This window comes from Bos indicus x Bos taurus, chromosome 5 (assembly GCF_003369695.1).
Source record: "Bos indicus x Bos taurus breed Angus x Brahman F1 hybrid chromosome 5, Bos_hybrid_MaternalHap_v2.0, whole genome shotgun sequence".
Taxonomy (NCBI): Eukaryota; Metazoa; Chordata; class Mammalia; order Artiodactyla; family Bovidae; genus Bos; species Bos indicus x Bos taurus.
In genome coordinates this window covers 1,400,037-1,471,142 of record NC_040080.1, presented here as the reverse complement: position 1 = coordinate 1,471,142, position 71,106 = coordinate 1,400,037, and the positions used below count along the sequence as shown (strand labels likewise).

The 71,106-nt window shown below is 54.1% G+C and overlaps 2 long non-coding RNA genes across 3 annotated transcripts; one reads left to right on the top strand and one right to left on the bottom strand.

Annotated features, from left to right (window-relative positions):
- Positions 1-33,728: 33,728 nt before the first annotated feature.
- LOC113893603 lies at positions 33,729-36,605 on the bottom strand. The gene is made up of 4 exons (XR_003511309.1): positions 36,147-36,605; positions 35,755-36,037; positions 34,141-34,328; positions 33,729-33,765 (listed from the first exon to the last, which is right to left on the bottom strand). It is a non-coding gene; the product is annotated as an uncharacterized LOC113893603 (long non-coding RNA).
- Positions 36,606-37,540: 935 nt separating this feature from the next.
- LOC113893602 lies at positions 37,541-41,970 on the top strand. 2 transcript variants are annotated; one of them, XR_003511307.1, is made up of 5 exons: positions 37,541-37,620; positions 38,205-38,327; positions 38,634-38,810; positions 40,720-40,918; positions 41,723-41,970. It is a non-coding gene; the product is annotated as an uncharacterized LOC113893602 (long non-coding RNA). The 2 variants fall into 2 exon arrangements; XR_003511308.1 differs by lacking the exon at positions 38,634-38,810.
- The last annotated feature ends 29,136 nt before the right edge of the window (positions 41,971-71,106 follow it).

Below are 71,106 nucleotides of genomic sequence, written 5' to 3'. Positions count from 1 at the left end.
CTACATCAATCATACCATATTTTTCTTTTTGAGACTCGCTTGATTCTACTTGTTAATATAGTTCGTAGAATTTTTGCACCAAGTCTACAGACTAGATACATTTCTAGCTGCGCACGAGTGTGTGTGCATGCATGCGTGTGTGTGTGTGTGTGTGTGGGCGCACTCGCGAATAATGTTTTGGGTTCTACTAAACAGCTAAACGGAGAAGGCAATGGCACCCCACTCCAGTACTCTTGCCTGGAAAATCCCATGGACAGAGGAGCCTGGTAGGCTGCAGTCCATGGGGTTGCTAGAGTCGGACACGACTGAGCGACTTCACTTTCACTTTTCGCTTTCATGCATTGGAGAAGGAAATGGCAACCCACTCCAGTGTTCTTGCCTGAAGGATCCCAGGGACGGGGGAGCCTGGTGGGCTGCCGTCTATGGGGTCGCACAGAGTCGGACACGACTGAAGCGACTTAGCAGCAGCAGCAGCAGCAAACAGCTAAAAGAGAAAGGTCTCCAAAAATTTAAATAACTTCTCCATTATTTATTCTCTGACATTTTGATAGAATTCAATAAAGAACTGTCTTAGCATGGGTGATTTAAGGGGACAACTTTCCCAATTTTGTATATGATAATTGGTCAATGTAGATAGACTCATCTACAGGTAAATTTTGGACTCTGACTATATATAGATAAACTGATGGATAGATGGATGGATAGATAGATAGATACTATATTTCTAGATCTGTTTATTCTTGCATAACCACTTATTTATTCTAGCCTTTTCAAATTATATGTAGCTGAGGAAAAAATATAAATATAACCTGCCTTCATTTTGGGCTATTTCCTACCCTAATCTCTCATTTTGTGTCTCTTCCTCTTCATCTCCCTTTTGCAATTAGGTTTAATATTTTAAATTTCGTAGGGTTTTTTGTAAAGAAGCTACTTTTGAAATTATTTACTAATTACACTCTTTTTTCTCTGATGCATCGTTCATGTCTTTTCTTTTATAAAATCCTCTGTTTTGCCTTTCATTATTTTCCTACTTTTGGTTGAGTGGCCAATTTATCTAATCATCTCTTTAATTCAGAACTTGAAGTATTCATGCCGAGTCACTCGGTGCTTGAACTGCATCACGTCTCACTGTGGTTGCCTCCAGCACTCAGTGGTTCCGGGTGCTTCCTGAGGAAGCAGCAAGCATTTCTTGTGTCCACGCACACGGCCATTTTCTATGCATGATTCACAGGACCTGCCAAGGAGCAGCGCTCCGGGTCCTCAGCCTGGAGCTGGGACATGTAGTTGCGTGGGCCCCTTGCCTCATGCACGAGGCTCACGAGCATTTTGTCTACCTGAGCTTGCGAGTGTGCTAAGTTGCTCAGTCGTGTCCGACTCTTTGTGACCCACGGACTGCAGCCCGCCAGGCCCCTCTGTCCATGGGATTCTCCAGGCAAGAACACTGGAGTGGGTGCCGTGCCCTCCTCCAGGGGGTCTTCCCGACCCAGGGATGGAACCTATGTCTCCTGCACTGGCAGGTGGGCTCTTCACCACCAGCACCACCCAGGAAGCCCTACTTGGCCTCGGGGATGAGCCAGGCGAGGCTAACGTCTTCTTCGGGGCAGAGGCCTTCTGTAGTCCTGGGACATCTCCCCTCCAGGCGCGGTCACTGAGGCTGCTGCACTGAGATGGCCCCGCACCCCACCCTGTCTGACCCCAGGCTTCCTCAGCATTGTGGGGAGGCCCGGAGCGTTTGTGGGGTAAGCAAACCTCCAGTTGTGGTGGGGGGACACTGACGGACACTGCCTCAGCCTCCAGCCCAGAGGGGACAGCCAGCAGGGGTCCCTGGGGGTGCTGGACGGCAGGTCCGAGGCCCATAGGTGGCTGATGCTGAGACAATCCTGTAGCTGGCCCCCGCACCGGGCTCCCCACCTCCTGGCTCACCCTCAGACTCTCTTCGTCCAAAGCCTTGTTCTGGGCCCTGCAGTCCTAGGACCCAAATGAAGCTACTTTTAGTTCTGTGCACCCGGCCCTTCTTGCCACCTGCTGTGGGTTTCACTCTGTGTTGGTTACAGACACACAAGTGACAGACGCTTGCCCTGTGCCCATCGTCTCTGCCACGCGGCTCCTGTGGCCTCCTGGAGTAGCTCCGTGCTGATCACAAGCCTGTCGGCGCTCACGCGGCCGTGGCCTCCTGGAGTAGCTCCGTGCTGATCACAAGCCTGTCGGCGCTCACATGGCCGTTCCCGCTCCCTCTTTCCGTTTACCTTTGTCTGCGCCCCTTTGCCCCGAGTATCTCGATTGCCTTATGCTGGACATACCTTGTAAACGACGCACACACTGGGTTTCAATCTTTGATCTGGGCATCTTCTCTTAGTTAGCAAATGTATCTTATGCAGAAAATGAATGTACTTTCTGCTGTGACACATGCTTGATTACTGACTTCCTCTACTGTATCTCTATTCTCACGCTTCCGTTGCTTTCCGGCGCTCGCTGCTCGGATCGCAGCTTCTCTGTGTGTGTTCCCCTCTGATAATTTGGAAGCTAATCCGTCTGCTTTTTCTGTTGTTGCCTTTGTAACTTTTAATAGCATTTAAAACCCTTGTTTCTAGACTCGTTTACTTCTGATAGTCCACTAGCCCCCCTCTATGTAAATAAAGTTAATTCTCAGACATGTATCCCAGATATTGTCACCGTCTTCCGATCTCTCTACTTATTTATTTGCATTATTTTCTATTTATTTATGGAAACTGTAAAAATCTGAAATCTGGTCTGTTGCCTTTAAGGACTACTTAAAAGTGCTTGTAAACTGTGGTGACCCAAGGACTAAAGAGCAGATAAAACCAAGGAGGGTCTCGGAATGCAGGAACAGAAAACCCAGACCCTGATCGCCCTCCCCTCCCCACGCTGCAACTATTAACGGAGCAGTATAACCAGGCTCCCCTCCTACCCCCCAGGGAGGAGGCGTCTGCCCTCCTCTCACCCCACCCAGTCTACATGCCTCATCCACTCAGCACATGACCCGCAAGACCCCGTCCCACTCCTCGCGCCCTGGGCGTAAAAGCGGACTAAGGACCCCTGTTCAGCGTCGGTTCTCCCTTGAGGGGGCCCGCTCTTCTAACAGCGTCTCCCACTCTAATAAACTTTATTTCTTCTAACAGCATCTCCCACTCTAATACACTTTATTTCCCTCTCTTTCTGTCTCATGTCTGGCAATTGTTTTCCAACCCACACCCGGACCATGACATACTTGAAATAAATCAGGGCAAAGACACTTCTTCCTACCCTCTTGCCCTCTATCTGTATACACGTGCGTGTCTTTGACAAAGATCACCCACGTGGCGGTCAAGTTGCCCCAGGTCCACCTATAAGCATGTTTCCATGGCCCCCAGGGGTGCACAGAGCAGCCAGGAATCCTCCCAGGCCCCTCTCTGCCTGACCCCCATCCCACCTTGAGAGGAAGTTACCTGATAACAAACAGATCCGCTGATCAGACAGAGCGAGTGCTTCGCTCTCCACTCTCAAGATGCTTCTCAATCCAGTGCATTTACAACTTTCACAGACGGTCTTCACCAAGGGCCCCGAGTCAGGTCAAGTCATGAGAAGGGGGCGCGCTGGGAGCTGGAGACACGACAGCTAGTGAGGCCTTCGAGGACTGGGCTTCTCAGGAGCTGCCAGCCTGACCCGCTCTCTCCAGGGCTGCCAGGCTGCTGGTGCTCAAGGCGGCTGCAGGGCTGTGAGGGGGGAGGTAGGGGCACACGCACGGCTCCTTCTCTTCGCAGGACTCGTCATTTTATCGTGAGTCAACTCTTGTTGGTTATCGCAAGCTCTTCATTAACATATGGGATTCCCTGGTGGCTCACACAGTAGAGAATCTGCCTGCAATGCAGGAGTTGTTGTTCAGTCGCTCATTCGTGTCCGACTCTTTGCGACCCCATAGACTGCAGGCTTCCCTGTCCTTCACCATCTCCCAGAATTTGCTCAAACCCATGTCCATCGAGTCGGTGATGCCATCCAACCATCTCATCCTCTGTCGTCCCCTTCTCCTCCTGCCTTCAACCTTTCCCAGCTTCAGGATCTTTTCCAGTGAGTCAGCTCTTCGCATCAGGTGGCCAAAGTATTGGAGTTTCAGCTTCAACATTAGTCCTTTCAATGAACACCTGGGACTGACCTCCTTTAGGATGGACTGGTTGGATCTCCTTGCAGTCCAAGGGACTCTCAAGAGTCTTCTCCAACACAATTCAAAAGCATAATTCTTCAGCACTCAGCCTTCTTTATGGTCCAACTCTCACGTCCATACACGACTACTGGAAAAACCATAGCTTTGACTATATGGACCTTTGTTGACAAAGTAATGTCTCTGCTTTTTAATACACTATCTAGGTTTTTCATAGCTTTTCTTCCAAGGAGCAAGCATCTTTTAATGCAGGAGCAATGCAGGGACTCAGGTTCAATCCCCAGGTCGGGCAGATCCCTTGGAGAAAGGAATGGCCACCCACTCCCACGTTCTTGTCCGGGGAATTCCATGCACAGAGGAGTCTGGCGGGCTACAATACATGGGCTCACAGAGTCAGCCAGGACTGAGTGGGTAACACTCACTAACATCCAGATTTCTGTTGATAATGACAAGCGCTGCCAGCGCTCTCATCACTGTGACGGAGGAACAGATTAGGGGGTTCTCACTCTGCCATTCCACTCACTCCACTCCAATTCACTGATCTGTGTGTGTGTGGGGATGGAATCTACCCACCCAAGCTCCCTTGTTCTTGATAAGAATCTGATCCCACCTTCAGCTTCAGCAAAGCCCTGATGGATTGAGTTTCTCATGGCATCCATCCTCCTGGGAGAAGACACTGCTGTGCAGGTGGGCGGGTGGGCAGGTGTGGAGGTGGGCAGATGTGCAAATGGGCAGGTGTGCAAGTGTGCAGGTATGCAGATGGGCAGGTGTGCAGGTGGGCAGGTGGGCAGGTGGCCAGAGGAGGGGCTTCGTCTCAGAATCAACCCCCAGGGTGCAGCCAGGTGAGTGCGGGGTGGTGGGGGATGACACCTCTGTAGGTCTGGTTCCTGTGTCCCTCCCCTCCTGCACTGGGGCAGAGCCGGTGCAGCCCCTGCGCACCCCCTCCGTCCTCCCCTCCCCAGAGACCACGTGTCTGCCCCACGCCAACCCTCCGTCACCTGTGTGCATCAGGAACCCGCCTTTCAGGATCAGCTCTTTGCACTAGGCTATCTGTCTGGAGAAGTCGGGCTTTGCTGACACCTACACCTTTCTGTGGCTGTTTCTGGGCTTGCCCACATCTTCCCACAAAACCCAAGGCTGATGGCTGTGTTTTTTTCTGGTCTCACTAAAGATGGTTCTTTTTCCTTTTTGCTTCATTCCTTTTGCTCTTTGTAGCTGGCTTTCATTAGCAGTTGAATGGAAACTCTCTGTTCCATTGTGTTACAGCTCAAGTACACTCTCATCTGTCTTTAAAAAGAGGAAGAGGAATTTTTCAAGGAAATAGTGTTGTGGTGTGAGGAGGGGAGGGGGAGGGCAGAGGAGACAGGCTTGGTCTGAAACGGGGAGGCTGAGCGCCCCCCTTCTCCCCTGGCTCTCGGAGCGCCCCCCTTCTCCCCTGGCTCTCGGAGCGCCCCCCTTCTCCCCTGGCTCTCGGAGCGCCCCCCTTCTCCCCTGGCTCTCGGAGCGCCCCCCTTCTCCCCTGGCTCTCGGAGCGCCCCCCTTCTCCCCTGGCTCTCGGAGCGCCTCCCCTTCTCCCCTGGCTCTCGGGGACCGTGCACTGGGCATTTTTCACTCTTGGTTTTCAAGTCCAAGACAGTAAGGATTAAAAAGTCTCTATTTTAAGTGGGAAAACAAACTTGAGCCCCCAGTAGTGTGCTGTGAAGGGGGGTCTTGATGAAGCACGCACATCACTTTCGGCAGCAACAGAAACACCTAGGTATGACAGATCAAAACACACAGGAACGGGCACCGCTGACTGGGGGAGGGGCGGTGACAAAGCGGACAGTGGCCCAGAGCCGCTCCAGAACCTGCCAGACGAGTCCAGAAGGTCCGGGGGGTGGGGGGAAGGGAGTTCTGGGATTGTTGCAGGGAGGAAGCCAATTCTGACTCCACGCTGGAAACTGTTCCTTTGATTTGCTTTCGTTGTTATAATCATCCTCAATGGCTTGCCTGGAGGACCCTGCCCCCTGCTTCACTGTGAACGAAAGTGCCTTTGTTTAGCTCCTGGAGAGGTAGCTTGTCCCTGCCCACCTGTGAATAGGAGAGATTAATACACCCCTTCCCAAGGCTGGCCATCCCCGTGGAGACGCTTTCTTCCCCACTGCCCCTCCCTCTCTGCTCTGCCTGGCGACTGTAGTTCCTCATCGCTTCTTTCCCTCTGATCCATGAAAGAACCTGGCGTCCAGGCCCCAGCAAGACGGTCACCTGCCATCTTCTTCGTCTGCCATGCGTGCAAAGTCGCTTCAGTTGTGTTCGACTCTTAGTGGCCCTATGGGCCGTAGCCCACTAGGCTCCCCGTCCATGGGATTCTCCAGGCAAGAATACCGGAGTGGGTTGCTGTGCCCTCCTCCCCGGGATCCTCCCGACCCAGGGACCGAGCCTATGTTTCTTGCATCTGCAGCATTAGCAGGCATGTTCTTTAGCACGATCTGGGGCCCTGCCGGCTCCGTGATCAAAGTCTCTTCCTTGCCCCAACACCTGTCTCTTGGATTCGTTGGTCTATGGTGCGGCGAGCGCGGGGAGCTTGGACTGGGTAATGAGAACAGCCCGGCCGACCCTCGGGAGGGAGCCGCCTGCTGGACATCTTCTGGGTCCAGACTCACCCTCAGCAGGTCCCCCCTTATTCCCGCCGCTTGCTCACTCGGGCTGAGTGGCTATGCATTCACCCCCATCTCTGTGCAAGTTTGGGAGCCCCGGGTACTTTCAATCCTATCAAACAGGAGGCTTTTGATCAGCCCTGTGGGGGCTTCAGCCACCGACGCCCTTTAGAAACCAGGGAGCACCCACTCACCTGCTTCGCTTCAGTCCCAGGAACCCAGGGCCACCTGAGATCCTACCCAGACTGGCTCTCGAGGCTCTGCCTCCGCCCTGGTCTCCCTCACCCTCCTCCCCATCCGTGCCCTCCTGTCTCTGTTGCCTCCTCTGGGAAGCCGGGAAAGCCCCCTCACTGCACCTGAATCGTTCCATCCATTGCCGGGGACCAGCCCCGGCTGATCCAGGGTATTCGAAGGAGAGATGGCATAGGCGAGGATCAGGATACAATAGCTTCAATTAGATATTAATTAAATATATAAAGAGTAATAGAATAAGGATAGCTCAGTAGGAAAATTCAGTGGAGAAAAGAGGCTGAGTAGCTTGGTTTACGCGGGAGACCAATAAAACTTCAAGACAAGAAGTTTGCACCACTTACCTAGGCCGCAGGCGTCCTTCCGTTCTCCCGAAGGAGAGGAGACACTGAGGCCTCCCCGGTCGGATCTTAGAAGCCCAGGCATAATTAGTAAGCATGGTGGGTTCCGCGCTCCAGATGGAGACTCAGCCAGAGTGAGAGAGAGAGCGACATGGGGAGACCAGTATTTCGAGAAACTGATCCCAATTCTTTATTTTCCATGGTCTACTTTTATACACTGAGATGTTATGCAAAAGTCACGCGGGGTCAGCAGTCCTGACTTTTATCAAAGTCAGGTGCTTCATACAAATGTATACAGAGGTCTTAGGGGTGTTACATCATCTTCTGGCCAGGGGGGCCTGCTGACAATTTATGACCCTCTCCTTGTGACAGCAGTCAGTCAATCAGGACACTTATTTCTCCAGGGCTGATTATTCTCAAAACAGACGCCACCCAAATAAAGTTACATTCCTACAGGGTGAGGGTGTAGTGGGTTTTAGTTAAGGAAAGAATTTACTTAGCCTAAGGTCTAACGTGATTAATATCAAAGGTTAATACTTATTCCTTCTATATATTCATTAATGTGTGTAAGGGCAGGGGATGTGGAGACTTAGCAACAAACATTGGCTCAACAAATGAAAAACCCTTCACCAACACAATTTCTAATTAGCCCACTATACTTATAGTTTTCTAACTTTTCTAAGGAACCTGTTTTTAGAGGGCTTAAAGCATCTCGTGCCTCTCACGGTTGGGAGGCTGTGAGCAATCACATGTGGCCAGACGAGCCTGTCAGGCAGGCTAGAGAAACTTCAGAGGAGTTTGTAAGTTAAAACACTCGTCACACCCAAGAGTTTTTATTGACTGGAGCTCTAGGTTAACTCCTTCTCCGAAAGAGGTGGTGGGGGACAGCCCCCCGTAAAGTCAGAGGTGTAGGTAAGAGCACAAAGTAGTAAAGTAGGCAGGCTCTGGTTATGGGGGTAGACGCTCGAGGATTTCCAGGGGGACTCCTGAGGCTCGATCCCGCCTTTGCGTATGTCGAGCCTCCTTCCTCATGACCTTTGTCACAGGCGGAGTACCTCACTCTGGCCCCCAACAATCCATGGAACGCTTCCCTGGTCTTTTCCCTCCAGGCGTTCCCTTCTCCGCTTCTTCTGAGTCCAGAGCCAGTCTGCTCCCCCAGCCTTGGTGACCTCACTCTTTCCTTTCTGGGCCAACCGGCCCTCCCTTCTTCCTTCACGTTTGTGACTCGCAAGACCGGCCAGCACCGCTGATGTCCATGACCCCTCCTGGCCTCTCCAGCTCCCCCCTGATTTGGGGTTAGTGACACCCTGAAAACTCCTGGTAATGTCCTCACCAGACGCCTCCCCAGCTGGGCCCAGCACAGAAAGGAAACCGGGGCTTTGTTAAAAACTGGGACAAAGTGCCAGTGGAGATGCTGACGTGGACAGGTGGTCCCTCCTCGCACGGGCGCGGTACCGCCTGCCCTCCTGGGCCCGGGGGCTCCCTACACTCAGCTGGGGGCAGGGAGAGGCCAGAGCTGCCCACCTGGGGGGCTCAGGGCCAGTCTGGCGGCGTCCCCCTTTGTCCTCACTCACCGGCCAAGAACTGAAGGGGAGCTGGAGCACGCAGCCCAGCCAGGGCCCAGGGCCAGGACAGGAGCTGGGGACGGCCCCGGAGGGACTCGGGCCCTAGTGCCCAAGGCCTGCCCCGGAGTTGCTGTGCTTACAGCCCCGCGGGGTTCCGCTTATTATCAGGGATGTTTATAGGTAACCCTGAAATTAAGCACTTCATTTACAAAGGTCTTATTTCAGGATCTTGTATATTCATACAAATAATAAAAAGCAAATACTGGTGAGGGACTTCGGGTTGTGTGGCCACTTCGCCCCGGGACCTCGTGCCAGCTTCCTTCTCTGGGCCTTGGTGATGCTGCGCCTAGGAGCCCGGGGCCTTGGCAAATAACCTGGCACCTCTGAGCGGCATCTTCTATCAGCCAGCCGGGATCAGTACTGCCCGGCATCTCTTGGGCGGTGATGAGGTTCACGGCCCAGGACTGACGGGACTCCAGCGGGGAAATCAGGCCCCAGGCGGCTCCTGGTTCCTGTCCCTCCTGAGGGAGGAAGTCCAGCCCAAGTCAGGTCAAGGGCCGGTGGCCAGGGGAGCTGGAGCTGGCTTTGTCCACAGGGCAGGAGTTGGGTAGCCACGATGGCCCTGGTGTCCAGCCAACGGGCCACCTGCCCTGTTAGCCCAGGTGCCCAGCTAAGACTGACCATTGCTGGGGGTGACTTGGAGATCCCTGGTAACCAGCGGGCAGCTCTAATTCAGATTCAGGGCAGACGGTCATGAATTTTTCCCAAATGCAAATTGTATTAAAAATACCCATCCCTCTGGGAGGGCTCTGTAATAAGGCCATGAATCACGCCAGGATGCAGCATTCCAGGTGCAAAGCAAATATCTTGCTTGTTGGACAGAGAGAGGAAGAGTGTTCAGCTTGGGGAGGGCCCAGGGCCCACCCCACCCCAGCTGTGGCCCTCGGCCCAGGTAGATGCACTGCCCGTCCTGAGGAAGGGGCTCACACTCCCACTCCAGTGTCAGAGGGCCTCCCCGGACACCCCCTGATTCTAGATCTCCCCTCCAACGCTGTGCTGTCTCTCCTGGCAGCTGTTCATTCATTCATTCATCCCCTCCCAATTCTCCAGTGCTTCCTACAGACACAGCACCTGCTCACTGCTGGGCCCTGATCAGGAAAACCTGGTCAGTGTGGCCCTGATCCAGTGAAAGAAACCCAGCCTGTGGGAGGGAGGTCAGGGAAGCCTGCCTGGAGGAGGTGGCGGCTTAGCTGGAGACGAGGCGCTCCAGGGATGAGCTGTGGAGAGCAGGGAGGCAGCAGCCAGGCCTGTAGAGGTCAGAGGGTGGACACGGCCTGGCCACTGATCAGAGGGGGCCATCAGGCTGGTAAATTTCTGATGCTTCCTTCAAACTGCAGGACCTTTTAGTCAAATCAACACCCCCACCCCCCTCCACCCCCCTGCTGGAAGCCAGGACACAAAGCTGAAGGAGGAGGAGCCTCTTAGGGTGAGGCGCTCTTCCTTGGCTGGGCCGAGGCTGCCCTGGAGTCCTGGAACACCGGAGTCCCTGCACTAGGGGGCCCTGCGAGGGGGTCTCGGTGGCCCCTGCAGTGCCTTCCAGTCTGATCCCAGCCTGGAGGGGTGAGGGGTGCCCTGAGCAGGGGTGTGCTCTCTGGGTCTTATCCCATGCCTGCCTGGGAGGGGGACCAGCTCTTCCACCCCCAGCATCCAGAGAGTCCTAGGGCAGGAGGCTCCCAGCTGGCCAGCCCCGGCCACACACCCACGCACCCACACACAAGCGCACACACACACCCCGGGAGTCCTGGCTGGGGAGCAACCCGCCCTCCTCCAGATGTCAGGCCCCTGCACCCTGGGCCCGCCCCCCTGCTGTGCAGCAGGCCCACATCCAAGGTCGAGGACCAGGCGGGGATGCCCACCCACCCTGGGGTGTCCCCACCGCAGCTCACCATCGGGTGCAGCCACTGTGACCCCTGGGCAGAGCCTGACAGGAGGATGTCAGGCTATCCTTTCACTGGTGGGGAAACCGAGGCTCAGAGAGGCTGAGGAGCTTGTCCAAGGTCACACAGCAGCTCTCAGAGCAGGAAGGACTCAGAGTCCTAGGGCACCCAGGTACTGGGGCAGCAGCAACCCCAGGGCCCTGCAGGCGGCGGGGGATTCTGGTTTACGCCTAAGGGGCAAGAGAGACAGCCCTGCAGTCATCCAGGGAAGCCAGGGAGTCGTTTAGGGAGACTCAGTCGGGCCTCTCTTGGGTTGGGGGACTCAGAGTCCTGCCTGGGTCTCCTGCCCCCAGCTCCCCAGGCCCCTCCCACATCTCCCAGGCCCCTCCCCCAACTCCCCAGGCCCCTCCTCAACACCCGAGGCCCCTCCCACATCTTCAGGTCCCTCCCCCAACTCCCAAGGCCCCACCCACATCTCCTAGACCCCTCCCCCAGCTCCCCAGGCCTCTCTGATCCGGGATCACAGATAGGTTGACCCCTGCTTAGCTTCTCTTCCTCCCTGAGGTTGGGGACAAGCCAGGCCTGGCCACAGACAGGAGGTCTGGGCCCCAGAAACTCTGGACATGCAGAATCCAAGCAGGGTCCCCCTGCCCCTCCCTCCTCTCTCTGTGGCTCCGCTTCCTGGACACAGCAGTCCCCCCACCCTTGGGGGCTCCCTCAGGCACCCCCTCGGCCTCCTTGAAGCCTGTGTGGGTGGAATGGTCACCCAGGTTTGGGACGAACGAGCAAGCCGGTGCCAGTACTGGTCAGGGTTCAGTCCTGCCGCATGGGTGCTGCCCTCGCGCTCTGAGCCCTGCCCTCTCCCCCCTCTCTCTGTCTCCCCTGCTCCTTTCCACCCCCACCTCCATCACAGGGACTGTCTTCAGCCCTCCTAATGCCATCTCTTGTCTCCTCTGTCATCTCTGGTTAATTAATTAATTGCTTTTCTCATACTTTTCAGGACACTCAAACTGCTTGGTGATACGTGATGATGAGAGATGTGAAGATAAACACCCAGCACAGCCCTGCCCCAGCCCTGTGTCTCCATGGATCCAGGAGGAGCCAGGGGCTCAGGAGAGCCCCTGCTGGTCACCTGGCACTGACTTCTGGGCAGGAAGACACCAGAGCCCATCATCCGGGAGGCCATAGCACCTGGGGTTGGGGCTCTGTGGCTTAGGCGTGGAGGAGTCACTGTGCCTAGCCTGGGGCCAGCGTGCGGTCAGCTGTGGTCAGTACTTCTGCTTGAACAAAAGGAAGAGTGAGCAGATGGATGGATGGATGAGTAACTGAACCAGGGGTTGACGAGGCCACGCCCAGTAACAGTCCTGATCAACAGGTGAAAGTGAAAGTCCTAGTTGCTCAGTCTTGTCTGACTCTGCGACCCCATGAACTGTGGCCCGCCAGGCTCCTCTGTCCATCAGATTCTCCAGGCAAGAATACTGGAGTAAGTTGCCATTTCCTTCTCCAGGGAATCTTCCCAACCCAGGGATCGAACCCAGGTCTCCCGCATTGCAGGCAGACGCTTTACCTACTGAGCCACCAGGGCAGCCCTGTCAACAGCCAGAGGTTCTAATCTCACCAAACCAGACCTGGGCATCTGACCTCTGCTATTTCTCACCGGTCAAACGAGGTGTGATTTCAGAGGTACCAGTAAGGCCACACGCTCCAGAATGTGTCCCTCCTCTGTGGTCACTTGCGTCTGAAACCACCATGACTGGGAAAATCTACCCTAAAAACGCAGCCGTCTATGGGACCAGGGTTACCAGGCACTGAGAGCAGGGCGAGCTCCAGAACAAGGCACAGCCTCCTGGTCACCAAGCTGGTGAGCGAGGGGGAAGGCGTCTGGGTCCGGCCCGACGAGGCCCTCGGCGCATCCACCCCTGGAGAAGGCGAGGCAGCACCGGTGGGGTGAACAGGCCACCCAGCACTGAGGGCCTGGTATCCAAGCTCTCAAGTCCTGATTCCCCGGGCGGAGGGAAGTGTCCCCAGAACCCCTTCCCACAGCTGCCCAGAGGGCAGCACACCCCCTGGGCTCCAGCTTGCCCAGCTCTGCGGCCCCACCCTTGTGGCCCCGGGGGAGGTGCCTGCTTGGGAGGAATCGTGCAAAGTCTGTGCTGAGGTCCCACCTCCCAGAACCCCATCTGGGAGCCCATTTGAAATGGGGTCGTGGCAGATGTACCATTTAGATGGTTTCCACGGATGGGGCAGGCGGGTGTGACGGGGTCCTCACAAGACAGGGGAGAGGACACGGGCTCGGGGAAGGAAGACAGGATCAACGCAGGCAGGGCTTGGAGGGGTCCTTGTGCTGGCCAGGGCTCCACGGGTGGCCGACAGGCAGGGAGGCTGGCCTGGGGCAGAGTCCCCTCCGCACCTCCAGGGACCGGCCCCGCTGGCCCATCCATCTCCGGCTCCGGCCTCCAGGATGGGAGAGGATGGAAGAACGCTGCGGGAGCTGCTGTGTGTTGGATCGTTCGAGGGTGGCCGTGGGCAGCTCTCCCCGCACCATCCAAGCTCACCTCACGGGGCCCACCCCCAGGCTGCTCGGGACCTGGGCTCTGCCAGGGCCCCGGGGACACTGCCGCACCCTCGCTGGAGGTCAGCAAGGATGCCAGTGGAAGTGCCTTCCTCGCTTTCAGATGGGGCTCCCTCCTGGGCAGCCTCCCTCCAATTCCCCTCTTCCCTCCTCCAGTCCCGTTTTAAATGGAATCCTAGATAATCAGAGCGTGAGGCCATCAGCCCAGCTTGGGAAGTGCAGCTCTGTGGAGGGGGACGTCACTGATGGAGCCCGCCTCCCACCGGGGAGCGGAGAGGCTGCCCCGCCGCCCAGCAGCCCCGCGTCCCACTCCAGCCTCATCGTAATGGGCACTGGTGTCCCCAGAGCCGAGAAACTGGGCCGAGGAAGCGCCACATGGCTGGAAGATGGGTTTCGCCCATTTCTGCTTCTTGGGCAGCTCCATCGGTGGGGCCGGATTGATGCCTACCAGCCCCCGGGAGGGAGGTCTCATCTAGTCTTCAGGAGGCGCAGCTCTGGGAGAAGGTGGGACCCAGCTGGCAACCTGCCTGTCCAGGAGGCCGGTCCTCCCCACTGAAGTGGAGGGGCTGGGACGCGAAGGCAGCCTCGGATTCCCCGGTTCGAGGGTGGGGGTCTCCACTGGTTCTGCTTATTCTGTGGGTCTGGGAGGATGAGCCTGGAGATCACACCTCTTTAACTGATGACCAGATTTGTGGCCAAAGGCGCCGAGCCTGTTGGCAGGTCGGCGGCCCTTTAAGTGGGATGGTCAGCAGGATCACTGTGGCCGTCCACGTGGCCCGCACCTGCCTGGTGTGCCTGGTGCTGTCCTGAATGCCCCCATCCATGAGGCAGGCACTGCTGGGGACACTGAGGCAGGTGGCTAAGACATCCCGGCCAGAGGGGCTGGACCAAGGTCTCGGCCCAGGCAGGCTGACCCCTAAGCCCATGCGCCCCAACGCTGAGCCTTCCTGCCCTGGGAAGCTTGCCCCACATGCAGGGCCCCCCAGCCCTGACCTCCACCTCCAGCCAGAACTGGGTTTGGCTGTAAGCTTCTGAAGGAGACCATGCTGCACTCTGCGTCCCTGGGCTGGCCCAGGGTGGGGCCCGTCTCTGTGCACCAGGCGGCCACCTCACACCAGACCCGGCGCCTGGTGGGCGGGGAGACTGATCAGACGGCACCAGAGACGTCGGTGGGAAGCAGGGCTCCTGACCCCTCCTGACCCCTCCTCCCTGGGCGGCTCAGGAGGTGAGGCAGCGCAGAGTGTCCCCAGCACCACAAACCTGCAGCCCATCTTCAAAAGGGGGACTTGAGCCACGCTCGAGAGGGCCCCCATTGGTTCAGAGCTCTGCTGTCGGCCAGGAATTCTTAACCGTTTTACCTTTAAACTTGAAAGCGAGAGCACTCGGGCACGCACGTGAGCTGCAGAGACCAGCGCAGGGTGTGCGCCCACCGCCCCACCGCGCTGTTCCTGGAGCGGGTGAGCGACGCTCAAGGCTCCAGGCACCACGTGTCAGGTCTCAGCAGGAGTCGGTGTGTGTGCTGGGGGCACACTAGGGCTGCACCTGGGTGGCAGGAGCGGGAGGGGAGGGCACCAAGAGGCCCCAAAGGCCACGCTTTCTGAAACCAGAGCCTGCGTCAAACACAGGAGGAAGGCAGAGTTCTGATTAACAGCGACAACCAGGGGCCCCATGACATCCTCTCTGGTGCCCGTGTTGTGCGCAGATCAGGAAGCGAGCTGAAGAAGGCTGAGGCGCTTCGTGTCTCGTCGCCCCACCTGATGGACACAAACCGGGAAACCAGATTGTGTAGCCGCAGAGACTGCAAGGCAGTGCAGGCCAGTGAAACTCAGGCTGTAAGATTTCAGCCCTTCTTACCTAGAATGCCATTAAATGCAAGTAGAAACAGCAAGCAAGTGGAGAGAGAGGCCATGAAAAAAATGAAAAGCTTTCCATCTCTGTATCTTTAAAGGGACTTTTTTTTTCTTCGTGCTTTTGAACAAGATCCCTGCGTTCTCAGCTCACACGGGGCTCTGCAAATTCTCCCTTCCATTGAAACCGAGTCCCCTAAACTGAGCTCCCCTGCCGAGTTTATGATTAATCTCCCTACCTACAACTTTATTCCTTTTCTTGTCCTGTTCCTCTTCCCCTCAGGATGGAGGAGGATCAAGAAAGGGGGGAATGAAACCAAGCAAGACACTGCAGGGCCTTCCCAGGTACAAAGACCCCTCTGAGGCCCCTGTGTCTTATTTGTAGAAAATAAGGCTTTAGTCTCCTGGGCCCTCCCCGAGTTCCAGAGAGCAGTTGTTCAGTTGCTCAGTTGTGTCCAACTCTTTGTGACCCCATGGACTGCAGCACATCAGGCCTCCCTGTCCTTCGCTATCTCTGAGTTTGCCCAAACTCATGTCCATCAAGCCGGTGATGCCATCCAACCCTCTCATCCTCTGTCGCCCCCTTCTCCTCCTGCCTTCACTCTTTCCCAGCATCAAGGTCTTTTCCAATGAGTCACTCTTCCCTCCAGAAAAAGAGTTCGAGGCCACATCATTCCTCTTGAAGGACCCTAGTTAAAACTTGTTGCTTATCTTTCAGTTGTTCTATAGAAATTAAGACCCTCCCTACTCAGTGGAGGTTGGTGGCTACCTGCTCACCACAAGAACTAGACCCCAGACCGGTTGGGGCCAGAAGAAGGATGATGATTGAGGTTCCAGAAACATCACCTGTTACCTCACCCCCAGCCGTCAGAAGAAGGTCCACAAGCACCCTATGACCTTCTTCCCTAACACTGTCTCTGACAACCCCTGCCTGGAAGCATCCGGAAGCTCGGGCCCGTCCAACATGGAGCTGCCTCTGCTCCTCGCTCAGCACCTGCACACACACCCCTGTGCGCATGCGTGCGCACTCAGTCGTGTCTGACTCTGTGGCCCTGTGGACTGTCCCCCGCCAGGCTCCTCTGTCCAGGGGATTTCCCAGACGAGAATACTGGAGAGGGTTGCCACTTCCTTCTCCAGGGGGTCTTCCCAACCCAGGGATGGAACTCTCATCTCTGGCCTCTCCCACACTGGCAGGCAGATTCTTTATCACTGCACCGCCTGGAAAATCCAAACATACCCTGACTTTGCTGCAAACGCCTGCTGGCAAGGCGTGGCTTTCTGCACCACGGGCACAGGCACTCTTGAGGGGTGCCTCACGGCCGCGCTTTCCACCCCTGGTGAGTGGTTTGGGGCTGACCTGAGGATGGGGCAAACTATTTAGCATGTGTGAGGCAACCTACACTGACACTTTTCAAAGGGAATTTTAGCCGGTGAAGAAGGAGAGACGAGAGGGGAGCGTGTCTTGGGAAGGAGAAGAGCTAGATGACAACTGCAAGGGGTTCTGACCCGTCGGGAACCTCCTGTTCTAAGGAAAGAGTCTGAGTTGGTCACCCTGCTCCCTGTGGTTCCAGCCAGGTCTCCGCACCGCGGAGGCCTGGATGGAGGCGGGTCGACCAGTTGGACGAGTGTGCAGATGTCCTGGGCAGAGATCTCTGGACAGAGGTTGTGGTCTTGAGGATGGAGATGAGCTCAGGCACATGCTGTTCTGAGGGCTGTTAGAAGCGGACCCTGAGCCCCTGTGTCTGGAGAGCGGTCACCAGGTTATGTTAGCACTCCACTGCTGAAGACTTTATTTTCCTTGTTGCATAAAAAGGGAGAGAAATGCCAGGTTTCCAGCAGTGGAGGAAGCAGAAAGATGTGGATATCCCTGCAATCCAGCACCCCCACTCCTCAAACTGCAGACGGGATAATGGGCCAAGATGAGGCGCATGATCAGACGTCTCTGGCGGGCACTTCGGCGCGTGGAGCATCAATCCAGTGTGCCCCCAGATGCCCCCCTCAGCGGGAAATTAAATAATGCTGAGTGACAGCTGACAGGCTCATCGCCCTGGAGCGGCCCCACCCTCCGAAGGCAGGAATCGGAGTCTCCAGCTGGGGTGGAAGAGCCAATTTACAGCCCATCCGTCAGGGTTCTGACACCTCGCTCTCCGCTTGCCATTTTGTTAATGAGGAATCGCTCTCAAACCCTAAGAGGATGTTTCCCTCAAGAGGAACTTCCATGTCTCGGTGAAATTAAAACAACTCTGATGGGGATGCAGAGAGAATGCTTAATCGGCCTTTTCACCTTTAATGGCTTCAGGGGGTGCAACCAGAGGACCGTTCATCATCACACGCTTGGAGTCGGAGGAGGGCCGCCATTTCAGTGTGGATGTGCTCGGTGTCTGGAGCCTCAGAGTGTAAGGAGGGGCCCCAGAACTTGTGTGTTGGAGCCCAGGACCCTGAGCCTCCAGGACATGCCAGCAGGGATCCTAGACCTGCTTGAGGGCACATACCCACACCACATCTCAGCTGGCGGGCTGCCCCACTGCCCGCTCACCTCCCCTAGTCCTGGGCCGCCAGCTGGGCTGGACACTTGCTTCCTCGCAGCAGGTGTTTCTGTGATTTATCCTCCCACCTGTGGAGCGTGGTCACCTGATACTTTGGCCACCTGATGCGAAGAACTGACTCATTGGAAAAGCCCCTGATGCTGGGAAAGATTGAAGGCGGGAGGAGAAGGGGACAACAGAGGATGAGGTGGTTGGATGGCATCACCAACTCGATGGACACAAGTTTGGGTAAACTCCGGGAGTTGGTGATGGACAGGGAGGCCTGGCGTGCTGCAGTCCGTGGGGTCGCAAAGAGTCAGACACGACTGAGCAACTGGACTGAACTGTGGAGTGTGAGTTCCGGTGTGAGTGCAGGAGGGAGTGTGTAAAGGATGGGCTGAATGAAGTCAACGGCAAGGACGGCTGGTGCCCTCACTGGCCTCACAGGCAGTGGGGAGCAGGTGGGAGCCTCAGGAGCACTCCGGACCCATGGCTGACTCACCCAGTGGCCCTGGCCTTGCTTGCCATCCTGCCTTCGCTAACTTTCATGAACAAAGCCCTTGTTACCAGCACAGAGATTTCCCTGCAGCCTCCAGGATCTTGAGAGAAAGAAAATCTTGGTTCACCTGGGGGATTCATGGAGAGTGGGATGGAGGGGTAGCAAGGGGATCAGGGCCAGGGCCCCAGCCACACCCCTCCCCCAGGGCCCCTGTGCACCCCCCACTCACCCTCAGCACAACACCTCCATCTCCTCGTGGGCAGGGAAGGCTGCAGGAGCCACCTCGGCCATGTCAGGTTCCGGGGGCTGCTGGCCCAGAGCACAGGCCAGGCTTGAGCACCAACCCAGACGCTCCCGGCCTGGAGGCTGGAGTCCAGCCTCCAGGCGTGGGCCGGGCTGCGCCTCCTGAGGTTCCCAGAAGGATCTGCTCCAGCTTCTGGCCAGCTCCTGGGCCCCGGGGTGACTGGTGTGTCCCTGGCCGTCCTGCTGTGTGTAGGACGTCCGGCCCCTCCTCTTCCCTCTGTAAGCACCTGTCTCCTGGTCAAATTTTCCCTTTTCATCCAGACCCCAGTCCTACTGGATTGAGGCCCATCCCGACAACTTCATCTAAATTTGACTTTCTGCAAAGACCTTCCTCCCAAATGAGTCATGTTCAAGGTGTGGGGGGGTTAGGACTGCAGCATCTTCTCGGGGGAGCTGGGGGGGGCATGATTAAACCACAGCAAAGGACACCTGTGTGTCTTTGGAGGTCTTCCTCTTGTGGGCTTTACCTTTTTGCATTTAAAAGCCTTTTCTCAGTCCTGAAAAGGCACCTCTAGATTTCAGTGTACTGACTTAGTTTATATGTTTTAGTCTTAATATCCAGTGCTTACAAATTACAGATGAGAACAACATAGAAAGTGGATACATCTCACAGAGTGCAGATATGAAAGGGTATGGGGCCCAGACCCACTGCCAGCAGCTAGTAAGATGTGGACAGGCCTATAGAGGCCCCGCCCACAGGGCACGCAGGATGGTGGGAGTCTGAGCTCTCGTTTCTATCACCCATCTGGGACCTACACGCATACCTGGGGATGAAACAGGTCCCGCCTGGGGTCTCGGGAACATCCCTCGTGGGACCATGGCTTCCTCTGTTACCCCAAGGCCCCAGGAGCCCCGGTCTCTCCAGCTAAAGACCAGAGAAACCAGGCTGCTGCTTAGAACCCATGTTGGCCCCCTGCCTGCCCTCACGAGGCTCCATCACCATTTGTAAGATCACCACCCCCAACCCCCAGCTTTGCTCCTCTTCCGATGAACTGGAGCTGTGGGAGCACCATCCCCACACAGACTCCCAGCTGGGAATCCTCCAGGGGAGTGGAAGCAGCTCGGGTGGTTTGTAGGAGTTTGGGTGATCCTGAGAGATGCTGAGAGAGCAGAGACTGAGGGTGGGGAGAAAAGCGGTCTGCGAAGGAGTCTCAACCAAGACCCCAGACAGATTCTGGGGCTGCAGCTCTTTGCCAAGGAGGGGCGATGGCCAACCCCATCCCCTTCTCCCAGGCCTGTGAAGATGCAGCGGGGAAGAGCAGAGGGAGGGGCTTGAGGTCGCCTCTTGCACCTGCAGCAGCATCCGCTCACCACCAGGCGTGAACAGCCACGGGGAAGTTTGTTCTCCATGTAGAGAACCTCCCTGGCCGTTTGTAATGGCGGCCATCAACCCGCGATTTCAAATCTGAAAGTTAAATCATAGCCAATTGTCACAGTGGTCGTTGCCAAGGCACCGGAGCTGCACGATGGGTTTGTTCTAGGAAATGGCTCATTGGCGAAAATATTTTCTGCTCAGCTGAGAGCTCTGCTGCAGGGAATACAGCGCATGAATTTGAAACACAAATTCAGGGCATTCGTGTGCAAAGCCTGACCTTTCCCTGCAGCGCGCTTCGCAGGCGCGTCCGGCCACGTGCCTTCCCGTGAGCCTCCTGGAGCTCCTCCTGGCCACGTTGCTAACTTCAGCGCTCGCAGCTGGCTGCCCACGCCAGCACCTGTCACCTGGATGTTTGTGAGAAAATAGAAGGAGGTGCTGTGGCGGGAGGAGCAGCGCCCACTGAGAGCGTACACACACCGGGAGCCGTGATGGGATGGAGTCCGATGGGGGTGTTTGCAGATGCAGCCCCTTGAGGGGCTTGAGATGAGACCACGCTGGGCGATCCAGGTGAGCTGGAAATCCAACGCACATCCTGATGCGACAGGAGAGACCTGGGGGTGGGTGACCGTGTGAGGACAGAGGCAGAGACTGAGGGACGCGGCCCCAAGCCAGGGGACCCTGGAGGCCTGGATGCGGGAGGAGGCAGAGAGGAGCCACCCCTGGAGACGAGAGCTGCTTTGATGGGGCCGCCGAGAAACAGCGTGTGACAGCCTCCTCCTCCTGATGCCCGGCCTCGCACCACGACCCTGCCCCTGCTGTGGGTCAGACGGAACCTGGACCCAGAGAGGAAAACCTCGAGCAGCTGATTGGATGAAACATCAGGCACCACATCCAGAAAGAAACCGCTGGGTTCCAGACCCAGGAGCCGTTTCTGCCTGGGAGCGCAGAAACAGCAAAGCTCCAAAGGCTGCAGGTGCCGTGAAGCTTCCCAGTCCTGGTTCCTGGGGGACCCGCCACACCGCTCCCGGCCAACAGCCGCTCCCAGGGCCAGCCTCAGGGACAGTCTCTGGCCTGCTGTTCCTTCTGCCCAGGCTTTGCCCTCCCCGCATCCTGTCCCTGACCACTGAGGAGCCTCAGGAGAGGGGTCTGTGGAGCCGAGCTGCCCAGCGTGGGGAGGGGAGTCAGTGCCCATGTGGCAGGACACTCACAGCCCTGGCAGCAAAGAGTGGGCACTGACTCTGCCCCGGCCTCCCCCTGTGGATGGACGAGGTCATCCGTGAGGCGGCGTAACCGATGATGGTGCATCCACCCCCAGCTGTCCAAGCCTGGGTGCTAGAACCAAATACCGCTGGCTGGGGTGGGGCAGGGGGCTCAGAGTGTCTGGAGGCTGGGAGGCTGAGATGAGGGTCCAGTGTGGCCGGTTTTGGTGAGGACCCTCTTCCAGGTGCAGACCTGCCTTCTTCTATCTTCAAGGGGCAGGAGAGCGGATGAGCTCCATGGAGCTCCTTAGAAGGACCCTGCCCCCCCTCATGGGACCCCAGTCTCATGACCCAGTCACCTCCCATACCATGCCCCCCAAGGCCATCACACTGGGAGGGAGGCTTTCAACATACGGCTTCCCGGAGGACGCAGACGCAAGGCCCCCCTCAGTGCCACGTGTTTGGTGACGGGCGCAGGGAGCTTTAGACCCTGAAAGTGAGTCGCTTGGTCATGTCCAGTTCTTTGTGACCCCACGGACTGTACCCTGGCAGGCTTCTCTGTCCATGGAATTCTCCAGAGAAGAATACTGGACTGGGTATATCCAACCCAGGGATTGAACCCAGATCTCCCACAATGCAGGTGGATTCTTCACCATCTGTGCCACCAGGGAAGCCCAAGAATCCTGGAGTGAGTAGCCTCTCCCTTCTGCAGATCTTCCCAACCCAGGGATCGAACTGAGGCCTCCTGCATTGCAAGCGATTCTTTACCAGCTACACCACCAGGGAAGCCCTTGTAGATTCTACTTGTGGACAAACCACAGCCCAGACTCCTTCCTTCTCTCCCCAAACCCAGCCCACTCCTCAGAGCAGCATTTCCAGCCCAGAACAGCCTAACGGAGGGAGCGTGTGAGGACACAGCTGCGTTAGCACGGTGGAGCTCATAGGAGGTCAGGCCCTCCATGTTCACAGCCTTGTGTAATCACACGAGAACCCCAGAAGGAAAGTACATGATTCCCACATTTCACAGATGAGAGCCTGAAGCCCAGGGACTGAAAGCCCGTCCTCCAGACTCGGAGGTGGGGGCGGTGGTGGAATAGCCTGACTCCCAACCCTCCACGAGCAGCACCCAGGCAACAAAGCCGATGGAAGTCCCCACCTTCTCTGCTTCCCCCGGCTCATTTTCAGAATCTCCCAGCGCCCACAAGATTCCTGAAGCCCGTGAGCTGCCAAGAAGGGTGTTGGCTGACTATGATCAGAGGTCATTTTGCATAAAACCAACTGTGTCAGATGGGAAGCTGCAATTTGAATTAGATATTTCCGATTGGGCCTGAACCTCTGCAAATAAGAAGTTCTTGAAGAAGGGAGGGGTTCCCTGGGGCTGCAAGGATCCCCAGAGTGAGGAGAAACCAGGATTTCCGGGGGTGCTGGTGAACCTGTCTTGGTTAAAAGGCACCGCTTTAGGAGCAAGCCCAGAGCTTCTGGATTTTCCCACGTCTCCATCTAAGTGATTATCTAACCAGAGGGGCAACCCTGATGCCCAGAGCACCTCCAGGGAGGCTCAGCTTAACCTTCGCCAACGAAAACTAGGCAGCAGCTGGCCAGAGCAGAGCGCCCAGGCTGTGTGCTAAGAAAACACGGTTCCCACCCCCTCTGCCACCTCGTCCCCTAAGGGGACTTCAGTAAGATGGCAGCTTCCGAAATAAGGTCACCTCTGGCCTGTCCTGGAGCTATGCAGAAGTGACAGGGTAGCCAGGAGCCCCTCTGGGGTCCACGCGGGGTAGATCTCTTTCTGTCTATGCAGACATGACTCAGACGGTTGACCCCAGAACATGCAGCAGGAGTGTCCTTCCCTCCATCAAACCCTGCGAGGCCCAGCACCCTCACCCCTCGCGAACCGGCCTGGGTGGACACAGCCCTGGACTTTGTGCTGAGGCTCTGTCCTCACCTGCCCAGATCGGAACCTAGCCCGGGCTTCCAGGAGAAAGAGAACATTTGGACTCACAAAGTCTGTTCTCTCCTTCTTGGAAAGATGGGAAAATAAGATCTACACGCAAAGCAACAATGAAGTGCCTGGGGGCAGCGGAGGTTCCCCATCTCCCTGATGATCTCAACGACCCGAGACCTGGCCGGGGGTCTCCCTACAGATAACGAGAGTGAATTTTGGCATCCTTTGCCCCCACCCGTCTAACTTCAGGCTGGCCGGGTGGCGGCTGGCATCTCTCAGGTCACAATCCGTGAACCCCAGGACTTCCTCTCCACCTCTGCAGCCCAATGTCTATCTTTCTTTTCTTGGGCTGAGGTTTCTGACAATCGCAACACTGGGGATGGAGTGTCAATGATGTTCCCAATTAATCTTGCAGACTTGGGAGGGCTCCAGGCACCGGGTGGGTCCCCCGAGACCATTTGAAACAATTTTGTGTGGGGAAAGCACTGAGAACAAACCCTATAAACACTGCTCGTGGAAACACTCGGTCTCTGTAGGAGGAACATTACCCGCTTAGAAAAGAAGCCGCCCTCGTGAGCTCACAGGTCTGTGAAGGATGCCCACATTTCCGGGACTTTCTTCTGCTCAGCTGTTGAAGTTTTGAACAAAGTCCACGGCTCGTGTGATGCTAACATTTACATAACGAACCAAGCCAGGCAGCCTTCCCCTCTGTCCATGGCTGGGAAAGCATCCTTAGACGCGTGTGCGGGCAGCGCGTGCAAACATCTGGGCGGACGTTTCCAGGCAGAGCTCCATTGCCGGCCCTGGGACTCTCGGACAGGGGGCGCAGGGCCAGCGTGGCAGCCTGCCCCGCCGTGCCCTCTGACAGCGTCCACCGGCAGGACGTGTGGGGGCGTTAGTGTTGAGCACACGCAGGGCCGTGCTGGTCAGTCCGTGGTCACGTGGCTGGGTCTCACCCCCATGTGGCACCGCAGAGTGCTGAGCCACTCATGATGCTGCAGAAGGAAACCCGCGGATGAGGCTCCCGGTCTCCCTGCAGACCTCGGCGGGCCGGCTGCACGGCCCCAACCATGGGCTGCTCCCACCTGCCCGAGTGCCTCACTCCCTCACGGCGCCCTCTCGACCTGGCGTGCCCCCTGCACGCTGGCCCTCCCCCTCACCTCCCGTGCCTGTGGGCTCTGGACGCAGGGTGGAAAGGGGACAAGACTCCCTGGGCACCAGCACGGTGGATGGGTGTGACGCATGTAACTCTGCTAGGCTCTGCAGATGAGCAGGGTTGATGGTTCCTGTACCAGTGCCATGAGGGCAGACATCTGAAGGACCCCCCCAACACAGACACACACACACTCTTATACACACATACACACACATTTACACACATACACACACACACTCTTATACACACATACATACACATGTATACACACATACACACACACTCTCTTATACACACATACATACACATGTATACACACATACACACATACATACACATGCACACATACACTCATACACACATACGTACACACATACACTTATACATATACACACATACACTTATACTTACACACACACATACACACATACACACATACACTTACACACATATACGCACACACATGCACGTACACACACACTTACACACAAGCACACTTACACAGAGATACACATGCATGTACACATACATGCATACATGCACACACATGCATATACACACATACACACATACACTCATATATACACATACACACACAGATACACACATACACATGTACACACGTATACACATACATAGACTCATATATACACATGCATACACACATACACACATGCACACACATATACACACACTTACACACACATATACATGCACACACACACCACACACACATGCACATACACACATACACATACAGATATACTCATACACACATATGCACACACATGTACACACATTCATATATCCACATGCATGCACATATGCACTTACATACATGCATGCATGCACACACACATGTACACACATGCACACAGACACTCAGGGACATACACATGCATACACATGTATGCACACACATAGAGACTCATATATACACATGCATACATGCACATACACACATGCATACACACACTCACTCATATACATGCACACATACATACACACACATACACATATACGCATACATGTGTACATACATACACACATACATACATATTACACACACACACATACACTCCTTCAAGTGTCGTCTGCACATCTCCAGATATCTGGGCACACAGATCCAGATACCAGTGACACCCCTCCTACAGGTGGGACCGCTGCGAGGGGCGGGTGGGAAAGCGGGTCTGCAGCTGGCCGCTCGCATCTTGCCCACAGCAGGTCTTTGGGTGGAACGCCCTCCTTCTGGAGACCAGTGTGGTTTCGGTTTTGTCTTGTTTTTTTATTGTTTCCCTAACAGTTTGTATTGTGTCCATCTGGGAAGATTTGTTGTCTGATTCATCGGGAGGGTCCTGAGGCTTAGATGGTTGGGGACCCACCTTTCCTGCTGGGCCCTGGTCAAGGTTGCATCTCCATCAGACGTCACTGGGTCTCCTCTTAAGGCGGTTGGTTCCACACCCGAGCCCCATTGCAGATGCCCAGGAACGGGAGCCACGCCCTGGGGACCAGCCCAGCATCGTCCCGAATCCTCAGCCAGGTTCGTTCCTTCGTCCTCTCATCCTGACTGGACCTCGCCGTCCATGGACCTGCAACCAGCCTGGACCTGGACACCCTGCAGACCCCGCTCAGCGGTCACGCTGTCGATGATGACGTCAGATCTTCCCCAGTGAACGTGCGCGTTTCCTTCCCAAGTCCCGCGCACAGCCCCGGACTCTGCTCGCCATGCCTCCACCATGGACACGACTCTGTCCTTCGGGGGTCCTGCGGGGCCCTTGGAGAACCTGCAGCCTGGCAGAGCAGACACAGCTGAGGCACTCGGGGAGCATCTGCTGGATTTGCTTCCGCATCAGGGACATCTATCTGGTAGGATAGCGCCTGGACCACACCTCCGATCCTCTGCCAGAGAGAAGGAGATGTCAGAGGCCAGCCTGACAGCCGGGAGACACGGTCTCCGTGGGCCGGGCCAGCGGCCCTTCGCTCTTCCTTGGATGGAGCCTGCATCCTGGCCCACCCCTGCCAGTCCCCAGGGCTTCCCACCATCACCCCCACGTCAGACCTCACAGTTCTGTTATTTTTTACGACAGATTGATTCTCTCCATTCTGTGCCTTTTCAGGGCTTTGTCTCCTGCACAGAAAAGCTGTCTGGGGAGCTGGTCAAAGCCCCTTCGGATCCCAAGGGGCAAGCACACACACGTATGGGTTTTCGCCATTTGGTGCTGAAAACATCGCTGCTCAGAAGTTGATGTGTGCCGTCAGCCTCAGACAGCAGCCGCGTGACCCAGACGTTTTCCACCCGCTGAGCTACTGGCGATGTTTGACATCCAAAGAGAAAGAGGCTCCTCCCGCCTCTGCTGCTGCTGGGGGCAGGGATCTGGGTGTCGGGCTTTATTTCCAGGGAAGGATCCCAGGACCCAGGGGCATCCAGAACGGGCCTCTCCTCTTAGCTGCCAGGCAGGGTGACTGATCCTGGCTGATTCTCCCAACACTTGAAACAGATTAGGGTTCTCAGCTGGTTTCTGGTCTTCGCAGTGAAAACCCAGCACACAGGCTTTGCCAGCAGGAGGCTGTGTGAACGAGCCCCCCTCCCCACGACGAGGCAGTGATGCCACCCTCGGTCGCGGTCCTTACGGGCCATCTGACACACGTGCGTGCTGGGTCGCTTCAGTAGCGTCCAGCTCTTTGCGACCTCATGGACTGTAGCCCACCAGGCTCCTCTGTCCATGGGATGACCCAGGCATGAATATCGGAGTGAATTGCCACTTCCTTCTCCGGGGGATCTTCCTGACCCAGGGATCAAACCTGGGTCTCCGACACTGTGGCCAGATTCTTTAGTGTCTGAGCCACTCCGGTGGATTCATTTAGTGTATCAAAGCACAGAAAAGATGTTGAAACTGTAGATGCGGGTGTGGGAAATGAGAGGCAGCCACGTTACCGGGACCGAGGGGACACAAAAACAGTAAGACAGAGAACAAAACTCCCAGCTGGCCACCAGCACCGTCATTCCTGCTTTCGACGAGAGGAATATGCTTTCTTCATGGGCTATTGTGTTTTCAGTGAGTCTAGTAATGAAATTTTTAAAAACCCAGTGATGGTGATCCAAATTTTGGCTAGGAAGCCTATTATTAAAATTGATAACAGCAGCCTAATGCATTCTAAGTCATGGGTACCAGAGATGATAAATCTTGGAAATTTGCATTGTATAAAAATGTTTTAGTCAATGGTTTTGTAGTCAGGAAGATTATCTGACTCTCTGATTGGCGGCTACAGTGCAGAAGACTAAAGATGAGCACTGTCGGATGCCTATAGACCTCCAGGGAAGTGTTTGAAATGGAGAACGGCTTTCTTGTTCAGCTCTTGAGCATTTACTTTAATGACTTAGTACCATTTACCGTTTGGAATCTGCAGCCCCGCGGGCACAGAGGCAGTGCCAGGCATGGAGCCACGGGCCCCGCCCTGCTGCCCACCTTCTCCACCACAGGAGACGAGCAGGGGGTGGAGGCTGATGGTGCGAGGGAGGGTTCTCATCGGCGACTTTCCACCGTCCATGCCTGGGAGTCTTTGTCCGCTCACCTGCCCCTCCGTGAGTCCCCGCAGGGCCTGGGCGCTCGGCCTTCGCAGACCCGCTTGGTGTGCGTTCTTCTCTCTGCTCCGGCCGCAGTGGGTGCCCTTCCTCGGAATGAAAGGCTGAGGTCCCCTTCCTTGGGTTCTCCTACTGGAGGACACACAGTTTTCCTAATTGCTGTCACCAGGCCACAAAGGTGACATTGTCTGTGATGACCAGTGTCTGAAAGTCCGTCAGAAAAGGCGAAACTCCAGGACGAGGAGAGCGGCTCACTTTATCCAGACCGCAGGTGGTCCTAGGATGAGAGGAAGGTGAGGGTGCAGGCGCCTCTGCCTCGCCTCTTCCTGGCCCGGGCGCAGAATCGCAGCTGATGCTCATCCTTCCGAGGCCAGCTGGCCGGGACGCACACCTTTCCCATGCTGGCAGCCTCCGCTCCTTCCTCCAGGGCCGGCCCAAGGAGCCTTCAGAGGCTGCTAGGATGCACCCTTGATACACAAGCCCACCTGGTGATGTCCGTTTTCACCTGATCCTCCCTGGAAGGACCTCCCCCAGAGGACACAGAAATGTCTCCACCATCCCTGGGCTGGTGTGTGCGTGCCCACTAGCACATTTTAACCCAGGCTGCACATCCCCGCCCCAGATGGCCTGCCCTTGGCCCAGCCCTGTTGGCGTGTCCTCCGCAGCAACTGCTGGCATCTTGCTTTCTTTGACCTCACCTACGACAATCATAATTATGGAGGGTTTGGTGCTGACCTGTTTGGTCCTTGTGTCCTGGTCTCTGACTTAAGTGTGGATTCCTGGGAGTGGGCACAGATGTCTCCTGAACTGCAGTGCCAGCATCCAACTCAGGGCACAGCTAAGAGGTGGGGTGACTGCTTACGAGCATAGGGATTCTTCTCCAGGGTGAAAATATTCTGGAATTAGATAGTAGTAATGATAGCCCAACAGGGAAGCCTGGCACACTATAGTCCATGGGGTCACGAAGAGTGGACACAGCTTAGGGACTGAACACAACAAGATATCCCACCTCTGTGAATGTGCTAAAACCGCTGAATTGTATGCTTCGGTGAATTTTAACATTAGTTCATTCATTCAGTCATGTCCAACTCTTTGTGACCCCATGGACTGCAGCACACTAGGCCCCCTGTCCATCACCAACTCCCAGAGCTTGCTCAAACTCATGTCCATTGAGTCCGTGATGCCATCGAACCATCTCATCCTCTGTCGTCCCCTTCTCCCACCTTCAATCTTTCCCAGCATCAGGGTCTTTTCAAATGAGTCAGTTCTCTGCATCAGGTGGCCAAAGTATTGGAGCTTCAACTTCAGGATCAGTCCCTTCACTGAATATTCAGGACTGATTTCCTTTAGGATGGACTGGTTGGATCTCCTTGCAGTCCAAGGGACCCTCAAGAGTCTTCTCCAACACCACAGCTTGAAAGCATCAATTCTTCAGTGCTCAGCCTTCTTTACGGTCCAACTCTCACAAGCATACATGACTAATGGAAAAACCATAGCTTTGACTATATAGAACTTTGTTGGCAAAGTAATGTCTCTGTTTTTTAATATGCTATCTAGGTTGGTCATAGCTTTTCTTCCAAGGACCAACCATCTGCAGTGATTTTGGAGCCCAAGAAAATAAAGTCTCTCACTGTTTCCATTGTTTCCCCATCTATTTGCCATGAAGTGATGGGACTGGATGCCATGATCTTAGTTTTCAGAATTTTGAGTTTTAAGCCAGCTTTTTCACTCTCCTTTTTCACTTTCATCAAGAGGCTCTTTAGTTCTTCTTCGCTTTCTGCCATAAGGGTGGTGTCATCTGCATATCTGAGGTGATTGATATTTCTCCCGGCAAGCTTGATTCCAGCTTGTGCTTCTTCCAGCCCAGCGTTTCTCATGATGTACTTTGCATAGAATTAAATAAGCAGGGTGACAATATACAGCCTTGATGTACTCCTTTTCCTATTTGGAACCAGTCTGTTGTTCCATGTCCAGTTCTAGCTGCTGCTTCTTGACCTGCATACAGATTTTTCAGGAGGTAGGTAAGGTGGTCTTGTATTCCCATCTCTTTAAGAACTTTTCCACAGTTTGTTGTGATCCACACAGTCAAAGGCTTTGGCATAGTCAATAAAGCAGAAGCAGATGTTTTTCCAGAACTCTCTTGCTTTTCCAATGATCCAAAGGGTGTTGGCAATTTGATTTCTGGTTCCTCTTTCTTTTCTAAATCCAGCTTGAAGTTCTTGGTTCATGTAGATTTGAAGCCTGGCTTGGAGAATTTTGTGCATTATTTTGCTAGTGTGTGAGATGAGTGCAATTCTGCAGTAATTTGAACATTCTTTGGCATTGCCTTTCTTTGGGATTGGAATGAAAACTGACCTTTTCCAGTCCTGTGGCCACTGCTGAGTTTTCCAAATGTGCTGGCATATTGAGTACAGCACTTTCACGGCATCATCTTTTAGGATTTGAAAGAGCTCAACTGGAATTCCATCACCTCCACTAGCTTTGTTCGTAGTGATGCTTTCTAAGGCCCACCTGACTTCACATTCCGGGATGTCTGGCTCTAGGTCAGTGATCACACCATCGTGATTATCTGGGTCATGAAGATCTTTTATGTATAGTTCTTCTGTGTATTCTTGCCACCTCTTCTTGATATTTTCTGCTTCTGTTAGAGCCATACCATTTCTGCCCTTTACTGAGCCCATCTTTGCATGAAATGTTCCCTTGGCATATTTATACTACTAGATCTACCCTTTGAAATTGGTGAAATGAGCTCTTCAAACAGAAAGGAAATGGCAAGTGAAGGAAACTTGGAGCATTAAGAAGAGTAGAAATGTGGGCACATAGAACTTTATGAATTTGAGTTGATTAAACAAAAACAATAAATCTGTCAATAGTCAAAACTATGACATTAAAAGTGATGAAGATAAAAGGACCTATAATAGTGAGGATTCCACACTTTACTTCAAGCTATAAAATGCTGATACAGGTAGAGTCACAAATGTGCATTGAAACACCCAGAGAAACTACCATAAAACTATACAAAAAGATACCCTAACACCACCATAAATCAATCTGGAATTCTGGAATTAATCTGGAAGTTCTAAATATGATCAAATGACTTAGAGGAAAGTTTTAAGAGAGAATGAGATATAAAGGAACAAATAGAAAATATCAAAGTGGCGCTTAAATGCCAACTGTTCAATAATTACATTAAATGCAAATGGTTTAAATATACACATAAAGAAATGGAGATTTTCAGCGTGAGTAAAAAGAAAACACAGTTCGACTATACACTGACTCCAGAAATTCTATATTCAATGGCGTAGAGAAGCCTGAGTAAGAGGGTGGAGAAGTGCACACCACGCACCGTGCGAGCAGCAGCTGGGTGCGAGCAGCAGCTGGGGAAATGGTGACGTCACAGCTAGGAAAACTACCAGCAATAATGAGTGGCACCAAACGATATAGGGATCAGTCTATCAAAGACTTGACAATCCTAGGCGTGTGCACACCAAGCAGAAAAGCCTCAAGATACAGGAGGCAAGAATGACCACATCCCATAGAACAAAGTTTAAAGAACTGACGTCGTAAGAATGTGCTCTTTGGCCATAAAGGGGTCAAACTAAAAATCAATAACACAAAGTTTTTAATGGTTAGAAATTAAACAATAGAATTCTAAATAATCTATAAGTTAAAGAGGAAGTCTCAAAATAAATTTAAAAAGACATAGATCCACAGGAGACAGAAACACAACAGGACAGAAGCTGTGATGCAGTTAAACCAGTGCTGAGAATGAGGTTTGTAACATCGGACGCTTACGTAAGAACCGACAGTCTCAAGTCAGCAGCGGAGAATGAGGTTTGTAAGATCGGACGCTTACGTAAGAACCAACAGTCTCAAGTCAGCAGCTGAAGCTACCTTAAGGATCTAGAAAAAGAAGCAAACTAAAGCCAAAAGAAGCAGAAGGAAATAATAAGTGGAGAAACCAATGGAATTAAATAGGAAAACAATAGAGAAAACCAATTACACAAAAATCTGGTTCTTTAATGATATTAACGAAATTGATCAATTTTTATCAAGATTGAAAAAAAATACAAGAGTACAAATGTAAAGAATAATCAATATTATAAGTGCAGTAGAGGATCTCACTACATATTCTATAGCCTTTAAATATATAACAGAGGCAGACTACAAACTACTCCCATACATGCAACAACTTAAAAGATTAACTCCTTGAAGCTGCAAAGTATTAAAATTCAGCCAAGATGAAATAGATAATCTAAACAGTCCTATAGTTCTTAAACATTATTACATTTGTAATTGGAAAGCTCCTGAGAAAGACATCTCCAGGCTCTAACAGTTTCACTGCAGAACTCTACAAAATACTTAAAGAAGAATTAATACCAATTTTATGCAACAATTTTGGAAAAAATAGAAGGAACATGTGGCTCACATCTTACGAGGCCAGTAAGACCTTGATACCAAAACCGGATATGGGCAGAGCAACATCAACAGCAAAACACATGGGCCAACATCTCTCATGAACTTAAGTGCAAAATACTCAACAAAACATTAGCAGGCTGAACTCAGTAAAGTATAAAAACATGTATAAGCCACAATCAAGTGGGATTTCTTCTATGTGTGAAACATCTGGAAATCAATGTTATCTGCCATATAAAGAAGCCAAAGGAAAAAAAAGCACATGATCACATCAGCTGATCCAGAAAAAAACATCTGACAATGTACAACGCCCATTCATGAGAAAAACCCTCAGCAAGTCAGGAATCGAATGGGATACCTATCGATAAGGAGCGTGTACCAAAAGCCTACCCCCAGTGTTATATTTAATGGTGAAATACCGATTGTGTTTCCCTTAAAATTGAGAACAAGACCATCATGTCCTCTCTTGTTACTTTCATTCAACAGAAACATAGTACTGCAAATGTTAGCTACTAAAATAAGGAAAGAGGAAAAAGCCTCAAGGTTGGAAGTTCAGTTCACTTCAGTCGCTCAGTTGTGTCTGACTCTTTGTGACCCCATGGACTGCAGCACGCCAGGCCTCCCTCTCCATCACCAACTCCCAGAGTTTACTCAAACTCATGTCCATCAAGTCAGTGATGCCATCCAACCATCTTATCCTCTGTCGTCCCCTTCTCCTCCCGCCTTCAATCTTTGCCAGCATCAGGGTCTTTTCAAATGAGTCAGTTCTTTGCATCAGGTGGTCAAAATTTTGGAGTTTCAGCTTCAGCATCAGTCCTTCCAATGACTGTTCAGGACTGATTTCCTTTAGGATGGACTGGTTGCATCTCCTTGCAGTCCAAGGGACTCTCAAGAGTCTTCTCCAACACCACAGTTCAAAAGCATCAATTCTTCAGCGTCAGCTTTCTTTATAGTCCAACTCTCACATCCGTACATGACTACTGGAAAAACCATAGCTTTGACTAGATGGACATTTGTCAGCAAAGTAATGTCTCTGCTTTTTAATACACTGACTAGGTTGGTCATAGCTTTCCTTCCAAGGAGCAACCATCTTTTATTTTCATGGCTGCAGTCAGCATCCGCAGTGATTTTGGAGCCCAAAAAATAAAGTCTGCCACTGTTTCCACTGTTTCCCCATCTATTTCCCATGAAGTGATGGGACCAGATGCCATGATCTTTGTTTTCTGAATGTTGAGGTTTAAGGTGGCTTTTTCAATCTCCTCTTTCACTTTCATCAAGAGGCTCTTTAGTTCTTCTTCGCTTTCTGCCATAAGGGTGGTGTCATCTGCATATCTGAGGTGATTGATATTTCTCCCGGCAATCTTGATTCCAGCTTGTGCTTCTTCCAGCCCAGCGTTTCTCATGATGTACTCTGCATAGAAGTTAAATAAGCAGGGGGACGTATACAGCCTTGGCGTGGTCCTTTCCCAATTTGGAACCAGTCTATTGTTCCATGTCCAGTTATAACTGTTGCTTCCTGACCTGCATAAAGGGAGAAATAAAAGTATCTCTGCAGATGACACTAATACTTAAAAATGGAAAAGCCCAAGAAATCTACAAATATGTCTCTAGAACTAGTGAGTTCAAAAAAGTTTTCAAACAGAAGATCAACATAGAAAAATCACTTGAAAATCTCTATACTAACAGAGCATGAGGAAACTGAAATGAAAAACAACAGCATTTACAATCACTCCGAAAATAATTAGACATCTCATTTCAGCAGATATTGAACAAAACATGTATAGGATCTGGATGCTAAAACTGCTTTAAATGCAGATGCAGGTATTCAAAGAAGACTGAAATAAATGAAGAGACAAAGTACGGACTAGACATAATAAAGATGCCAATTTCTCTTACCCTGACTCCACTAATTGATCTTTAGGTTTAATGCCATTCATCAAAATTCCAATAGGGTTTCTTGTATACAGAGTCATAGCAATTCTTTATATGGAGACAAGCAGATCTTAGGATGGTTAAAGTAATCTTGGCGAAGAATAATCTAGTGACGGAAATCTCTCTACCCAGCTTTATGACTTCTTGTATAGCTACAATAAACAAAAGAACCTGGTCTCAGCAAAAGCATAGACACACAGATCAATAAAACAGAACAGAGCGTCCAGAAACAGGCCACACAAATACGCTCAAATGATTTTTGGCAAAGACACAAAAGCAATTAAATAGAGAAAGGATCACCTTTTCAACAAATGGTCTGGAGCAAGTCGACATCCGTGGGCAAAAGTAATGAATCTAAACTTCAAACCTTGCAAAAAGTTAACTCAAAATAGATCATAGCCTTGTACCTAAAGTGAAAATTATAACTCTGTTATCAAAATAATGGGAAAAAAAATTTCAGGCTCTATGGTTAGGCAAATAGTTCTAAAATTTGACACTGAAAGAACTATCCTAAAAGGAAAAACTGATCAACCAAACCTGACCAGAATGTAAAGATGCTCAATTTCATTAGATTTCGGGGAAATCAAAATAAAACCACAATGAGACACCACTATGCACTTCCTGGAAATAAGTGGTAAAGTCAAATGCTGATGTGACTGCAGACAAATAGAAGCACTCCCGATTTGACAGTTTCTTCAAAATCTAAGTATGCAATGACGGAACTACCTAGCGATTACACTCATGAGCATTTATCCCAGAGAAAAAGTAGTATGGTAGCAGATTTATTTGTAATAGCCAGAAAATAAAACAACACACGCCCTCAATGAGCTAAGGGTTAGACTAACTGCAGTTCATCCAGACTGTGGAAAGGCACTCAGAAATAAAAAAGAACTAGTGATACCCAGCAACATGGATGGATCTCCAGGGAATTATGCTGAGTGAAAACGTTCTCTCCCAGGAGGATTCGTGCGGTATGAGTCCATTAGCATCGTTAGATGGAAAAACTTCAGAAACAGAGGACAGATTGGTGCCTGCCGGGGGTTCGGAATGGATGGAGATGTAGTAGTTATAAAAAGTCAGCGGAAGGGATCTTTGTGAAGAAGTGTTCAGTGTCTGCACAGTGGTAATGAAAACACATACCTATCCGGGTGATAAAACGCATACGGAGCTAAACACACACGTGGAAATACAAGCCAGCCTGGGGAAACTGGATGCCTTTGGTGACCTATATTGATATCAATATAGTACATTATGGTTTTGTAGAACACTACCCTTGAGGGAGACTGGGCAAAGGGTACAAGGGTTCTCTATCTTAAAACTGCATGAAAATCTACATTATCTTAATAAAAATATTTGTGTGTAAATTTTTACAGTTATCATCAGAATCACCCGCCACCTCAAGTAGTCTCAGATTCAGCGTGCTGAGCACAGAATATGGTGAAAGGCAGGGGAGAGTCGTGCTGGGCCAGGGCTGCGGCGTGGAGACCTGCGTGTTGGCGGGGATGAGGTGCAACAAAATCGTGTGTCCAGGAGTCCTATCAGTGGTGATGTGTCCCCTTCGCCCTCTGAGACTTTTACCTGGGGGCAAGTTTGTCCTGATGGCGCCAGGGGAGGGTCTCCGCTAGAGTCAGGGTCTGGGAGTCCAGGTGGAAATTTGAAATGGACTCTCCCCATTGGCCCCACTTGGTCAGCAGCTGTCCTGAACAGAAGAGTGGCATCTGTCACCGTGGAGCTCACAGGCTGGTCCCCACATCCTCAGGAGAGAAGGAGCCGCTGCCTTGTATGATGAGAAGCCCAAGCCCACAGCTCGGGACTCCCAGTGCTCCTGGTGGGAACCGAGTCCTCCCGGGTCCACATGTGCCTGTGATGGGTGACAATCTGAGTCTCCTCTGTGCAAGCCCCACCTCCTGCCACTTCCATCAAAATTCCCAGTGGCCCCCCTGCCCCAGCGGGCTCCTTCCAGAACTGACCGAGATGCCCTGCTGGCTGTGAGGAGGGGACGGCAGCCCAGGCTGAGCCGGCTCCTCTGCACCTTCTTCCCTGGGCAGGATGGAGTGCTCAGGGTAAAGGAAAGAGCACAGTTAGGAACTCAGAGCAAAAGCAGAAAACCGGCCCCTCCATGAAGCGCTGTGTGTGCATGTACACACGTGTGCTCCTGTGTGTGCGTGTGTGTGCATGTGTGGGCATGTGCCCTTGCATGTGGGTGAGTATGCAGGCCAGTCATCCCCCAACTTCCTCCCGTGTATTCTAAACTAAAATGCGTGGCTGACTCACAGAAGGACCCCAGCGGTGCTGAGTGCAGACCCAGAGCAGCAGCTCAAGTGGTGAGCCTGGCAGGGCCTGTTCCAGCAGGTCTACCCCCACCCCCACTCCAGGGTAGGAATCAGGCCAGGGCCCACCCGGGGCCCCTCCTGCTCGCCCCTGGGGTTGGCGGCCTTCCTGCTCATCCCACCCCCAGCCCCACAGAAAGCCCCTGGGGCTCCAGCGCCACACCCCACCCCATCTGGAGACCCGGCCCCCCATTCATTCTCCACCCTCCACCCCCCTGCCCTGCAACTCCCACACCAAAATGCTCTTTTTGGCCTGGAACATTAGAAGACTTTTGCAAATGCAAATACACTGCAGGGAAGTCTTATCTCATTACAGACTCCTGAACAACTGGGCTTCTCCCCCACAAAATGGAAATTAAGACTTGACAGCAAATATTTCTGATCTGAAGAAAAGTCATCAGAGGGTCTTGTCTGTGAGCTGCATGCGGCCAGACCTGAGAAGACACCTCAGTTCTGGGAGGGGAGGGGAGGACAGCGGAGGGAGGAGGGGACAGGGGAGGGGGGAGGGGAGGAAAGGTGGGGGAGGGGAGGGGAGGGGAGGGAGGGGAGGGAGGGGAGGGAAGTAGCGTTGGGGAGGGGAGGGAGGGCCGCTGGGGAGGGGGATGCTGTGTCGTTACCCCCGGCCCTCCCTGTTGTCCTGGTCACCATGAGGCCACCCACTGCCCTCCACGGGGGTGCTCCTCCCTGGCCCCCGGAGGTCTGTACTGCAGCGCTCCCTCCGGCCGTCGTCCAGGCAGGTCTCCCTCTGGCCCCCAGATGATTGCCTCCTCTTTAGCCACTTCAGAACCTGCCCTGGGTCCACAAGCCCGGTTCCTGTACGCTCTGTGCACAGGCTCGCTGCCGCCCCCACAACGCTTCTGCAGGAGAGCCCGTGCGAGGCGGGGCCGGGGCCTGAGGAGGCGGGGCCGGGGCCTGGGGAGGCGGGGCCGGGGCCGGGGAGGCGGGGCCGGGGCCGGGGAGGCGGGGCCGGGGCCTGGGGAGGCGGGGCCGGGGCCGGGGAGGCGGGGCCGGGGCCGGGGAGGCGGGGCCGGGGCCGGGGAGGCGGGGCCGGGGCCCTCAGGGCGCTGGGCCGGGACTGGTCTTCTCTCAGGTCGCTCAGAAAGCTGAAAGGCAGGTGAGTGAGTGAGTGAGTGAAGTTGCTCAGTCGTGTCTGACTCTTTGCGACCCCATGGACTGTAGCCTACCAGGCTCCTCCCTCCCTCCATGGGATTTTCCAGGCAAGAGTACTGGAGTGGGTTGCCATTTCCTTCTCCAGGGGATCTTCCCGACCCAAGGATCAAACCCTGGTCTCCCGCATTCCAGGCAGAAACAAGGCAGGTAATTTATCCCTAATATCCTACAAGCGAAACCTCCTCAGCATCTTTACCGGGGCCATCTGGGCGCGGAGACCACCACGCCCACCTCGTCTCAGTCTTCAGACTAAATATCTGGAATATTTTTTGAGAGAAAGCATAAAATCGCTTCCTTTATTGAGCTGACTAATTGGAACAAGTCAGAGCCTTTCATGAGACGCGATGCTGAGGGCTCAGCCAAGCCTTCCTCGTCCCCGGGTGACCCATGCTCACAAAACTGGCTGGCTGTCAACACTGGGGATATTTCTTCAGAAAATTCACATTTCATTTTCCTCAGTAAGTCAGTTTTCTGTGATTAGAGAAGAGCGAGGCCAATCATTTTAAGTGTTTTTCTGTCTTTCCACAGGATATTAGAAAGAACATTTGCTCAAAGCATGCAGGCTTTTTTTTTCTCCATAAACATAAAAAGGGGACAGCACAGGAAAATATGAAAAGACCGTGCTTCCTGCCGTTTCAGCGAGGATTTCAGGTTTGTGTCTAATCCCATGAGAATTAGCCTGGAGCCGAGAATCCCACGTGCCCAGCTGGGGGTGACGGGTGCATCTGAGATCCCCCGGGGAGCACCCAAACGCCACCCAGTGAAGGCAGGTTCTTCTAATTAGCAAAATAAGACAGTCGTGAGGGAAAGTCCACAGCGTGAGGGGTAGAGGCAGGAGAGCTGCTGGGCACGCTTGCTGATGGTGGTGGGAGCTGGGCACCCCTGGAGAGACAGTGCAGACGTGCTCTGGTCTCCTTGCCCGCCCCCAAACCCCTCAGTTTCTCTGGAACATTCCAGGCCAGAAGCAGAGGGAGGAAGTTTGGCTGGAAGTTCTGGAGCCAATACTTGGACTAGGCTCCGGCCAGGGAGGCCCCAGGGCATCAGCCCTGCCCTGCTGTGGGCAGGAGGGAGGGGCATCCGCGAGCAGCACCTGGAGGAGGGCGGAACTCTGAGCCCAAGAGAACCTCTGAGAAGGTAACGCGCAGCCTCGGGCTCTGGGGAGAACCCCGAGGCCCTGACTTGGGTCTGATTGTGTGGCGCCCAAGGGTTGGGTGGTTCTGATGGATCAGGCTGGCGGTCCCGGTGTCTCCTGAGGACAGCCTCCCTCTGGGCACGGGCTTTGCCATCCCGTCTTGGAGATGCTGCCTTGGGGCCTCAGGGCTGGGGGGCCTTGCTAGCAACACGGCCTGGGAGGGAGACGATGGATGCAGAGTGCTCTGGCCTGTGGCAAAGGCCCCCTGCCCTCAGCAGGGTTGGCACACCCCTGGCCCCTCTAACCAGAACACTGCCCATGTGTTTCAGCACGGCATGGGCCTTCTCCTGTGTCTGCAATGGGCTCTCATCCCCGACTGCACCCCGGCCCTGTGCTCTACGAATCCTCCCTTACTGCTACTGCTGCTGCTAAGTCGCTTCAGTAGTATCTGACTCTGTGCGACCCCATAGATGGCAGCCCACCAGGCTCCCTTGCCCCTGGGATTCTCCAGGCAAAAACACTGGAGTGGGTTGCCATTTCCTTCTCCAATGCATGAAAGTGAAAAGTGAAAGTGAAGTCGCTCAGTCGTGTCCGACTCTTAGCGACCCCATGGACTACAGCCTACCAAGCTCCTCCATCCATGGGATTTTCCAGGCAAGAGCACTGGAGTGGGTCCTCCCTTGTCTTATGCTAAATCCCATGGAGGAGCGTGTCAGGGACACACGGGAACACCGGGGCAGCCCCCAGGGCTGGGCACGAGCAGGGTTACGCTCTTCTGTCCACGGTCCAGAATGCACCTGTGGCTACGTGACTACCATCCTGACACGTGGGAGCGGGAGTCAGGGACGCAGTCCCTGCACCGCCCGTTTGTCTGCCAACAGCGATGCCCTGCACCTCCCCCCACCCCCGGGGGCTGTATGCTGGGCTCCAGGACTTCAGGCCAGCAGGCGGGGTGACCTCTGGTCCAGGAAGTAGGTACAGGTGAGGCGCTCAGTACATGTCTGTCCCTGGTGTGAATGCATCCATTCAGCCAGCCCCCAGTCCACAGCGTCTCCTGATTCTTACTCTAACCCCTCTGCTCAGAACCGTCTCCATGACCCAAACTTAAAGTGAGAAGATGGACCGCTCAGATCGGCGGTCACAGGACCCAGAGGTCACAGTGTCAATCTCCCACTGTTCGAATGATGAGAAAAGTTGGACCCCGCCCGGGATCACCCTCACACGAGGAGATGCTGGCCTCGGGGGATGTCTCAGGGAGCTGGTCCTGTGCAGCCAGAGCTGGGGGGTGTCTCCCAGCGGGAGTGGCCATGGCACCGTATTAGCCCAAGTAGGGCTTCATCATCCCTTAGCGCTGGATCCTTTATCCCGGGCTTTCCTTGCAGCTCGACACGCCCAAGGGGACAGAAAGGAGCTCATTCCCCAGGCCTGTTTATTGTTTGGTTTTTTGGGCTCAAACTGTTGACAGCTTTTAAGTCCAAATTCCAGTTTTCTCCATCAGTTAGTTCCCTGTACAAAGATGTAAAAGAGGTTTGTAAGACTCTTTGGGGAAATATATTTATATATAAAACATCACCAAAGGACACAAAAGCCCTTGCGGGTAGAAAAGTGAGCAAGCAGAGAGACGCAGCCCATGTGGCCTGAACGTGTGTTGACGCCCACGTGGGATGGGCAGGTGACCATATGCTGGACAAAGGGCTCCTCAAACGGAAAAAAGCAAAACTGATCTTTTGTTGTTCAGTTGCTAAGTCATGTCCGACTCTTTGTGACCCCATGGATGGCAGCACACCAGGCCTCCCTGTCCATCACTGACTCCCGGACCTTCCTCAAACTCGTGTCCGTCGAGTTGGTAATGCCATCCAACCATCTCATCCTCTTTTGTCCCCTTCTCCCCCTGTCCTCACTCTTTCCCAGCATCAGGGTCTTTTCCAATGAGTCGGCTCTTCCCATGAGTCGGCTCATCCCAAAGTATTGGAGTGTCAGCCTCAGCATCGTTCAAATGCACTGAATGGCGTCCCTGGGAAACAAGAGGCTGAGAAGACCTGCGGGAGATGCTGCAGCGCCTGCGGCTGCTACAGGTTGAGACTCAGAGCACCGAAAACCACACAAGGAGGTAAGATGAAGACAGACAGCTGAGCAGAGCACCAGCCGGAGGGGTGGACAGACACAAGGGAAAGAATAAAGGCCAGTGACATTTAAAAATTCTGAACTTGACAGTAATCAGAAAAATAAAAATCCAGGCAGTCCAATATGAAATCGCACAATTTGGACCATCCAAAGTGTAAATGGCAGGACTGTGAGGAGGGGTGGGTGACACCCAGGGAGGCGGGAAATTCACAGGAGCTCCTGCAATCAAATGCACAGGCCAGTGACCCAGAAGCCCTCTTCCAGATGTCCAGGTTGGGGTTGTAACCATGTGCAAAAGGAGAAAGCCAGCAAGAATGCCACTGCAGTGGGCTCTCAGTGGTGAAACCTTTCTTGAAATAACCTAAATATTCATGAGTATGAAGTGGGAATACTATTCAGCAGTCAAGTGAACAAACAAGAGGTGTCTATCAACATGAGTAAGTTTCCAAAACCGTGTTGAGTGAAAATATGCAGAACGACTTGCCCTGCACACTGCCACTGTGTAAGGTGAGAAGAGAGCAGGATGGTGCTCTGTGTTGTTTAGGGACACACGAGAGTCTGGGAGCCCCGATGGAGACCTGACTTGGGAGAGTGGCTGCTTCTGTTAGAAAGAACCTCAGCAGCACAGCACAGAAACCTGCTCATGTAAAAACAGGTTAAACAAAACGGGAAACTACTTTCTCTTGTATACATTGGAAGGCCAAATAGCCAGGGCTAGTATGTGGCTTCATGGTGACGTTAGAGTTATAGGCTCCTGTTATTTCTCTGCCCCACTGTCTTTTGTGAACAGCTTCTGGTATCAAGGTTGCCTCATGTTCCAAGATGGCTGCTGGCGCTCCAGCAATCCCATCTCTACTCCAGGACAATGGCCAGAGGAAGTGGAAGATGAAAGGATACAATCCCTGCCTCAAGTTTACCTCTGGGGTGAGGAGGGACTGGAATTGTGGAGGGGCAGAAGGGGTTTCCTTATAGTTGTAATAGTTTGTTTTCAAAAACCATAATCAGAAACAAATACAGATGATTTAAAAATTTGTTAAAGACGATGGTTAATGAAGCATGTTTTTACACTGTTTATTCTCTATGATTGTATTTATGTTTGGTTGAAATAGTTCACAGGAAGAAACATGAAGAAAATAGGAAGTGAATTTAATATATTGGTTTGCATTAATGATATGAATCGATTCGCTGATTTATAGTAATGAAGACCAGCTGATCGCTGAGCTCCAGGTCCCCCCTGGGAGGCAGTCAGGCTTGCACGGAAGTGAGTGAGCTCCCCAGTGGGAGCCTGCCCAGCCCCAGGGTTTGCGTGATGACACGTGTGGCCGCCTTTGCAGCCTGCCACGTCACACGTTCTTACAGGCCTTTTCCTGTTCTTTTCCCCACTGAGAGCAGGTTCTCCTGTCCAGCCCATCTGACCGAACGTGGCCCCCAGTTACAGCCGCGTGGATCTCTGATGCTCTAGCTTCCTGGAGCCTGCCACCCGCGGGTGCGAATAACCTGGCCTTGACGCACCTGCTCCCAGGCGGTCCCCTGGAGCACTGGGCCAGGCAGCCGTGACGTCAGTGTTCCCGCGAGTTCTGGTCACCTGCTTGGCCCATTCTCCCCGAGTCTGTCCCAGTCCGATCCTGGAGCAGGTGATCATCGGGGTCTGGCCGGCACCCGGGCTGATACCTGGCATACACCTCCACCTGGTAGAGCCAGGTGCACACCTCCACCTGACCACTGGGTAAAGGGCAGGAGGAGCGCGAGCAGAGTGGGCACCAGGTCCCCACGGAGGCTGTCAAGTGAGAAAGAGACAGATTAAGCAGCTGCATTTACGCTCATTTCCTGAACACTCTAATATGAAGGATGGCTTACTAAGTACGTTGTCGACCAGTTGCTCAGTCATGTCCGACTCCTTGTGACCCGTGGACTGCGGCACACCAGTCTTCCCTGTCCTTCGTTACCTCCCAGAAGTTGCTCAAAGTCTTTAGTGGCACCAAAGCACAGGTACCCTTCTGCCCCAAGTCCAGAGGTGCCTGCCGGCTCCAGCATCCAGTTCATCTCTCGCCGCTTGTCCATTATTTGTCTCTTTATCGACCATATATTCCACAGATCTGCTGACTGGCCATTCATTATGCTTTTCTGCCAAAGAGGCTCTTGATTCCTGACTCTTCAAATCATTTCTGAACGTGTTGCTTAAGACGAGCTGCTGGAATCCTGAGTGGCCAGGGAGAGAGCGTTGTTTCAGGGAAGGGAGGGCTGGGCCCTGATGCTCTGGACTCAGGGCCGCCTGGTGGTGGCCACGCAGCCTCTAACCTGCCCGACCCCCACAATGCACCCGCTGCCTCCCCCGTCCTGGGGGCCCGATGCCCGGAAGAGCCAAGGCTGATGGAAGGGAGATGGCATTTTCAGGCCCAGGGATCTTGAGGGAAGCACTGTCCACGTGGGCTTGTCCTGTCACCAGGCACAGCGTGGCACAGTGGGCATCATATGCGGGATGCAGAGTGATGTTTCTCAGACATGCCGGGTCCTGTTGGGCTGTCTGAGCAGCGGCTCCATGGCCATGCAGAGACCAACCGTTCCCAGGGTTCCCACATCGCACACCGGAAAGGGAAGAGGCAGAAAGCCCGGAGCTGACTGGCCGTGGCCACCGCATCCCGGGACCAGCCCCTCCGTGGCTGAGGGAGCCCAGTGCCAAGAAGGGAGAGAGCAGCAGCTGGCTGTGAATATGCCGACGGTAAATAAGGCGACCTGCTGAATTCAGATGCGCAGCGCTCCTTCCAGCTCCCCGACAACCACTGAACGGTAAAATCACCAGTCTTTCCATGGAAGAAATTAGCATTAATGAGATAGCAGTGTATCTGGAGTAACTGACACTTTGATGAATGAGCTGGCGGGATGGGATACGAGGCTCCTGATGGATCATATTCGGGTTGCCTAGGGTGGCATTTAACTGTTCCTCCTGCGTTCCCAGCTTCAGTTATGTGCAATGGAAAACCTCAGGAATGTGGGGCTTTATCTTTCAGGAGGCAGACCCAAGCGTCCTGATCAATCCAGGCTGACAGCAGCTCCACCCGCGGGGAACCAGGGAATCTAGAGCCAGGGGACTGGCCCCCATCCCCCCAGGCTGTGCTCCATCTGCAGGCAAGGGGCCGCCTCCTAATCGGCCTCTCCTCCTCTGGGCCGGGCACACCTCCTGGAGATGAGGCTGGATGTTCCCACGGAAGCGAACACCCAGGTGGACCTCCTAGAGCTCCAGGAGAGCCGGTGTCTGCAGCCCCAGCAGGAGGGCACATGTGTCACCGGGACGGAGCGGCTCCCCCACACCTGGGTCTCCCTCAGGCTCGGCCGTCGGCCTGAACCGCCTTCCGAGAGGCCTCCCAGGCTGGTTCCCTCTCCTCCCGTGGACACAGCCGCCCCGTGGGCTGTTCTGCCTGCCCGAGCCTGGATTCAGGGCCCCACCTCCGGCCACACAGCTGAGCTTCTGCTCCCTCTGCTGCACCCTCCCACTGGCCCCGGCTGGTCCTGCTTCCCTGCGGCCGTCATGGGGTCACGTGACCCCTCCCCGGCCACCGGCCCTGCCCAGCGGGGGTGTCTGTGCCCCGGCCATGTCCCCAGCTTCCAGCACAGCAGCCTGTGGAAATCACTTCCACACACGGGTTACATGCAGCAGGGTCGTCCGTCTCCTGCCTTTTGTCTTTGTCTAAGGAGAAAACCTGGAGAAGGCGATGGCACCCCACTCCCGGACTCTTGCCTGGAAAATCCCATGGACGGGGGAGCCTGGTGGGCTATGGTCTATGGGGTTGCAAAGAGTCGGACACGACTAAGCAACTAACACACACACACACACAAGAAGAAAACCAGTGTGCATGCCTGGGTGTCCCCAGCTCTGAGCACGGTGGGTGTTCGAAGGTGACAGTGAGGAGGCCCCAGCTTGCAAGTTCTGCCGGGAGGGAAAGTCCCCCAGGAGAAGGCTGCCCAGCCTGGAAGGGGAGCAGGGTGCCTGCCTTCATCGCTGAGCATCACGGCGCCTCTCTGATCCTAGGAATGAGAGCCCACAGAAGGGCCGGGGAGCAGGACCCCAGTGAAGAATCATCAAACACTCCCGGAGGAAGGAAAATAAGATCTGAATGTTCGCACAGGAATGCCCGGTTATTGGTTGGAAAGACATACTAAAACAGAAAAAGAACCAACCTCCACAGGTTCCTGTGAAACCCTAAGGCAATGCCAACTAGAATTCCAGTGTGTTTCTGTGCATGAGTGTGTAATTTGGATCAAATAATCTGAAATTCATAGAACAGGATACTTGTCTAAAACTCTGTATATCAAAGCTATGGTTTTTCCAGTGCTCATGTATGGATGTGAAAGTTGGACCATAAAGAAAGCTGAGCCCCAAAGAACTGAAGGTTTCGAACTATGGTGTTGGAGAAGACTCTTGAGAGCTCCTTGGACAACAAGGAAATCAAACCAGTCAATCCTAAAGTAAATAAACCCTGATTTTTTTTTTTTTTTGCCACTTTATGTTTTTTTTAATTGAAGGATAGTTTCTTTACAGAATTTTGTGCTTTTCTGTCATACATGAACAAGAATCAGCCTTGGGCACACCCATGTCCCCTGCCTCCCATCTCCCTCCCCACCCCACCCTCCGCCTGTCGCAGGGCCCCTGTTTGAGTTCCCTGAGTCACACAGCGAATTCCCGTTGCCTGTCTGTCTCACGTGTGGCATTGTGAATTTCCATGTTGGTCTCTCCGTACATCTCCCCTTCCCCCTCCTCCCCTCCCACCGTGTCCACAGGGCTGTTCTGTATGTCTGTTTCTCCACTGCTGCCCTGAAAGTAAATTCATCGGTGTCATCTCCTCAGATTCCATATGTGTGTCAGTATTCGACATTTCTCTTTCTCTTTCTGCCTTCACTCTGTATAGTAGGCTCTAGCTTCATCCACCTCATTAGAACTGACTCAGTTGTGTTCCTTTTTATGGCTGAGTAATATTGCATTGTGTGTATCTATGTACCACTGTCCATTCATCTGTCAGTGGACATCTAGGTCGCTTCCATGTTCTAGCTGTTGTAAACAGCGCTACAGTGAACACTGGGGAACATGCGTCTTTTTCCATTTTGGTTTCCTCAGGCTATGTGCCTAGAACTGGGATTGCTGGGGCATATGGTGGTTTTATTCCTAGCTTTTTAAGGAATGTTCATACCGTCTTCTTAGTGTCTTATCAATTTACATGCCCACCAGCAATGCAAGAGCGTTCCCTTTTCTGCACACCCTCTCCAGCATTTATTGTCTGTGGACTTTTTGACGATGGCCATTCTGACTGGGTGAGGTGGTATCTCACGGTGGTTTTGCATTTATTGTCTGTGGACTTTTTGACGAGGGCCGTTCTGACTGGGTGAGGTGGTATCTCACGGTGGTTTTGATTTGCGTTTCTCTAATAACGAGCGACGCTGAGCGTCTTTTCCTGCGTTTGTTAGCCATCTGTATGTTTTCTTTGGAGAAATGTCTGTTTAGGTCTTTTCCCCACTTCTGGATTGGCTTGTTTACTTTTCTGGTATTTCGTTGTATGAGCTGCTTGTATATTTTTGAAATTAACTCTTTCTCAGTCGTTTCCTTTGCTCTTATCTTCTCCTATTCTGAGAATTGTCTTTTCACCTTGCTTGTGGTTTCCTTTGCTGTGCAAAAGCTTTTAAGTTTAATCAGGTCCCACTTGCTTATTTTTGTTTTTACTTCCATTACTGTACGAGGAGGGTCATAGAGGATCTTGCTTTGATTTATGTCATCGAATGTTCTGCCTATGTTTTCCTCTAACGGTTTTATTGTTTCTGATCTTACACTTAGGTCTTTAATCCATTTTGAGTTTATCTTTGTGTATGGCATTAGAAAGTGTTCCAATTTCATTCTTTTGCACATAGCTATCCAGTTTTCCCATCACCACTTATTTTGCAGGATACAAGGTCAATACACAGAAATCCCTAGCATTCCTATATAGTAACAATGAAAAATCAGAAGGAAAAATTACAGAATCAATCCCATTCACCATTGCAACAAAAAGAATAAAATATCTAGGAATAAACCTACCTAAGGAGACAAAAGAACTATATAGGGAAGATTATCAGACACTGATGAAAAAAAATCCAAGATGACATAAACAGATGGAAGGATAGTCCGTGTTCCTGGGTAGGAAGAATCAATTTTGAGAAAATGACTATACTACCAAATGCAATCTGCAGATTCATGAGATCCATATCAAATTACCAATGGCACTTTTCACAGACCTAGAACAAAAAATTTCCAATTCATATTGAAACACAAAGACCCTGAATAGCCAAAGCAGTCTTGGGAAAGAATGGAGCCGGAAGAATCAACCTTTCTGACTTCAGGTTATACTACAAAGCTACAGTCATCAGGACAGTATGGTACTGGCACAAAAAACAGAAATAAAGACCAATGGAACAAGATAGAGAGCCCAGAGATAAACCCACACATCTACGGGTACCTTATTTTTGACAACGGAGGCAAGAATATACAATGGAGCAAGGATAACCCTGAATATTCATTGGAAGGACTGATGCCAAAGTTGAAGCTCCAATACTCTGGCCACATGATGCGAAGAACTGACTCATTGGAAAAGACCCTGATGTTGGGAAGGATTGACGGCAGGAGAAGGGGACGACAGAGGATGAGATGGTTAGATAGCACCACTGACTCAATGGACATGGATCTCAGCAAACTCTGGGAGATAGTGAAGGACAGGAGAGCCTGGCGTGCTGTGGTCCACGGGGTTTCAGAGTCAGACACGACTCAGTGACTGAACAACAACAATCTAGAAACGCTGCAAAAAAGAAGATTGAAGGGGCTCTTGCCTGAGAAGCATTCGAGCTTCTAGAGTGAAAACTGTGGCAGAGGAGTAGCTGGGATGGCTCGGGGTGGAGACGAGGCCGGGGGGAAGGCTGCGTTTCTACACCAGGAAGGAGGTGTTCATACTGAAGCAAATCAGCTGAGCCTCTCACTCATCTCACGTTCAGAAACAAGTAGAAGATGCAGCAAATATCTGCAGACATCTAGCACCGTCTGGGAACCTAATAGCTTCCCTGGTGACATTAGTGGTAAAGAACCTGCTGCCAGTGCCGGAGACATAAGGGAGGCGGCTCCAATCCCTGGGCTGGGAAGATCCCCTGGAGGAGGGCATGGCCACCCACTCCAGTACTCTTTCCTGGAGAATCCCACGGACAGAGGAGCCTGGGGGGCTACAGTCCATGGGGTCTCAAAGAGTCAGACATGACTGAAGCAATTTATCATGCATCGAATTTTAAAATATAAGAGAATAAAGTCTTAAAGTGAACATGTGTGTGACCTATGGTTTAGGTAATGTTTTTAATGAATATTTAAAGAAAAAGTGATGAAGAAACACGTGACTATGTTTTAACCAATATGTACGTAAGGAGGCTGTGACCCCAAAGAGAAATGACAGGAGAGCAGTCTGAGGCTTCACAGCCAAGATACAGGAAAAGTGAACACCGCTCAGTCATGTCTGACTCTTTGTGACCCCACGGACTGTACGGTCCATGGAATTCTCCAGGCCGGAATACTGCAGTGGATAGCCTTTCCCTTCTCCAGGGGATCTTCCCAACCCAGAGATCGAACCCGGCTCTCCCACGTTGCAGGCAGATTCTTTACCAGCTGAGCCACATGATACATGAAGAGTTTTACAACTGATTATTTAAAAAGACCGGAGAAGGCGATGGCGACCCACCCCAGTACTCTCGCCTGGAAAATCCCATGGACGGAGGAGCCTGGTGGGCTGCAGTCCATGGGGTCGCAAAGAGTCGGACACGACTGAGCGACTTCACTTTCATTTTTTCCTTTCATGCTTTGGAGAAGGAAATGGCAACCCACTCCAGTGTTCTTGCCTGGAGAATCGTAGGGACGGGGGAGCCTCATGGGCTGCTGTCTATGGGGTCACACAGTCGGACACGACTGAAGTGACTTAGCAGCAGCAGCAGCAGCAGGATTTAAAAAGACAAATAAGAGACAATTAGGCAAAGTATATGAACAGGCACTGATTAGAAAGTCCCCAAATGGCCAAAATAGTAGGAAAAGTTACACAAAGTCCCAAGTATCCAGAAAATGCAAATTATTTGAATAAGGAGATATCAATTTTCACCTCTCAGATAGTCTCAGAAAGAGGTAACACCTTCTGGTGGGGATGTGAACGAAAGAGCATTTGCATGTTATTACTGGAGATGTGAATTTTAACTGCTCTTTTGAGAAGCCATCTGGAAATATATATTTAAATTAAAAACACACAAAACCATGGACCCAGCCTTCCCTTCCTGAATATTCATCCCCAGGAAATAAGGGCAACCCCGAGTGGTGCTGGGAGTGGTGTGGACAGCGGGCTGTGTTGGGCAGTGGGAAGCAGACGCGTGCCTGAAACTCAGCTTCCTCACACAGAGCACCAGCCAAGCCAGAGGAATGTGATTACTTCAGAAGTACGGTAGGTTATGCACAATAAAGCTTTCTGTTGTTGTTGTTTCGTCCCTAAGTCGTATCCAACTCTTTGCAGCCCCATGAACTGCAGCACGCTAGGCTTCCCTGTTCTTCACCATCTCCTGGAGTTGGCTCAAACTCAGGTCCATTGAATTGGTGATGCCGTCCAACCCTCTCATCCTCTGCTGCCCCCTTCTCATCCTGCCCTCAGTCTTTCCCAGCACCATGGACTTTTCCAATGAGTAGCTGTTCACATCAGATGGGCAAAGTACTGGAGCTTCAATTTCAGCATCAGTCCTTCCAGTGAACATTAAGGGATGATTTCCTTTAGGATTGATTGGTTGGATCTCCTTGCAGTCCAACCAGAGTCCAAGGGACTCCCAAAAGTCTTCTCCAACACCACAGTTTGAAAGCATCAATTCTTCAGTGCTCAGCCTTCTTTATGGTCTAACTCTCACATCTGTACATGACTACTGGAAAAACCAAAGCTTTGACTACATGGACTTTGTCTGCAAAGTAATGTCTCTGTTTTCTAATACACCATCTAGTTTTGTCATAGGGTTGCTTTCAAGGAGATAGCGTCTTTTAATTTCATGGCTGCAGTCACCACCCACAGTGATTTTGGAGCCCAAGAAAATAAAGTCTATCAATAAAGCTTAGGATGCGTAATGCAATATTTCATTCTTTAAAATGAAGTGGATACACGTGTGTTTGTGTGTGTGTGGTTTGTGTGTGTGTGTGCTATGGTTTGTGTGTTAGTGTGTGTGTGTTGTGCGTTTCTGTGTGGTGTGGTTTGTGTGTTAGTGTGGTGTGCGTGTGTGTGTGTGTGTGTGGTCTGTGTGTTATTGTGTATGTGGTTTGTGTGTGTGTGTGTGTGTGTGATCTGTGTGTTAGTGTGTGAGTACTGTGTGGTTTCTGTGTGTGTCTGTGTATGATGAGATCTGCCAAAGCCCCCTGGGGTCCCCAGAGGCTGTCTGGGGGTGCATTATTCCCAGTGACACTCCATGCCCCCTCCTGTGCAGGGAGCCCCCAGGCTGAGCCCCATCCCCTGGCTTTGCCCCCAAGCTTAGCCCCGTCTCCGGCTTTGGCCCCAGGCTGAGCCCCGTCTCCCAGCTCTGCCCCCAGGCTGAGCCCCGTCTCCTGGCTTTGGCCCAGGCTGAGCTCCTTCCCCTGGCTTTGCCCCAGGCTGAGCCCCGTCTCCTGGCTTTGGCCCAGGCTGAGCTCCTTCCCCTGGCTTTGCCCCAGGCTGAGCCCCGTCTCCAGCTTTGCCCCCAGGCTGAGCCCCTTCCCCTGGCTTTGCCCCAGGCTGAGCCCTGTCTCCAGCTTTGCCCCCAGGCTGAGCCCTGTCTCCTGGCTTTGGCCCAGGCTGAGCTCCTTCCCCTGGCTTTGCCCCAGGCTGAGCCCTGTCTCCAGCTTTGCCCCCAGGCTGAGCCCCGTCTCCTGGCTTTGGCCCAGGCTGAGCTCCTTCCCCTGGCTTTGCCCCAGGCTGAGCCCCGTCTCCAGCTTTGCCCCCAGGCTGAGCCCCTTCCCCTGGCTTTGCCCCAGGCTGAGCCCTGTCTCCAGCTTTGCCCCCAGGCTGAGCCCCATCCCCTGGCTTTGCCCCCAAGCTGAGCCCCGTCTCCGGCTTTGGCCCCAGGCTGAGCCCCGTCTCCCAGCTCTGCCCCCAGGCTGAGCCCCGTCTCCTGGCTTTGGCCCAGGCTGAGCTCCTTCCCCTGGCTTTGCCCCAGGCTGAGCCCCGTCTCCTGGCTTTGGCCCAGGCTGAGCTCCTTCCCCTGGCTTTGCCCCAGGCTGAGCCCCGTCTCCAGCTTTGCCCCCAGGCTGAGCCCCTTCCCCTGGCTTTGCCCCAGGCTGAGCCCTGTCTCCAGCTTTGCCCCCAGGCTGAGCCCCGTCTCCTGGCTTTGGCCCAGGCTGAGCTCCTTCCCCTGGCTTTGCCCCAGGCTGAGCCCCGTCTCCTGGCTTTGGCCCAGGCTGAGCTCCTTCCCCTGGCTTTGCCCCAGGCTGAGCCCTGTCTCCAGCTTTGCCCCCAGGCTGAGCCCCGTCTCCTGGCTTTGGCCCAGGCTGAGCTCCTTCCCCTGGCTTTTCCCCAGGCTGAGCCCCGTCTCCAGCTTTGCCCCCAGGCTGAGCCCCTTCCCCTGGCTTTGCCCCAGGCTGAGCCCCGTCTCCAGCTTTGCCCCCAGGCTGAGCCCCTTCCCCTGGCTTTGCCCCAGGCTGAGCCCTGTCTCCAGCTTTGCCCCCAGGCTGAGCCCCGTCTCCTGGCTTTGGCCCAGGCTGAGCTCCTTCCCCTGGCTTTTCCCCAGGCTGAGCCCCGTCTCCAGCTTTGCCCCCAGGCTGAGCCCCTTCCCCTGGCTTTGCCCCAGGCTGAGCCCTGTCTCCAGCTTTGCCCCTAGGCTGAGCCCCCTCTCCTGGCTCTGCCCGCAGGCTGAACTCACCTCGGAGCCGCCCCAGAAAGAGCCAGTGTCTGGGAGGAGCAGGAAGAGGGTGGGAGGTCAGGGGTTGTGTGGAGGGGCCTGAGAGGGACGCCTGTTTTCCTCGGCCACAGCGGTGGGCGCCCTGGTCCAGGTGGAAAGGGAAGGGGCAGGGTGGTCCCACGGCTCTGCCTGCTCTGAGCTCAGGGACCCAGGATGAGAACTTGCTCAGCACCAACCCGCTCCCTACCTTGGGCACCTGCGGCCCAGAGTGCTCCTCGCCCGCTGGTGAGGGTGGTCAGCATGGGCTCTTCTAAGTCAGGACAGGCTCCTGGGCACCATCCCAGGCCATCTCACGGGACCACGCCCAGGGCGCAGTTGACCAACCGGCTGGCTGGTCAGGGACCAGACCCGCAGGGAGGAGGAGGCTTTGACCTCACCTTGCTCCCAGGAGTCTCCATCCGGCCCGCCGAGTGCCCCTGGCAGGTGGGTGGGCGTTGGAGTCCAGCTGGAGGATGGCAGGCAGGCAGGATGTCCCAGCACCACCCACCCCGTCTGTCTGGACACCAGGGTCTCAGCCTGCAGGGCATTCGGAAGCCAGAGGGACTGTGGCTGCATTGGAAGGGCCCAGGACACGCGCTGCAGGGGTCGTGCTGCGGGCCTGCTGCCCCCAACCTCCCGGAGCCTCAGGGCCGTGTCCACCAGACTCGGGAGGCACGCGGTCACGGGAGCAACGAGGCCCCAGGAGACGCCAGCACTTTGAGGGTAACAGGCAGGAAGGCCAGGGGTCTCCAAAGGGAGCAAGTAGGCTGCAAATGTCAGACATTTTTCTCTCTCTCTTAAGTAGCAGGAGGAAGGAAGCTACAAAAGTCAGACGCTTCTCCCTTCTCTACACAAAGTTAAAAGGAGGTTTCTTTTAAGATATGTGTTGCCATGACGACACCTGGTCCACCTGAACTGAACTTTTCTCAAACCTTGAGCTAAGCAATGCCTCTTTCTTTTGGAAATGTTTCTCCTAAGCTCTGTTAATGAACTATGCATTTACCCTAGACTCTGTCTCAACAAACCAGTGTGTTTCACTCACACGATTCCTCTCCTAATCTATGGTAATGAGGCTGTGTATTTGCTTGGAAACCTGCTTTTCTTTAAGATTCGTGTCAATCGTTTTATGGCGGGGATGACTCACTTTGTGCCAAGGTTATCTCAAAATGCACGTTGTGGGTGAGGGGCCTGGTGCCACTCTCTGAGTTTTGAGACTTTTCCTCTCTTTAATTAGCAGCCTGCTAGTAGGTATATTGGAGAAGGCAATGGCACCCCACTCCAGTACTCTTGCCTGGAAAATCCCAAGGACGGAGGGGCCTGGTAGGCTGCAGTCCATGGGGTCGCTAAGAGTCGGGCACGACTGAGCGACTTCACTTCACCTCACTAGTAGGTACATAACTTTCTCTTAAAGGCTGCAGGGGGGCAACTCTTTCTACCCCCTTCTGATGTCTATGTCAGAAGCTTTCTCTCTTTTATCCTTTAATAAAACTTTACTACACAAAAGCTCTGAGCGACCAAGCCTCATCACTGGCCCCAGATTGAATTCCTGTCCCACGGAGGCCAAGAATCCCAGCGCCTTTCATGGCTCAGCCTTTCAATGTCCTGTTCTTCACCTTCCATGGGATCACTTCTCCTTCCCTACACCTGTGCAGGTGTCCTTTGAGGATCTCATTTTTAAATGAGGAAAAGGAGTCTTGGTTAAGCAGGCAGGGGTCTGGCATTAAGTGTCACCCCCTGAGGGGCTTCCAGGCTGTGCCCCAAGTGATGCCTCCAGCTCCCTGCAGGGGCCGGGTGGCTAAAGCGAGGAGACTCAGGCTCTGACAGGGCTGGGACCCTGGGCCGTGGCCGAGCAGGCCAGGGCAGGGGTGACGAGGCCAGGGCAGCGCGGGAGCACAGGAGGCATCAGAAGCTGGCTGAGAGCGGGGGCAGCGCGACTTGGATGAGCCTCCTGACCATTTGTCCCTGATTAACGGACGCGACTCAGCGACTGAACTGAACTGAACTGAACTGAAACAGCTGGCAGAGCCCAGGAAGCTTCCCCTGCGCCCTGGCCCGAGACGGGCCGTGTCTGTTCCAGAGTCAGGGAGGCACCAGGTGCTGGGGTCTGGGAACAGCCTGAACCCCCACAGCATCCCCTGCAGTCAGTGCTGTGGCCCCGCTGATCTGGGTCCCCCCCACAGAATGCTCCCTGGAGCCCTGGGTGGTCACAGGCCTCACCTGACCTGAGGCAGCGGGCGGCAGAGTGGCAGGGCCCACGTCCATGTGGGTGCAGGGAGCCCTGGGTTGGTGGCTTTCTGCACCTCCTGCGCTTTGCTGGTTTTCACTCTGCAAACACAGACCCAGGGTCCCCTACAGGGAGCAGCAGCTCAGCCACACGCCTGAGGAGGCAGGGTGAGTGTTCCCAGGAGAGAGCACGCCGACCCTGTGTGTGGTATTCTTATAGTTCTACCAGCTGTTGTCAGGAAGGGAGTCGTGAGCTGACACCCTGATCTTGGACTTTCCGTCTCCAGAACAGGGAGAAGATAAGTTTCTATCATTTAAGCAAAAAAAAAAAAAAAAAAGGAGTTGTGAGAGTTAGAGGAAGTGGCGGGGGTAAAGCACAGGATGACTTCTCAGGAAATGTAACTTCATCATCTTCACTGGCATCCCCACCATCCCCACCATCACCACCATCGCCTTCTCCACCATCACCATCACCACCATCGCCATCATCACCACCATCACCTTCATCACTTTCTCCACCATGCCCACCATCACCACCATCACCATCACCATGATCAACATCCCCACCATCCCCATCCCCACCATCCCCACCATTGCCTTCTCCACCATCACATGCCCATCACCACCATCGCCTTCTCCACCATCACATCCCCATCCCCACCATCCCCACCATCGCCTTCTCCACCATCACATGCCCATCCCCACCATCCCCACCATCCCCATCCCCACCATCGCCTTCTCCACCACCACATCCCCATCCCCACCATCGCCTTCTCCACCATCACATCCCCATCCCCACCATCGCCTTCTCCACCATCACATCCCCATCCCCACCATCCCCACCATCCCCATCCCCACCATCGCCTTCTCCACCACCACATCCCCATCCCCACCATCCCCACCATCGCCTTCTCCACCACCACATCCCCATCCCCACCATCGCCTTCTCCACCATCACATGCCCATCCCCACCATCGCCTTCTCCACCACCGCATCCCCATCCCCACCATCCCCACCATCCCCATCCCCACCATCCCCACCATCGCCTTCTCCACCATCACATGCCCATCCCCACCATCCCCACCATCCCCATCCCCACCATCCCCACCATCCCCATCCCCACCATCCCCACCATCACCTTCTCCACCATCACATCCCCATCCCCACCATCACCACCATCACCTTCTCCACCACCACATCCCCATCCCCACCATCGCCTTCTCCACCATCACATCCCCATCCCCACCATCCCCACCATCACCACCACATCCCCATCCCCACCATCCCCACCATCCCCATCCCCACCATCCCCACCATCGCCTTCTCCACCAGCACATCCCCATCCCCACCATCCCCACCATCCCCACCATCCCCACCATCCCCACCATCCCCACCATCGCCTTCTCCACCACCACATCCCCATCCCCACCATCCCCACCATCCCCACCATTGCCTTCTCCACCATCACATGCCCATCCCCACCATCCCCACCATCCCCACCATCACCACCATCGCCTTCTCCACCATCACATGCCCATCACCACCATCCCCACCATCCCCATCCCCACCATCCCCACCATCACCTTCTCCACCATCACATCCCCATCCCCACCATCCCCACCATCCCCATCCCCACCATCCCCACCATCGCCTTCTCCACCACCGCATCCCCATCCCCACCATCCCCACCATCCCCATCCCCACTATCCCCACCATCACCTTCTCCACCACCACATCCCCATCCCCACCATCCCCACCATCCCCACCATTGCCTTCTCCACCACCACATCCCCATCCCCACCATCCCCACCATCCCCACCATTGCCTTCTCCACCATCACATGCCCATCCCCACCATCCCCACCATCCCCACCATCCCCACCATTGCCTTCTCCACCACCGCATCCCCATCCCCACCATCCCCACCATCCCCATCCCCACCATCCCCACCATCGCCTTCTCCACCACCGCATCCCCATCCCCACCATCCCCACCATCACCTTCTCCACCACCACATCCCCATCCCCACCATCGCCTTCTCCACCATCACATACCCAACCCCACCATCGTCTTCTCCACCACCGCATCCCCATCCCCACCGTCCGCACCATCGCCACCATTGCCTCTGTCATCACCGTCACCATCGCCCTTGTCGTCTTGACCGCCCCACTGTCAGCATCAGGAGCTGGACCGTCAGGAGCTGGACTGTCAGCACTGATAGCATCACCGCCACCGTTGTCACATCACTGTCACCACGTTTGCCATCATCACCGTCATCGATTCCATTGTTTCCTGGTAACGCTTGCCTGTGCACAGCCTGGGGTCTCCCCGTGGCTTAGTCACCCAGTCAGGACTCAGCCACCGGCCTCCCACATCTAACCCTCATCTGATGCTTTCCCAGACCCGCCCACTTTCCCAGGCCCTTCCCCTTCAGTGGGGAGACTCATTCCACACTCCCACCACCTCTGAAGACTCGTTCTGAGGCTATTGTGGCCCAGATTCAAGCAGAGTCCCAGTTACTGGTGTGTTATCTCAGGCCGCAAGTGAGGGACCCACTCTCACAGTGCATCCAGACAAGCTTAGCGGCATCCCGAAGACAAGCATATGTGAAGTACTTCCATATGGCGTCTCAAGGTTTTCCAACACTCGCGGCAGGAGTGGCCATCCTGGGGTATTCAGACGTCTCTCTTACAAATATAGAAAATTTGCTAACTTAGTGAAAGATTTTATTTCCCATATGTAGAAGTAATGTGAGCAAGATAAACAGGTGGCGTCTCTTGTAAGCCCAAGGCCCACAGATAACCTCGCTGACATTGGCCATAAGAGGAACACGTTTGCCCCGCAGGTGGGAGTGGGCGGCCGCCGCAGGTTGCACCGCGCCCTACGCGTGAAGCTGTGGGAGCGTCAGGGGCCGCAGTCCTGCAGGAGCACTGCTGCCTGTGGGGGGCCCGCCACGTCTCCAGTAAATCAGCTTCATCCAGGGGTAAAAAGGCTCCTACAAGCAAGGGTGGGGGGGCGGGGCAAGGGACACTCCAGGCCGCCAGGGAGGCAGGGAGGCTGTGGGTCAGATGGGGTGGCTGTGCTGGCCACTCCCAGGGGAGATGCCCACACGAACCACAGGTGTCTCTGATTCCACCCCTGGCAGCTCAGGATCGATGTCTAGTCTCGTGGATGGCGAGTTCCCCAGGGTCCCCCCCAGGGATCAGCCAGGTCTGGAGAAACTCTCTGAAGCTGAGGAGGTTGCTGTTGTACTTCTGTGGCCCCAAGCCCACCCCACATCGCCTACCTCAGCAGGGCCTTTCGGATTCGTGGATGGACCACGTGGCCACACCCCAGGGCCACGCCCTGCTTCGTGCCCCGAGGATCCTCAGCATCTGTCCATGAGCCCCGTCTGCTTGGGTCTTGAGCTTCAGAGAGCCCGTCTCCCCGGGCAGTGAGTCTCCCAATAGTGGGGTCACGGTCTCTCGGTCGCCTCTGCCCCTCTGGGTCTCAGGGACCTTCTTCCGGCAGAAATGCTGAGGCAAAGAGAAAGGCATGGACGGAGAGGGGTGTCACAGGCAGAGGGTCAGGCTGAGCGGGGTCAGGTCCTGGCAGGGCGGGCAGGCGGGCAGGGAGCTGTCCTGGGGAGGGAGCCCTCACTCCAACCTGGACACCGCCCCTCCCCTGTGCCCAGCAGCGGGCCAGGGTCTCCCCAACACACCGCAGTCCCAGTCAGCCCTGCCCCCACCCCAGCTGGGAGACGCCCCAACCTGCAGTCAGAGGTAAGTCCCTCAGGGCCTCTGTGTGGGGCTGCAGAGACCCTGAGGTCTCCCCAGGTGGGGTCACCCTTTGCAGCTGAGCCCCAGGACGATGTGCTCAGCTCTAAGGGACTTTCCACTTTGCAGGCTCTGCTGGAAGGCGTCCCTGGCTCCGAGTGGGGACTTGGTCGTGCTGAGGATTAATGGACTCCAGCAATCTGCTCTGAAACCCTTGGTGTTGACCCTTCGCGGCAAATGAGTGTCAGAGAAAGACTTTAAGAACTTGCTCTGTAACTTAGAAGCGGTCCAGATAACACCCATTAATCCCTGTTTTCCATAGTTGGCAGAAAGCTCTAAGCACTTCTAATACTTTCTAAATCTGACAGTTTTAATTATTTCCCTGCACCATTATTGATTGGGCAAGTCAACCTGTGACTTTGAAGGCCTTTGTCAATACCCATGGCCAATACCAGAACCAAGCCCTCCTTGGCCACGGTCTGGGGCCAGGGAGCTGGGGTGCTGGGCGGGGGAAGACGGGCCCCCAGAGCTGGAGGGGCCCCCGGTTCTCCAACAGCAGCTCTCTGTCCAGCAGCTCTCTGGACACTCACCGAGCGTGTAAGGCTCACCTGCTGGGCCCCTCGTTCCCGGTGCAAGTGTGGGGGACCCCTCTGAGGGAGTCACTGCCTGCAATGAGCCACCCGCAACCAAAGCAGGGCTGTGACCTTGACCCTCCACTTCTCACGCTGGAACAGAGGGCACCTGAGGACCAGCCTGGACACACACCAGGGACACGCAAGACGGCCAGCAGTGCCACGGATGCTGGTGAACACACGGGCTGCTGTGCACACACGCAGACACTCGTGCACACTCAGACACTTGTGCACTCTCACTCGTGCACACTCACTCATGCACACTCAGACACTCGTGCACTCTCAGACACTCGTGCACACTCTGACACTTGTGCACTCTCAGACACTCATGCACACTCAGACACTCGTGCACACTCTCAGACACTCATGCACACTCTCAGACACTCGTGCACTCTCAGACACTCGTGCACACTTGCAGACACTTGTGCACACTCAGACACTCGTGCACACCCAGACACTCATGCACACTCTCAGACACTCGTGCACTCTCAGACACTCGTGCACACTCTGACACTTGTGCACACTCTCAGACACTCGTGCACGCCCAGACACTCACGCACACTCTCAGACACTCGTGCACTCCCAGACACTCGTGCACACCCAGACACTCATGCACACTCTCAGACACTCGTGCACTCTCAGACACTCGTGCACACTCTGACACTCGTGCACACTCTCAGACACTCGTGCACACTCTCAGACACTCGTGCACACTCAGACACTCATGCACACTCTCAGACACTCGTGCACTCTCAGACACTCGTGCACACTCAGACACTCATGCACACTCTCAGACACTCGTGCACACTCACTCATGCACACTCAGACACTCGTGCACACTCTCAGACACTCGTGCACACTCAGACACTCGTGCACTCTCAGACACTCGTGCACACTTGCAGACACTTGTGCACACTCAGACACTCGTGCACACCCAGACACTCATGCACACTCTCAGACACTCGTGCACACTCAGACACTCGTGCACTCTCAGACACTCGTGCACACTTGCAGACACTTGTGCACACTCAGACACTCGTGCACACCCAGACACTTGTGCACACTCTCAGACACTTGTGCACTCTCAGACACTCGTGCACACTCTGACACTTGTGCACACTCTCAGACACTCGTGCACGCCCAGACACTCATGCACACTCTCAGACACTCGTGCACTCCCAGACACTCGTGCACACTCAGACACTCATGCACACTCTCAGACACTCGTGCACACTCACTCATGCACACTCAGACACTTGTGCACACTCTCAGACACTTGTGCACACTCAGACACTCGTGCACTCTCAGACACTCGTGCACACTCACTCATGCACACTTGCAGACAATCGTGCACACACTCTCACACTCGTGCACTCAGCAGGTTACTCCATTCAGTGGGCCTGGCTCTGGATCTGCCTGGCTAAGCACTGGGAGATCACCTGCATTTCGGTAAATGAAGGATGCTGTGGCCATCCAGCCCTCAGCCACTGCAGCCGCCCTCCCCTGGGGGTTTCCCCAAGGGGCTCAGGATGGAGAAGAGCAGGACCACCCACCAGTCCTGAGTGGTCAGGATGCAGATCAAAGGAGTGAGTCCCACGAACCTGGACTCCTGCACCTTCCCGCACACAGAAAAGCCCTAAATTCATTAACTTGAGATGTCTGGGTTTGGGGATTAGCGGTCATCTTTTGATGTCTGATCACTTTTTTTCCCCCACAGAAGCTCCTGGGTATCCTGGCTGCCCCTTTATCTCTTTGAAAGAGTCCCTGAGAGCTACCCAAGAGGCCATCTCCTGAGCCATGGTCCCCAGTGATGCCCTGGATAAAACGGTTCTCAGCTTTTAGGTTAGGTTTTTTTTTTTTTTTGGTTCAGTTGACGGTGGCCACATGTAAACACACCACCCTCCTTGGCAGGTACTCACGGGCATCCAGGAGGCAGCTCTGAACACTACTAACTCCTGGGCAAGGGGTGGGAACGGGGAGCACGGGGCAGGGGACCCCAGGAAGGCCAGCAGAGCCTGTCCTGACCAGGCAATCTACCTGCAGGGGCTCAGAGGCCGGCTTGGGGGCGGGCGTCACAGCAGAGCCGCAGGGGAAGGCTGGCGTGGTGAAAGTCAGCCCTCCTCTGCATCTCCACCTGGGGAAGCGGGGTGTCCTTTCTCTATTTCACCCCACGTGCGGTTCCTCCCCATTCTTCCCTCTGCCCCTCCTCCCCCCTTTCCTGTTTTCTCCTTCCTCTCCTTCTTCTGCTTAAAAATATTCCTACCACTGCTCCAGGTCCGACGATGTCCTGAATTCATCTCCACCCACTTTGTGTCTTTCAAGCCACAAGGAAAACCTCCGATGAGACTAATGGTAAAGAGTGACACCCGCATGCCCTGAGGTCAGCGGGCAGGGACCCAGAAATGTGCAGGCGAAGGCAGGGACGCGCGTGGGTGGACTGGCCCGTCCCCAGGAACATCTGTGACTTGCCCCTGATCTCCTCACGCTGGCGCTCCCGTTGCACACTCTCACGCTGAATCTTAGGATCCTTCCGTGTGCACGGAGCTCTGCCCCTCGGGTCGTGTTGAGCGCACAGGCTCCACAAACAGCAGCTTCCTTGCTGACGGGCGCGGATGTGCGTCTCTGGTTTTCCTTGTAAACGTGCTGCCACAGCGACATTCTGGCCTGGGCCTGGGCTCCCAGGGGCGAGCCTGTCCTGGAGCAAGGAGGAGGCATGTTTCAACTGGAAGGAGTGGTCAGGTTGCCATTGGGAAGGCTGAACCTGTGAATTTTCCCACCATTAAGTGTGGCTCCAGGGCCTTGCGCTCCCCGCTCCTGAATTCCCATCCCCAGCCCACTTCTCCTGTTTCACAGAGTCTCTTTCTCCCATGAATTGCTTATGCGCTTTCTCCCCAGTTCTCTTCTGTGTATCTCCTGATATATTGGGAATATTAATCTTCGGTTTTGCATATATTGCAAACATTTTCTCTATTATTTCTCTTCACATCGCTTCAGATGCCATCTCTATCAGATATTTTAATTTTCATGTTGACAAATCTGTCTTGGATCGCAACATCCGAGTTCTGTATGTGATTTTGTGTCATTTATTGCTTGGAGTAGTTATCTCTTCCCCTGATGTAATGGTCTCAATATAATTTATTAAAACTGTGATTTCAGCGCCATTCGTCAGTGCAACCTTTATCACACGCCAAATTCTTACATATGCTTCGGTCTTTCTCTGGATCTTATTATTCTTTCTTCTGTTATGTTCCTATTTTTACCCTGTGCTAACGCACTATCTTTTGAAGTCACTTCTGCCCAGTTCTGCTTGATATCTGATTGGAAACTTTACTGCACTGTCCTTTACCTATATTATCATGGTAAAAGTGAAGGGAAAGTCTCTAAGTCGTGTCCGACTCTGCAATCCCGTGGACTGCAGCTCTTCCAGCTCCTGTGTCCATGGGAGTCTCCAGGCAAGAATACTGGGGTGGGTTACCATTGCCTGCTCCAGGGGATCTTCCCGACTCAGGGATTGAACCCTCGTCTCTTGCATTGCAGGTGGCTTCTTTTCCAACTGAACCATCAGGGAAGTCTTATCATGGTAAGACTCGCCAACTCTCAGCTTCACATATATTTTAAGATGAAATTTCAAAAGGCATGACATTGGGACTCTGACTGGAATTACATTAACTTTATACAGTCATTTGGGAAGAAATTGTATTCTGACAATAATAAGTTTCCCCAACAAAGGCAGTTTATCTCTCCTGTTAAATGGGCTCTCTTTTATGTGTTTTCAATAATGTTTATAACTTTCTTAAATCTCTGCATTACTTTTCATATAAATATACTTTTTTTCTGGATGATCTGGGTTTTCCATTTTTAGTATGAATGTGTTTTCTTTAATTATTGGAGGCATATAGTAAAGCTCCTGGCTGAGGTATTTTGGTCTGATACTGAGTCACCTTCTCTAAGTCTTGGAATAATTCTGATAGTTGTCACTTCAGTCTATTGGGTTTCCCATTTACTTTCACTCCATCTGCAAATAATTACACCTTTAAAAACGTCTTTCTTTTTAATGCCTACAGCGTGTGTGTAAGTAGCTGTGGTTGCCCCAGTCTTGTTTCTTGGTCATTCCCTACACGCTCCTACATTTAAGGAGCACTATTTTATGTCAGTCTACATTCGAGGCCCTGGAGACGCTGAGAAGAGTGAGTGGCCTGGTGCTTAGATTCTGGGGCGACAGAGCCTAAAGAGGTGTGCTGTGTGGGGATGACCGCTCTCTATGTAAAAGCAGCATAAGGAAGCAGTGACAGGAAGGTCTCTACGTTAGAGGTGGAAACACCACTGATTTTCAGTCTTAACAAAGGTATTTTCTGCAGGTTTATGATCGATTCATATTAATATAAACAAGTTAAAGAAGATACTTTACATTATTAATCCGTCAAACCATTTAAAAATTAGATGGGCATCCAATCTATGGAATACACTTTGTGTTTATCCAGAGGGTAACGGATTTTGTTTTCTCTGTAATCAGTTAATTCATGTAAATCAGTTCCCTAAACTTGAGACGCCTTCTGCTTTGGATGTAAGCCCGGGACGGCAGGGTGCTGGGTACTTACCCTGTCCTGCCCGGAACCCTGTCCCTGTCGTGCAATTTTCATCCTTATTTTTGCTCTTGTGAGAGTGGCTGAACCTCTTTCCCCGTGACGAACGGCAGTTTGCATTCAAGCTCTGTGTTCATGGCCCCGGTTCCCTGTCCTCACGGGAGCTGGTCTCTTTGTGTCAGTGCTTTAAAAGACTGTCTTTGCATCAGGCCCCTATTTTGCATCTGAGATCAGGCGCGTGCCTCCTCCCGGTTTGTCCTACGTGACTGCACTTTGCTTGTGGCCTTTTTGCCGTGCAAAGGTGGTTTTGCTTTTTATACGCTCAAGGCAACCCCCCGCCGTACAGCCAAACTCATCACATTTCTTCTATCTTGTTGGTTTGTCTGTTTTGCTTGTTTTTCAAGAGTTGGGATTTATCCTCACAAACACTGTGAGAAATGGACCCAGCTTTCCAGTGGCTACCCAGTTACTCAGTGGTTCTTCCCTGATGACTCAGCCAGTGCAGGAGACACGGGTTGGATCCCTGAGTCAGGATGATCCCCTGGAACAGGAGACGGCCAGCTACTCCAATATTGTTGCCTGGAGAACGCCGTAGACGAGGAGCCTGGGAGGCTACAGTCCATAGGGTCACAAAAGAGTCACACGACTGAGCGACGAGGCACGCAGCGCCCGCCCAGTTGCTCAGTGCTGCTCACAGAGGCCGTCTTTCCTCCCGCGTTGGGGCTGGGGTCCTTGCCGCCTGCTAAGCCTTCACAGCAGTTGTGTCTATTTCTGGGTTTTCTTTCCTCCCGCACTGGCCTGCCTGTTCCTGCGCTGACCCTTTACTCTTGTAATTACAGAGGGCTCACGGCGTCTGTTTAATATCTGACAGACTAGCCCTCCACCCACGGTGCCTTTATATTAGGGTTTTCTTGGCAGCTTTTTTTTTTTCCTGATAAACTTTGTAACCAACTTGCCTACTTCTAGAAACAAAAACTTCAAACAGAAGCAGAACTTTATGTGACCCTAAGGAAAAAACTGACATTATCAGTAATTAAGATTTTCTACCCTAAAATAGTATCGCCTTGCTATTTTTCAAGGTTACTTCTGTAGGATTGTTTCACACCTTCTTTTGCAAAAGTCATGTTCAATGACTTCATTTAGTCTAGTTGTCAGTGAGTAGTCGCAAAAACGAGATAGCATGGACGCAGGCAGGCTGCTTCTTGCTCTCATCAGAGAGGTGGTGTATAAAGCAAGGACGTTCTCATCAGGTAGGGCTCCCTTTGAAGCCCCTGCTTGCCACCCACCAGCCGCTCCACTGTGGTAAGTTATCCGGCCTCTCTGTGCCTCCAGACCCCCTTCTACAGGTGGGATCATGCCTCCTCATTGTGTTTTCCCTCTGTCTCTTCTCGCCGAGTCATTAACAGGATCTAATTTGCTTCCTAGTCATTGTCGAGTTCACATCCCCGTCCCGAGCCTTTTAAAGTCATGTTTTCAAAGGAGAAACTCTGCAAAGAACACAGTCAAAAATGTGGTCGTTTCCTTCCCAGCATAAAATGTATTCAACCTCCACACTGAAAGTTAAAAATAATAGACGATATTTTATGTTGGCATTTGATGTTCTATTACTTTGAGCCTTATTTCTGCAGGAGCAGGGACATGCATTTACACAATTGGGTTCTTATCTGAAGGAGACGGCGCTTGCGCAAACTTTGGAGGTTTACCTGCCGTTAGTTAACACTTGCCTTTTTTCTAGTATTTCAGGTACTGGCTCACCCTAGATATGGCCAAGAAAGATATTTCAACACGTCTTCCCCTGTCACTCTCTTCTTCTTCCTGCTATTCCCAGATGGGGTTCTTATATGCCTTTAGGAGAGGGGAAGTGAAAAATTAATGGTAGGTTTTATTTAGAATTACTTAGAACATGAAAATACTTACATTAACTGTAACTTAATGGAAAACCTTTCACGTTTCACCCAACAAACACTTGTCTAGAGCCAGCTCGCGCCTCTCCCCTGGCTGCGTGTGGGGATGGGGCATTAACACGGCATGAGTGAGTGAAAGTGAAAGTCGCTCAGTTGTGTCCGACTCTGCGACCCCACGGACTGTGCAGTCCCTGGAATTCTCCAGGCCAGAATACTGGAGTGTGTAGCCGTTTCCTTCTCTAGGGATCTTCCCAACCCAGGGATTGAACTCAGGTCTCTTGCATTGCAGGCGGATTCTCTACCAGCTGAGCCACCAGGGAAGCCCAAGAATACTGGAGTGGGTAGCCCATCCCTTCTCCAGTGGATCTTCTGGACCCAGGAACCAAACTGGGGTCTCCTGCATTGCAGGCGGATTCTTTACCAACTGAGCTATGAGACACTTGGGCTCCTAGACGCTGGAGTCCCGGTGGCAAAGGCACAGGAGTTCCGTAGCCCTGTGGCCCGGTCGCCGCCTGTCCGTCAGCCTCAGGCATTATCTCCCCATCCCTCATCTGGCACGCTCTGTCTGCACGACGTCTGGCCTGGGTCTGGCCTCCAGGACCAGCCCTGGGCAAGACAGCCACCTCTGCGCAGACGCTGACAGTAACCCCCCAGGTAAGAAAAGAGCCAGTCTTACTGGGAGTTTGGCCGGACAAGGGTGAGGAAAGCTCAAGAGGAGGCGCCCCGGAGGAGAAGTCGGGCCAGATGGAGGACCAGGCGGGGTGGCCTCTGAGCAGAGGGGCAGCTCACGGCTCGGCCCCTCCCCGGACCAGAGGGAAGCCCGCCTGGCAGACTCCTGGAGGTGGGGAGTGGGGCCCCAACCCTGGCCAGACCTGGAAGGGAGAGAAAGTTGCAGTAAAGAGCCAATTCATCAGGCAGACTGCAAGCCTCACCGCTCAGACCAAAGTGACTCCGGCCAGGCTGATCCAGGGAAGCTCTAGGTCCCTCCTGCTCATGTGTGAGTTCAGGACGTGCTGAGCCCAACCTGTCTTCGCCCACGTGCTTCTGATAAAAGCGCCAGGATTCCAGCACCTCAGGGAGTTGTGCACAGAGGGACCGAGGCAGTGCCATTGGGTGTCCGGGCTGCCGGGCCAAGCAGAAGCAGGATGCTCAGGCCGACAGGTGGGCGGGGGACAGGCAGTCACCTTGGCCCCTGCTTTATCCTTCCCTACCTTCGCTGTCTGCCAGACCACCCAGCCAAGAGAGACCCCAAGTCTTCAACCTGAAAGCTTTTTGCGTGCATGCATGCTAAGTCGCTTCAGTCATGTTCAACTCTGTGCCACCCGACGGACTGCAGCCTGCCAGTCTCCTCTGTGTATGTGATTCTCCAGGTCAAACAGTGGAGTGAGTTGCCATGCCCTCCTCCAGGGGCTGTTCCCGACCCAGGGACCGAAATCGAGTCTCTCCTGTCTCCTGCGTTGGCAGGCAGGTTCTTTACCGCTGATGCCACCTGGGAAGCCCGAACTCTTTGCACCTTTGTGTAAACATTTCTGTTGCACAAACAAACTTCACAGGTGTGATGTTTAAACCTTTAAATAGGGGCGCTTCCTCCAAGCTCACCCCAAATGCTGACGGGTGCCTCCAGGCTGCCTCCTGGCGTCTGAGCGCAGATGTGGTCACCCTCTGTCCCGCCTCCCCGGCTTCTCTCCAACGTGGAGGCTGCGTGCTGGGGGACGGGGGCCCTGGGGTCCCGAGGCCACAGGTGGGGCCAGCTCTGCCCCTTCCCTGGGCACGGTCAGACCATAGCCCCGGTGTTCCAGCCGTGGAAACGGCCCCTTGGGCTGTGATGTGAGTTAACTAGTCAGATACAAGGACTGCCCAGTGCCGGCTTTACCGGTCCTGAAAGATGGCAACCGTCCACTCCAGCTACGCAAAGCTGTCTGCCCCACCAGGGCTGGTCCTGAACGGTCCCCTCAGGAAAGTTCAAGGCTTCAGAGTCAAGAAGGCTGTGCTGTGCATGTGGACCTGCTGTGTGAGCGTGTGCACGCTGGTGTGTATGGGTGTGCGCATATTTGTACACATAGGATGCGTGTGTTTCCATGGCAACACGCCTACGGATGGATGCACTTAAGCCGGGGATGCCGAGACGCTTGAGGCCGGGGTCTCCCCAGCCTGGAAGCACCACTCGGGGCAATGAAGTGTCCGTATCCTGCTCAGGGTCCCTGTGGGTCGGCCGTGTGTCTGACGTGGCCCTTAAGGCACTTCACCTGTTGGCAAAACTCAGAAATGTCACTTCTCTTTGTTAGAAAATAGAAATCAGATAGGAAGGAGCTCTCTGGCCTGTGGAACACTCTGGGGGTGAGCCCAGCACATCCTTCGTGGGCACAATGGAATCTAGAGCTTGCTGGGGAAGATGGGAAGACAGGGCCATTGACTCAGTGCAGCTCATTCTCCTCGCCCCAGGGTGTCTGGGGCCAGTGGCTGACGCCAGAAGAGACCTGCTCCTGGAAGAGCCTAAGCATGGTGCACAGGTGCGGCAGACACAGGGGAGGGCAGCAGCTCCCAGGGCAGAGCCTGACCACAGGGCACAGGTGCGGGGTGGGGGGCTACACGGGGGAGGGCGGGCAGCCCCCAGGGCGGCAGTTTCAGCAAATCAGCTCTGTTTCCACCCTGGAATCCATGCAGCCTGTGTGTGTGCACATGTATACGTGTGCACTTGTGAGAGATCCTGAGAGACAGAGGCCCGCTGAGTCGTCTTCTCATCTTAAGAGGCTCAGATCCCGGCGTGTAAGTCCAGTTTCGCCAGCTGGATTTGAAGTTCACACTGCCAAGTGGCCCCCATCCCCGCCCCACCGGCCTCAGGGCCAGGCCCAACCCCGGGGGGCTCGGGACGCCTGCTGCCCCCTGGGCCTCTGCACACCAGACCCCAGGCTTGGGCAGAGAAGGCCTCCTGGATGGCTGGTGCCTCAAGGCCTCTCCTGGGAAGGAGGGAGTGACAGTTCTCAGGCCTCCAGTGGTCTCCAGGCCGCGATGACGGGCCTCTGCTGTCTACCTGGCTGGGCAGGAGACAGAAGGAGCCCGTTTCCATGCAGGAGGCCAGCGGCTCTGCCTTCTCTCCAGGCCCTGGGTCCCGAGTTGCTGAAGGACAGGACAGTGAATCTGAGATGAGGTACTGAAGCTGGGAAAACTGCTTTAATCGGGGATCCAGCTGACCGAGAAGACGGCAAGTTAGCGCCTCAAAATAGCCATCTCATCAGGGTCTGGATGCCAGGTTCTTTTACAGATCAGGGAGGGGGGAGGTGAGGAAGTAGAGTAAAAGGGCATCAATCTCGCCAGCATCTCCAGGAATGGCCCACCTCAGTCAGGAGGTGTGTTCCTTCCTTCCTTCCGGCCATCCACAGGTGGTCTGGGTTCTGAACGAGGCGCTTCAGTGTACAGTCAGGCAGAGGGGCAGGGCTGTGTGAGGCAGGCCATTCTGTGGGATTATAATAACAAGAGCAACACAAAGAAAGTCAAAGAAACAGTTTCTTCGTGGAGTCCGAACTGGCTTCCTCTCTGCAACACCTCTGGTCTCCGGCTGAGAGCCGGGCTGGTCCTGGGGCGATGGTCGGCCCCTCAGTGGACAAGCCGAGAGGTGCACTTCCGGGAGCTCAGGGGCCGCAGAGGTCCAGGCCGTGTCCAGCTCGGCTGGGCCCTGGGCAGGCCCTTGACCAGCGCCCTCTGTTAGTGGGCAGTGGAGAAAGGGGCCAGGGGTGAGCCCTGCATGCTCACTCCCGGGACCCCGTGAGCGGGGGTGGAAATGCCCGCCTGTCCCAGAGCCGTCAGGAGCAGAGGGTGGGCAGGGCCCTTCCCTTCTCTTAGGGAAAGCCACTGGGGGCCCCGGTCAGCGTGTCCCTGACTCCCCGCCCCATGATGAGGCCCAGCCCCCAGGACAGAGGTCCTGTCTGGTCCCTCCGAAGGCCCAGGTAGCTGTGCTGGGTCCAGATTCGGGAGAGCCTCAGCCGTCCCGGAAGCGAGACGTCCCAGGGCGTGGGACGCACGCCGGCCGTGGCCGTCTGCTCCCATCGGCTTCGGCGGACACTGCTGTGGTCTACACGTGTCCCCGGAGCTGAGGTTCTCAGAGGGAGGAGAGGAGACGGTGCTCAGCCCACGCGGAGGGGCTCCTCCTCCGGCCCGAGGACGCCCTGGGGCTGGCCCGGGGCAGGCAGGGGCCCCAGAGAGTCGCCCTGGGCGTGGGACGTGCCTGCTGGAGGAGGGGCCGGCCTGGCGGGCTCCGCGCTGCTCCTCTCCGCACTTCCTGGGGCCGCGGTAACGAGGCGCCACAGCCGGGGGCTGAAGCCCCTTCCCCCCGCAGGCTGAGGCCAAGTGTGCACAGGACGGCTGGCTTCACCCGCAGGGGCGGTCCTTCCCGGCTCCTCCAGCCTCCCTGCTGGCATCCCCTGGCTTGTGGCCACACCCTCCCGTCTCCACCTCCCTCCGCCCAAGCCCCTCCCCGGTCCCGACAAGGACACCGCGCATGGTGTTCAGGGCTCCTCCTGACCCGACATGGCCTCACCCCAGAGCCTTCACTGGATTACATCTGCAAACCCCATTTTTCAAACAAAGTCACCTCTACAGGTTTCGGGGGGACGTGTCTTTGGGGACCACAACTCAGCTGTGCATCTTGACAGAGCCAGTCAGTCCTGCGTCCCGTCTGCCCCCTGCCTGGAAAGGGCCAAGAGCAGTGTCCCAGGCCAGCTCACGGGGCAGGGACAGTCCCCAGCAATGGGGCTACCGAGCTTCTCTGCTGCGAGCCTTCCCCAGAGGGTTCTGGGTGCTCCGGGAAGTCCCGTCGTCAGGAGCGGGTTTCCAGGGAGTCCTGGGGCTGCACTGAGCCTTCTTGTCCTCGGGGAAGTTCCCCACTGAGGATCCAGGGGTACGGGGGTCCTGGCGTCTGGGGGAGGGGCTCTCGGGGGGTGTGTCCCCCAGATGGTGCGCGTCAGCTCCTGACACGCTAAGGACAGGCTCCCGCCCAGCGCTGGACAGAGACCCATTCAGGACACACCTGGAGAATAGTGCCCTCGGATGGGATTGCCCGCAGGCCACCCCGCAGGTCTGACGGGAGAGAGTTAAGACCTTAAACCCTCAGCCTCAGTGTCAACATTAGCGTTAGATGCTTTGTGTGTTTTACCATCTTGTTTTCAAAGAGTGGCATAAGGGGAGTCGCTGATTTCCCGCCCAGATCCTCCAGCGATGGCCCCACGGCTCTGGCTCCAGAACATTTTTATTGCTTCTCAGCCTCCCTCTGTCCTGGGATTCTGACAATTGCATTACCCCCACCGGAGTGCACCCTGATCTTATTGTTCTTTTCTGAGCAGTGCATTCTGTCCTAGAGGTTTGAGAGCTCCTGGCCAGGGTGAGGGCCCAGGGCATCTCCGGGGATCCTTCTTGGCGGGGGCGGTGTAGATTTGGAAGAGCCCTCACTCCACAGTACAGAGACCAGCAGTTCCAAACCTGGGCCAGCCCTCAGTGGAGGGACAGTGGTCGCTTTCCATCTCCTCTTAGAGCCCGAAGAGGCAGCTCTCCCTGGACTCTCTTGACGGTGGGCGGGGAGGCGGTATCCCCACGGCCCATGGGGGACATTCTCCAGGTGATGTGGTGGGGGTGATTTGCAGATTTCAGGCCGGGGGCTCTGGGGTTGGGCTGCTCCTCCCTTACTTTGACTATCCTGGATGGAGGGCATCCCATCAGCAGACGCTTTGGTGAAAGCTGGCTTCGTGATCATTAGGAACAGCCCTTAGGACCTTCCTGCACAGCCAGGGTGGACCCTGCATGCAGGCCGCAGGGAAGGGCCTCTCCTGGGAACTTGGGTCAGACAGGGGTGGCCCTTATCTGTCCCTCTGGGGTTACTGGACAGCGGTTGGGCTGCTGCAGGCATTTGTCACCATGGTCACTACACGGCTGGGTGTTCTCTCTCAGATGCAGACCGTCCACAGGGCTGGTCACTCAGCTGGTGCTGGTCTGGGTCAGGGCGGTGGGCTGCAGCTCCGGGGCCCACATGCACCTCTCCTTCCCCTCCTTGAGCGCAGAGGTGGCCGGTCTGGTCCTCTTTCTCTGCCTCCTGCTGGCGCTTCACCTTCTGCCCTTCTTGGGGCTTCCCCGAGTATAAGCAGCATGTGGGAGACAGGAAGCCTTAGGGG